Here is a 65109-nt window from a genome sequence, read left to right on the forward strand (position 1 = left end):
CAACTGGGTATCTGACTTTCAGAAAATTTTCCAAATTAAAAGAAAATTTTCTGCCCCAGTTTGATAATATCCCTTGTGGCATGCATTTCTGTCATCAATGTCATTTCCTTTACCTATTTCAAATCAAACAAAATTTGTTAGTTTAAAACGCGGTGGTTGGTCATGATACTCCTACTGGGATGGCTTTTCCCTTTCTCCTTCCCTACTCTGCATTCCAAATCTTGTTGGGGATGATATTATTTGCTGGGGATAATCCCTTTCTGCTGGGGATATCCCTCTTCTTTCGTGGCATAGCTCAGAAACTGTCATTTTTTCGACCTTTTAGTCTCGCATGAATTTCCCAAATCATGCCCATTGCTCTTCTTGATTTGTCTACAGGCCTTGGCCTTGAGGTTTATAACCTTTGATTTTGGCAAGGATATCCCTCTTGACACTCGTCAATCCTTTGGTCAATTCCCTTTTGCTGGGAATATCTTTTTGACACTGGCCTCGCGCTTGTTCCTTACTGACTTAGACCATTTGGATGTTCTAATCGGATCCGGTCTTGCATAATTGGAAAGCTGATGGCACATTTTGAAGTCATTTCTCACTTGTTCTGACCAAACAGACTCTACTAAGGAATTTTTCTATGAAAGGAGAGAGATAAAAAGGAACAAAATAAAAGACAAAGGAAAAAGATGACTCTTTAACAAAAGAAACTATAAATAAAAGCCTATAAAACGCAGATACCGACTCTGATGGTCATGACATGCATATGTGGCCTATCATGCGTCGTCAATCGTCTTTCAAGACCTTCCTTTGACGATTCCCCATCTGATTCCCAATCTTATTCGACTTGTAGTGCCCGAAGGATTTTCACTATCAAGCCTCTCTCATTTTGTTTTTTCTCTCAGCTTTCATCGCCTTATGGTGTCCGTAAAGATTTTCACCGATAAGACTCTCTCATTTGTGTCACTTTAGAGCTGGGGATTTGGAGTGTTGCCGGTATGACTCTTTCTGCTGGGGATTAAAGTCCTTTCTACTGTGGAACAGAGTGTTATGTTCACCGGTAAGACTCTCATTTGTCTGACTTGGCATCTTTTGAAGACTGATCAGAAGGTCTTTCTTTGGACCGTAATGTGGGTTTTGGATAGGCTAGAAAGAAAGGGTATTAAAGGCTCAAAAAAAAATTGGGGTTTAAAATTACAAACTTCGAAACCATATTTGCTTACAACAAGAGCAACCCTTGCCCCAGTTTCTTGCTTGGGGATTATTTACTTTTTTTTTTTTTAATTTTTATGACACCATGACCGAGCCGTGAGGCACCTACGTATCCTCTTTGAGGAATCAGGTCGAACGTAGTTCCCAATTCCTATGATTTCTTCTGATTTTTTTTTTGTTATCATTTTTCTTTTCTTCTTTTTTTTTCATTTTTCTTTTTGTCGTTTTGTTGATTTTTTTTTTCTTTTTCTTTTTGTGTTTTTTTTCTTATCTTTTTATGTTTGTGTTTCTACTCTTTGCTACTGATTCCGAAAGAGGGGTATGAAAGAAAACAAATAAGGCTCAAAGGGTTAACGAAGGAGAAAGTGTTTAGATAGCAGAATAAAATGCCTTCGTCATTCCAATCTTCAAAACACGCCAAGCACAAACAACATCATTAAATATTCGCCGCATCTTCTGATTGTGCCGGACTTGATAACCATGTGCATACATTTGCCTTTTTCTTTCGTCATTTTTAAAGCACCGTTGGGCAATACTCTCACTCTCATTATCATGAAAGGCGAATCTTGCTTTTAACGGTTTTCTTTGTGTTTTACTTGCCCTAGTTCCGTATGACTCGAGCTCCGAATAATCTCAAACCGTCTTTATTCCTTTTAAATGTTCTGATCACCTCCCAATGGTTTTATGATTATTTTTTAAGATCAGGACCAAACTGTGTGCGCATGTCATGTCACCAGAATCGGCGCTGAACAAAAATGATAAAGGACCAAACAAAATGACAGGAAATAATAAAAGATCGGATTTTGCATTAGATTACCGGTGAAATGGTTTGAATAACAAAACGAACGAAACACACCAGAATAAAATCCTAAAATAGCCTGGACAAAACTTAAACAAACCGCTATGACAAAAATGGAAAGATAAGAAGGTTTGACACAAGACAATATCCGGATTACAACCCTAAGAATAATCCGAACAACAGAAATGACAACAAAATAAGCCACCAAAAGCTTCTCTCTTGCTAACCAAGAAACGGAGCGTCCTCCCATTTTATCAAAACTGGCATCTCAGCCACTGAGCTTCACATCAGTATTGCCCAGACCATTGCCAACTTCAATATCATCAACCTTAGTCAACAAGTCCCAATAGGATTCGAGTGCTTCTGTTATCAGGCCTGATCCCCGCAAAGTGTGCTTCTGGGTCTTGTATTTCCGGCTTACCACAAACCAACCACCTTAACTTTCTTTGTGATTCAAAGCAAAACAGGTTATAATGGACTCAGTCGGTCCTAATTATTAACAGCATTTTCTTTTCCTTTTTTTTCTTTTTTTTTTCTTTTTCTTTTTTTTTCCATTCTTTTTTTTATGGTCGAATCTTATGGAGATTGCCTACGTATCATGACCTCGCATGAATCAGACCTTGCGTAGTTCGGACCAATAAAAGATAAACAATACTAAACATTTTTTTTTCAATTTTCATATTAAAACAAACTGGGTTTCAAAGGTTTGAAGATGACCTACAAACTCGAAAATCAAACAACCCACATATTCTAATTAAAAGATTTACAAACTCCAAAAATAAATGGCCAGCTTCCTTTCTCCGTTTGACAAATGCAACCGAACGGTTATTTTTGCAAACGTGGCCCCTTCCCAAATTCTCATGAATTTTGAGGTCGGGAAGGATTATTTTATGTCACTTTACAAACTTGTCTGTTCTTTTATGAAAATAGCCTTTCGACAACTGAAAGATACTCTAAGGCTATTTCAGCAAGAACGGTTTAAGACGCGGTCGAAACTGGCTCGGCTTATTTTTGACTAAAAATCCAAACGGTATTCACCTGACCGCTGACTCTTTATTTTTTTTTTCAAATTACAATAAAATCTGGTGTTGTAGACATGACCCTTCAGCGCCTCGGGGACGAAGATTTTTAAGGCTGTGTGGGTCAACTGGACCAAAATCCTAAAAAAATGACTCAAGGTGGCTGTTTATACAAAGTCAGCCTTCCGGCGTCCATTTCGGGAACATTTGGCTATTTTTGACAAAAACAGCATCACTCGACTTATTTATGACTCTTTTTATCGTTTTTCAAATTAGAAAACTCAATATTGCAAACACGGCCTTTCAACGTCTCGGGGACGAAAATTTTTAAGGCTGAGTGGGTCAACTGGACCAAATCTTAAACATGACCCAAAAGGTGGCTGTTTATGCCAAGTTAGCCCTCTGGCGTCCCTTTCGGGAACATTCAGCTATTTTTGACAAAACAGCATCACCCGACTTATTCATGACAAAAATTAAAATTTTGACATGTTTTTTTTTTGTGTATTTATTTGTTTTTGGCTATTTTAGCAAAAAGGGGAGGTTGGACCCGATGACGGTTGCCTACGTATCTCACATTCGGTGAGAATCAAACCTGCGTAGTTCGGGAAAATAAACTAATTGATTTTGAAAACAAACATATTTTCCCCTCTCTTTTTTTTAGCGAAAGAAATTATTTTTCCTTTTCGTTTTTTTTTTTTTTGAAAACAAAGCAAACTAAATTAAAGGACTTTTTCCTACACACTTTTTGCTTTTTTTTTTGGGTAAACAACAATTTTAAAGTAAAATATATTTTATTTTATTTTATTTTTTTAAAAAAAAATCGACAGAGTTCCAACAGTACTTGGACACTGGGTTTTTCTAAAATAATCAATTAACTCCCTAACTGTTATTTCTCTTTCTTTTTTTTCAATTTTCCAACATCCCCGAGATTCAAAAACCGGTCAACATGCGGGTTCGGAATAAATGCACAGCACAAATAGGATGCAGCAGGATGGTCTTTTCATTTCAGGTTGCTAGTCCTAGACGAACCCAACCCCTGTGTTGAGTCCCCTAAGTCAAATGCAACATGATGCAAATAATCGTTCCTACTAGGGATCCGTCATGAAGTCATGTTATTCTATGTTCAAAACCTGAGTCGGTGTTCTAGACTGTGTACCCGAGCGGACAACTCAAGTAGAGGAGGGGCAACTTACCGGGAACCAAAAGGCCATCCGGCTTCGTAACTTATCCGAGCCTCTTTTTTTTATTTCAGGGTATGACACTAACAGAATAGGGAGTCTCAACCAGTAAGCACATCCCCGGAGGTGAAGAGAGAAGGGTTCGGCACAGTTTATATATACAGTCAAATAATATCAAAGCGGTAAAAGCAGCATTTAGCACATTAGGCTCAAACATGTAAAAATCAGATAAAGCCAAATATAACAATTTATCTAAGCTCGAATTTCTAACCCTGAACCAGTGGTTCTGGGTTACAGAATCCCCAGCAGAGTCGCCAGAGCTGTCACACCTCCTTTTTCCGCCCCCGCGAGGGGTGAAGGAGTTTTTCCAATTAAAGGACAATCGAAACGGGATTTGTTTATTTATTTCAGAGTCGCCACTTGGGAGATTTAGGGTGTCCCAAGTCACCAATTTAATCCCGAATCGAGGAAAAGAATGACTCTGTATTACAGTCTGCGAACCAGAAATCCGGATAAGGAATTCTGTTAACCCGGGAGAAGGTGTTAGGCATTCCCGAGTTCCGTGGTTCTAGCACGGTCGCTCAACTGTTATATTCGGCTTGATTATCTGATATAATACATATTATAAACTTATGTGCAAATTTTATCCCTTAGCCGCTTTTATTATTATATTTCAAAAGAATGTGAACATCGTTTAAAAACATGTCTTTGGATTGCGTCACATGAAATGCACCCGCAATCCGGAACACATTTTTATTCAATGTTTTGGGATTTGGATTTGGGTCGCATGAAATGCACACCCGAGTTTAAGAAGGTAAGATTATTAAAATGCGCGCCTAAAGCGATTAGCGTATTTATTATTTTGGGTAAGGCCGTGGAGTTTGCTAAGCGGCCGATCCCGAATTCTAAGTAATTAACGCATGCATTTGTAAGGGCCCTGCAATCTATGTGTTTTATTTGGCGAGGCTCGTCTCATTTATTTTAAATGGACAAATCCTAAAGCGACTACATTTTTCCTATTAAAATTAGTCTCTAAAATAAAGAAAGAAAATCCTAATTAATTACGAGTTTTTATTTTATTTATTTAAGAAAGCATGACATACTAATTGCTAGATTAATACAAATATTGATGAAAAGGAATTTTACTCAAAAAAATCGAAATTATAAATAAAATAAAAATTCGACAACTAATATTCAAAAGAATCAAATACAGCTAGATTAAAACTCAACATTGTTATAAAAAAAACTATTGAGATTAATTATTCACAACCATTTGAAACTAGATTTAACCATAATTACTAAAGCTTATTAGAAAGTTTATCAGACTTAAACGTTCTTCTAATCTTGCCTGAACTCAAATCATGCCTTAATGCCTAATTTACGAAATTTAATTTAAATTCATGCCTTAGATAAATTTAGCTACTTGTTCATGATTAACCTACTGTTGATAATCTTGAAACCTTCATAACTAGTGAATTAACCCGTTTTGCCAAATCGATTCATTAAAGACTAACTTATGTTATTTTTTCTTATTCCAATTATTATTCAGTAATACATGAAATAGCTTAAATACAATCAATAAAAGGAACAAAAAAACGAAATTAAAACTTCAAAATTTCATTCTTCATATGTATTCATGCTTCCACATTATTAGCTTGCAATAACTAGTATTACAGTCGTGTACCTGGTATTGGAAACAAAAGAAGATGAAGATGAGAATCAGCAGCAGTAATAACAATACAGCACAACAACAACAGTCTAGCAACAGTAACAACCCAGGAACAGAGTTTGCAAACCGGTGGAGTAGTAATCCCAAAAAAAGCTTCAAGCTTCGATGAAACAACAACAATTAATGCTGATTTCAAACAATGAAAGAAAGTAGAAGATTTTTTTTTTAGTTTTTGTTCTCTCCTTTAGTTTTGAAATTTCTCCAATTTTTATCTCTTCTGTATTTTGTTCTGTATCCTCCTCTCTTTTTATTCTGTCCTCTTTCTTTTTTATCCTCCCTAAAATCTGATTCAAGTCCCTCTATTTATTTCCCATCCCAAACATTTTAATCAATTAACAAAACAACCACTTTCTCCTTACCAAACCCACTACTAGTTAAAAAATACAATTATTATTTATTTAAACAAACTTTTCTTGAGCCCCGCAATCCCACTATGTCTTGTTCCCCACTTTTGATTAAACAAGTACATTATTCCCCACCATTATGTATTGTCCATCATGCTTACATTAAACAAATACATTATCCCCCCCATTATGTCTTGTCCCCCATGCCTACATTATTTTAATATTATTAACAAATTATTTAATTTTAATGGACAGAGCACTCAAAATAAACATTTGTTCAGAATTTTAATTCCAAAAATACCCCTCCGACCTTACTGAAATTACCAATTTACCCCTGAACGTTCTGCAAATTACCAAACTACCTCCATCAGCTATAACCAATTCACCTAATCAGTTTCAACCAAAATACAACAAATATGACCAATTTCTAAACAATTTTCAACAACAAATTCAAACTAAATGATGAACAACAAAGAACAACTAAAATTTTGATTGAACAATATTTTTAACAACAAACAAACCTACTTTCAGATTCAACAAGAACAACAACAAATAAGTATATTCAGATTTCTAAATTCAATAATCATTTGAACTTAAAATTAAATCTAACAACATTACAACCAAGATACATGATTCAAACTAAATAAACAAAAATTAAAAACCAAAACATAACTTCACATTAAATCACTGAATTAAAAATAAACTTCAAACAAAATGAGCACGAATTAAATCCATATTAATCAACAAAGACGGATGATTTGAGCGATTAAACTAAATCTACCAATATTAAAATTAAACTAACAATTCCTTTTTTACTAAAATGAATAAAATTAACATGAAATAAACTGAAAAACAATTAATTAAATTTCCATTTGAATCTGAAAATTAAATATATGAACAAACTAGAAAATTAATTCAACGATAAACGCGAACAAAACAAGAATGTTAAACCCAAATCTTAAACCCACTAACCGGATCGAAACGACGATCGAAGAAGATGGTCGTTTGGTGTCGTTTGAAGACGACGCAGCAGTTACAGAAGCAGCTCATCATCAATGTTGCAGTTACAGTAGCAGTTACAGGAGCAGCAGCAGCAATGAGCTCCCCTCGAATGCTGACTAAGCTGGAAGAAGAAGGAACATCGAGGAAGAAGAATCAGACGCCCTGGACGTAGCAGCCATGGCGAAGTGGTCGTCCATGGCGCAACTGATCGTTTGGAACAAGGCGACGATGGTCGTTTGGAGCTGGGGGTTCATGGTGCGACGAAGAAGATGATGGTGGAGTGAACAACGTAAAGCAGATGCTCGACGAGCAGAAACGCAGCAACACTGTTGCTCGTCAATGGCGGACGGTGGAGGGGTCGTTTGAGAAGGTGAAGCAGCCGCGATGGCAAAGCTGGAAGGAGGGCAGTCATGGAGGTTTCATTTGAAGCCAAGGTTTGGAGGAGTAGAAGAAGAAGAAAACGCAGCAAAGGGGGTGGTCGTTTGGACGCGAGGGTGGTGGAGCTTGTGTGTGTGTCGACGAAGAAGACGTGGAGGGCAGCCATGGATGAGCTTGGAAAAGCTGTGTGTGGTTGAAGATGATGGAGGGGGCAGCCATGGTCGTTTGGACGAAGCTGCAAGGGGTAGCCATGGGAGGTGGGTGGTTTTGAGAGAAAGAGGAGAAGAAGAAGAGAGGGGGCGGGTAGCTTTAGCATTTTTAGGGTTTTTCTTGTTTTTTTTTTGTTTTGTTTTATGAAAAAATGAAAGAAAAGGGGGTTTGGGTCTTTTGGGTTATGGACTGGGTCGACCCAGTTCGAAATGGACTGGGTCGTTTGGGAAGATTAGGTATTTTTTGGGCTTGTGGCTTGAATTTGAAGAAGAGCCTCATTCTGATTTTCTTTGTATTTTTGCTCTCTTTTCTTCTTTTATTTTCCTAAAACTAAATTCTAAAAATTCTTAAATTATCATATATAACTAAATTAAATTGTGAAAGCGCAAATTAACTCCCAAAAACAATTAACACACAATTAAGTAATAATTAAGCATGAAATTGTACAATTGGATATTAAATGCTAAAAATGCAAAAGATGCCTATTTTTGTGATTTTAATTTTTTGTAAAACAAACTTAATTACTAACAATTGTAGGATTAAATCCTAAATGCAAATGCGACATATTTTTGTATTTTTTATTAATTTAACAAATAAACATGCGCAGACAAATGCGAATAATTATCCAAAAAAACAAAAAATTCAAAAAATTGCACACCAAGGAAAATTATTTTATTTTGAATTTTTTAGGAGTAATTCCTTCATAGGGCAAAAATCACGTGCTTACACTTATTATGGCCTAAAATTGTGCTTAACTTATGGAGTTTTCATTGTTCTTATGATTGTTGATGATTTTTGTTGTGCTTTGATGGTGTTGGAATAATTTTATGATGAAGTATGGTGGAGGTGGCTATATGGCCGAAAATTGGAGGAAAGTTTGTGTAAATTTGGAGCACTTCGTGCCAATGTTACATTGTGGTGGTTGGTGTGGTTGTTGTTGGGTGGTTGATTGGTATGTTTGTGTAGGATCTTAGACCACTTGAAGTTGAAATTATGAGTTAAATTTGGCGACCACAATGTGTTTGATAAAATGCCTCAACGACATAGAAGGTGAAGTTGTGCTTAATTAGAGGATATTTTTTATGAGATAATGTGATGCTTGATGATAAGTTTGGGGTGGGAGTCATGTTCTTATGTTGTGAAACTTTAACGTGTTAGCCCCAGGTGCTAATCGATTGAGTACCTATGCTAATGTGTTGCTAGATGATAATTGGGTTGTCCGATTCATGCTAAGTACTTGTGTAGTATTGTATTGTAACTTCTTAATTTTGTCAGTAGTAAATTAGTATAACTTTTTATGTTTCTTCTCTTAGTTACTAGTGTAGATTCTTGATTTTATATTTTACACTAGTATAGTCTATGGTTAGGTTTTTGTAATATTATGTTGGTGGTTGGGTGGGGTGTTGATTACTTGTGGCGTGCTTTCAATGGGATAGTCTGAGTCCTCGATATATATTGTACTTGTGAACATGACAATAACATAAGTGTGGGGTGGTTACCCCATTTGGCCTTGCTTTTGTCTAAGTGTTGTGGCTAATTGTGTTACAATGTCTCATCGCCCTAGCAAATAGGCTAATACAATTTCCTCTGAGGTTGCCTCTAGTAGTTGTAGAGAAGGTAGGCGGGCACCTCCCCCCACCCCAGTGGAGGAAGAAGTGGAGCGCATTGATCCAGATGAGGATATAGTACCGGGCTACAAATATAACATTTAGGTTGTGCCAGCTCATGCTAGGATGTGGTACCGCAGCTTTGTTCTGGCGGTGAGTCCTGACTCGTAAATTTGTATTGATGATGGCTAGCTAGACAGGAAGTACTCGGGGAATTACAACAACATCAAGTACCTGAGGTTTGAAAGTTTGTTCCATCCCCGTGAGTCAGTGAATGTGAACATGGTAACGATGTTCTATGCTAACTGGCAGTCTAAGGCCAGTTTAGATGCGAGGTATGAAGTGGAGGTGAAAGGCAAGATGATCCCTTTTTCTCAAGGATAATTAATCAAATCATGGGGTTCACGGAGCACTCTCATAAGTTATTCCCAAGGTTGTTGCGTTTGCCCCCATCATGATATTAGACGCCAGCTGTGTGGCGTGGATTCTCTTGCCACGTGGATGCGGGATGATAATGATTCCAAAAATACATGAAGAAGAGCAATTTCCAGCGGCCCGCCAAAGTCATTCTCCGGTTGATTAATGCAAAGATCATACCTACCTAGAACGACACTGACGTCTCCCGGTTGAAGGTTCATTTATGCTATCTTAACTCGGATGAAGTTCGATCTTGGTGAGATTATTCTTGAGCACATGGCTTGAGTGCTACCACTTAGGGTCCACCGCATGTACTTGCCGAGCAAGATCATGCGGCTTCTGCGGACGCATCATGTGGAGGAAGAGTACCATTATGATCGGACGATTCTGATGTTGCGACCTCCTAAGCCCTTTGATGTCACAACTATGACACCCCCCCCGGATGTTATTCCTGAAGATCAGAGATTTCTTTGTGTTGAGGAGACATTGCAGCTGCTATTTAATGATATGCGCCTTCGCGTTGCTCGGCGGGAGACTGACTTGACAAAGCTGCAAGAGGACCACCCTCTCTCTGCGGTCACTCAGCAGTGGTTGGTCTTGGCAGATGGAGCACAGTGCCACCCGATGAGGATGTAAATTGTGTTCCCTCCGACGATGAGAAGTATCTGCGCACCTTTGAGGGTGTTGATGAGGAGTAGGCCAAGGGCCTCATGAAGTTACCTTTTCACTCTTGTTTCTATTATTTCGCATTAGGGACAATGCAATTTCTTAAGTGCGGGGTGGGGGCGCTCCTATTTGGTTGTATTTAGGGGTGTTCATAAAAACCCGAAAAACCGAACCAAACTAAACCGACCAAAAAAATTGATACTTTTTGGTTTAGTTTGGTTTTGGTTTTGAATTTTAAAAATCGATCAAATTTGGTTTGATTTTGGTTTTAATCAGAAAAAAACGAACCAAACCGACTACAGGAGTAGCTATTTCAAATTTATTATTACACCTATATATATATATATATATATATATATATATATATATATTATTATACAAAGTTTCAAAAAAATTATGGCAAATATTAATAATTTGCACTTTTAATATAGTTCTTTACCTTTACATTCTAATTTGATTGGTAGTTTTCTTTTGTTTAGTGTAAGAATCCATTTTGTGTTAAAAATAACATATTTTTAATTGAGTCCTTAAATTATTCATCACTATTTGATTCAATTATCATCAATATATTTTGGTAAATAATAGATTTCTCAAAGGGCAATTGATTTGATAGTGTTACATTGAAAATGTGGTCGCCGAAATATGCGTTTGGTAGTGTATGTCTTATATTAAGAAAAAACCAACGAATAACCGAAAAACCGACATAAACTGAATCGAGAAAAACCGACTTAATTGGTTTGGTTTGGTTCTAATATTTGAAAAATCGACTTGCTTGGTTTGGTTTCTTTTTAGGGAAAAACCGATCCAAACCGAACCATGAACACCCCTAGTTGTATTTGTATTGGTTTTCTATTTGCCATTTTGGTTTTGTTTGATTTGTTTCGTGCTTTCTTAGACAATATGGTTTGTGAATTATAACTCCAAATTCTATCGGCCTGTAATAGTTAGTAATCAGAATTGTTCAGTTTCGACTCTTCACAACGATGGATTTCATCGACTGGCTTCTTGAGGGATTTGAAATCGAACAGAAAAAATTATTACTAATGTAAAAAATTTGAAAATAAAAAAATATGTCTTTTATTTTTATTTTTTTAGTTTACTTTCTTAGGTAGTGTAATAATTCTCCCTTAGTTTTATTTGTGCCGCAGTTCTTTTTTAAGGATTTTAGTTGAACGGCACGTAGTTAGTTTTTTTTAGGAATATAGAAACTTGAGTCATAACGCTAATTTGAAGCAATTTTTCTTGACTGCATATGCCTTGAGAGTGGTAAGTGTCTTAGTTGTGACACCTAGGCTCAGTTCTGACTCTTAGATACGTGCCTTAAATTGATTGATTGTGACTTTACTTAATTACTTTGACTAGAGAGTCGAAAAAGATCCAATCCTAAATGAGTTATGTGCCAATGTGAAAATGAGGTTTTTGTTGATATTCGGTGCATGTCAGTTTATGTCTAGAACTTTCCCTGTGTGTTTACAAAGTGAAATAGTAGTCTTGTTTCGTCCAAGAAGTGATATAGGTATTTTTTTTTGTGAGCCAATTATATGCATGTGACCCACATCATTGTTGTGTATCCTAATTAGCCCTTTTGAACCTGTAATCATATTTTCCTTGGCAACCACACTACATGCATGACCCTTTTATTTGAATGACTATTTGTTTGAACCTTTTACCTCTTATGAACACTTGATATATTTCTGAGCTGTTAAAAGCTAAGTGGAGGTATGGTTAGGTTTTTGAGTGGAACTATAGAAAAGGAAAAAGGTGCACTGCTTGAAAAAAATATGAGAGCCACTTGTGTGGAATTGAAAAAAGAGAAAGAAAAAAAAATAGTGTTCACATATATTATAAAGAAAATTATTCCTTACTAATGGTAAATCTTGCTTTGTCCGTATTTAATAAAATTGGGAGCTTGATGTTAATATGATATAAAAGTTGGGGTTTGTTTCAACACAAATGTGAGGTTTAAATTGTTAATGTATATGTATTAAAGTGCTCTAAGATGTGTATTCACTATATCCAAATGTATCCTACCGGTACTGCAGCCTACATTACAACCAAAATAAATTCCTACGTGATCTCTCACTAAATGAGCTCAATTAGTAGAGTATTACACTACGGGCAAATTTATGGTATATTAATTTGTTCTTGAAATTTATTGCGTGTGGAACTACTCTCTATTGTTCGTCTGAGGGCACATGACTTGTGAAGGTAATGTGAAGTCTTTGACCTCTGTGTTAGAGTAAGTGAGCAGGTTGTGAAAATGCGTGGTATTTTTGAGTCGAGTCTTGAGGCTAGGATGTTATATATGGTGCTTAGCTATTTTAAATATTTTTGGCATGATGTGTTAGGGAAGTTGTTTGATGAAAAGGTCGTCCCTATGTGAAGTTTAGTTTCATTGCTCGAGGACGAGCAATAGTCTAAGTGTGGGGTGTTGATGGTAGGCTAGAAACCCATATTTTAATCGTAGTATTGCACTCTAATTACTGTATTTTACGTGTGTTTGAGCTTAAATAATAGTGTATTACACTTATTACGTGTTTATGCCTTGCAGGAAATGACCTAGAGCTATTAAAGAAATTTGGAGCTAAATCGAACAAGTTGGAGCTTTGAAGTTTGAGTAGAAGCTCAAGAAATTAAACCGGGAACACGCTGGTGGGTCGAGGACCAAGTCCGGATGTCAAAAAGTGGATGAAACTATTTACTTTGAGAAAACCTCACTGTCACGCCGCATGGGGTGCCGTATGACACCACGAGGCTGTGTAAAATCGGGTTGCCTGTCATATGTCACCTATCTGAACTTCCTCACAAGCACGCCGCAAGGCGCGGCACGGGTATAAAAATTTATCAAAGTTATTTTCTATGTCGGGAAGGAAAGGGTAGTTTAGTCCGGGCCTATTCCTACATGGTATAAATACACCAAAAGTACATTTTTGAATGAACTTTTGACCTAAAATCCACTAGTCGTGATGGAACCTAACCCAACCTGCTAGGTAAGCCAACTAACAATTATCCATTTCCATTTAACATAATAAAACAATTAAACAAAGGAATTATCTAACTTTTATACATTTTCCAATGACTGGTAGTATAAATCATGAGCTTCTAAGAATAGAGTTTACAAAGCTGATATGAAAAGAATAAATCTTCTGTTTGAAAAGTACATAAACAGAGTTTTAAAATCTAATGCTACCGTGAACAAGAGACAGCTACAGTAGGAACGTAGGTAAATCTTCCAATCCAGCTTCCATCGAACACAGCAACATCGGCATCCGGGATCTGCACGCAATGTGCAGGAAGTGTAGTATGGTACAACCGACCCCATGTACTCAAAAAGTAACAAACCTAAACTTAGGTTGAAAGTAATGATGAGTTGGAACATAGGTCGGGTCCAACACCAATAACCAATAGCAGTTCATAACAGTATAAAGCAAATAAATAAAAGAATAGCTCAGAGATAAAATGCTCAACCTTTTCATAGTTTTCCAAAAATAGTTTCACTTTTCAAGTATGTCAATGGAAGCCCAAATCCTTTACCGAAATCGTCAAAAATATGAGTAAGTTTGAAAACTATAACTTTTCCCATAAATCCTTTCAATAGTAAATATGATGTTTCATTTTCTTTCCAGATAGCATGTGTGAAATACCTCTATATAACCACATATCAGTGTGTGTAAAAAGTCATGAATGGCGTAATACCGTACAGCATGACAAAAAATGCAACTCTATACTTGTATGTCATGTGCATGTCAAATGTGATGCGACTCAGTAATAAAACCATATGCATACTCTCAGAGTATCAATTCACTCAGTCTTCCCAGTCACTCAGTCCTCACAGCCACTCAATCCTCCCAATCACTAAACACTCGGCACTCGCACTCAGTAGGTACCTGCGCTCACCGGGGGTGTGCAGACTCCAGAGGGATTCCTTCAGCCCTAGCGTTATAACAAGCCAATCATGGCATAAATCAATCAGGCCCTCGGCATCACTCAGTCATAATCAATAAAACATGTTACGCATGCAGCCCGATCCTAAATATCCTCACAATCAGGCCCTCGGCCTCACTCAGTCATAAATCAATAAAATATGTTGCGGCATGCAACCCGATCCCATAGATATCCTCACAATCAGACCCTCGGCCTCACTCAATCATCAATCACTCTAGTCTCTCGGGCTCTCAATATCATGAAACTAGCCCGACAATAATGATATGATGTATATATAAATAACAACTGAGACTGAGATATGATATGAATGCATGAATATGACTGAGTACGAAATATCAATGAAATAAGTGAGGTGACAGCAAGAAATAACCACTATGGGTCCTAGCAAATGTCACGACTCAAACCGATGGGCCGGGACGGGTACCCGGTACCTTACTCAACTGAGTACCAACGTAACGTATCTTTCTTAATACATCACCATATACACATGCATACGGGCCTAATAGGCCAACATGATCCTTTATAAACTCAAAACATAGGCCGACAAGGCCGTACAATCTTTTATGTACAGGACATATGTCTACAAGCCTCTAAGAATACATAAATGTCATAAGGGTCGGGACAGAGTCCCGCCATACCAAACAATACACGTCTAAATCATACTAACCAAACGAGCAACTCCGAAGCAAAATGAAGCGCACCAACATCTTTTGCTGAGCTGATAGCCTACTTGGAGGGCTCTCGACCTGTCTATCGGGACCTGCGGGCATGAAACACAGCGTCCCCAGGCAAAAGGGACGTCAGTACGAATAATGTACTGAGTATGTAAGGCACATAAATAAATACATGAGAGATATGGAAGACATATAGAGTACATGACTCAACCTGTAAGTCTGAATAACTTTGTAAATCATAAATTACTTTTAACGTCATGCATATGCGTATGAATGTCATGTCGTGCATAGGTACATATTTCATAATATCATCAGCCTCTGAGGGCATCCCATCATATCATATCGGCCACTGTGGGCAAAATTATCATCGTATACCAGCTGATCAGGTGGTGGTGCGTATATAACGCCATAACTTTTCCCATATCCCATATACATATATACATACATATATACGCGTATATAATGTCGTTTGAATCATACTTACATATATATGCGTATATAACGCCGTTTGAATCATATTTCGGCCACTGTGGGCAACATCATCATCATATACCAGCTGATCAGGTGGTGGTGCGTATATAACGCCATAACCTTTTCCCATTCCATATACATATATTTACATATATACGCGTATATAACGCCATTTGGTCATGGGTCAATGCACATGAATGCAATGCATGAAAAGTACGTCAATAAAATCATTCGGAAGGTCATAAGACCACTTTGCCTCTGGAGCAATATCATAAAGTAACATCTTTTCAACTTTCGTATTTTTCTGAGACCCATGAACAGAAGATAATAATAATTCTCATGGGGAATCAAGAATATAGACACCCCTACTATTTCTATGAATAGAGTAATTTATAGAAAGTGTGTATTTGTTCGTTTCTTTAACATAATTTGGACCATGCCAAAAGAAAGAAGGGAGGCCTTAACATACCTGAGTCGATTTTCTTGACAATCCCTCTGACACATGTTAATTGTGACGAACACGTAACGGCGAGATCAAAATAGGGAACAATCTGTATGAAATGCTCAGAGCAATAACGTTGCTACTGCAAAATCATCTTTGTCTAGACTCTTTCTCAAGAGATTTACAACGTTTCTATGTATATGAAATGAACAGTTTGCTGAAACTTTGCTAAAGGGATTATAAAAATGTTGCATCTTTGATGAAACTCTCTTTCTCAAGAGGCTATAACGTTAATATGTATGGAATTGAGAGTATGCTGAAATCCTTTCGTAAGAGACCAAAATGACTAGCTTTTTAATTCAAGAATCTTATGTGTAAGTAAGGCATCTCTTGCCTAATGACTCATCAAACCTTTTGTTGCCACTTTGGCTTAGATTAATTCCAAGTGGCAGCCTCAAAAAGGATATTTATCCACTTAATTTTAATTAACTAGGTAGTGTCTCGTTACCCGGTAATTAATCAATTACCCGCAAAATTGAGAATTTTTCTTACTTACTTAGAATATTACTCACTTTTCATGTACCTTATACACCTTACTATTATGGCTATATAATACCTTGTATGTCATTAGTCCATAAATATCGGGTATTATAGCTCGGGCCGTATTTTACCCCAACATGCCAAACTTCGACAAAATTTATTTTCTTCGATATTACTTACCCTCTTACCTTTACGAATTTACTCATCACTTATAATCCTTATAATCTCCAAATAATATTTTTCTTGGACTGATGTCAATTACCTTACGACAAATTCAACATACAATACTACGGGGTGCAACATCGTTGTAACTTATTACTGCAAAGCGTAACATTTTCGTAATGTAATATTGTTGGGTAGAATACTGTCGTAACTTAATACTGCAGGACATAATATTGACGTAATATTGCGGGGTGTAACAGCAATATCAGCAAAAAGCCTAAACATGATATCTAGCATGATTGACAGCTCAATTAATTAATCACATAGTGCAAACATAGATATCTACAAACTAGGGCCACTAATCAGTACTAGGAAAAACAACGGAGTCACAATTCACAAGGAGCACGCCCACACGCCCGTCACCTGGCATGTGCGTCACCTCAATGCCAATCATACAACACATAATTTGAGGTTTCATACCCTCAACACTAAGTTTAGAAGAGTTACTTATCTTAAACAAGTCAATTCCGACACCGAGCAAAACAAGCGATGCTCCAAGAATGTCATCACGCGCGTAGCGACCTCCGAACGGCTCAACACTAGATAAAAGCAACTCAAATACATTAGATAAAGCCCAAGGAAGCAATTACAAATGATAAAGATCGAATCCTAAGTCAAATCCCAAATCCGGCCAAAAATCACACCCGGACCCACGCCTCTAAACTCGAAAAAACTCACAAAATCCGACAACTCATTCAATTACAAGTCCAACCATATTAGTTTCACTCAAATCCGACTCCCAATCGGTGTTCAAAACTCAAAAATTCATATTATGAAACTTTAGGTCAAAACCCTCAATTCTCCTCTTTCAATTCATCAATCAAAAGCTAAAATCAAAGATAGATTCATGAAATATAACCAAGACCGAGTGTAGAACACTTACCCCAATCCCTGTGATGAAAATTGCTCCAAAATTGCCCCAATCCGCACTTAGAAATATAAAAATGAAGCCAAAATCGTGAACCCTTGTATTTAACATTCTGACCAGCACTTCCTCATCTGCAAACACATTACCCGCTTCTGCGGCGTCGCTTCTGCGACATAATTCCCGCTTCTGTGGAATCAACTGAGGATTCGACCTTCGCACCTGCGGACAACATACCCGCATATGCGCCCAAATCTATGCTTCTACGGTCTTCCTCACCCAAACTATTTTTACTCCTGCAACCACTTCATCGCTTCTACGACCACCACACCTGCGCATACCAACCGCAGGTGCGGTCACACTAGAACCAGCAATAGCAACATTGAAGAAAATGATCCGAAACCAATCCGAAACACGCCCGAGCCCCCTCGGGACCCCGTACAAACATATCATTAAGTCCCATAACATAACACGGATCTACTCGAGGCCTCAAAGCACACATAATAACATCGAAACGACGAATCACACGTCAATTCGGAATCATTGAACCTTGAAACATCAACTTCCACAACTGATGTCGAAACCTTTCAAATCACGTCCTCAAATTTTGCACACAAATCACATTTGACATTACAGACCTGCTCCAACTTCCACAATCAAAATCCGACCCCGATATCAAAAATCCACTCCCGGTCAAACTTGGCAAAATTCCAACTTTCGCCATTTCAAGCCAAATTTCACTACGGACCTCCAAATCACAATCCGGACGCGCTCCCAAGTCCAAATCACCCAACGAAGCTAACAGAACCATCAGAAATCCAATCCGAGGTCAAATACTAAAAGCCAAACTCGGTCAACCCTTTCCAATTTGAAGCTTCTAGCTAAGAATCATTCTTCCAATCAATTCCGAATAACCTAAAAATCAAAAACCGACGATTCACATAAGTTATAACATATCATATGGAGCTACTCATACCCTCAAACAACCGAGCAAAGTACAAATACTCAAAACGATCGATCGGGTTGTTACAAAAATCGATATCAAGTTAATAGCATCTCTTAATCACTAAAATACGTGCTTTTCACTAAAGGTTATCATAATATAAGTCATGAAGTCATATTTTTAATCTACTAAGAATGATGGACCATTTATTTCGCACCTGTTTGGATAATTTTTCCGTTTGAAGCTAGTAAGTGGAATGAGGGGATCGGAATACGGGAAATTATAATCCCCTTCTATTATATTCTTAGCCACATAAAGTGGAGTGTGTTCACCTTTTATCGAAAAATTATACTAAGTATATCAAAAATTGTATTATATATATATATATAAATTATTCTTTGTAAATATATATCAAAACTTGAACCCGTTGTATAATTTCTGGCTTCGCCATTAATTATATTGTGGACCACACAGTACATTTTCAAATCGTACAATTAAGAATACAGTATCACTTAATCAAATTAAAAGTAAAATCATATTTTAAACTATTTTCCTTACAAAATTCTTTTCACTGGTACAACAAATTGGTAGCGTGTTTAGACAATTTTTGAAATTAATATCCAAGGTCTTTTTAGCATAAAAAAGATGTTTATTTATTTATAATAACTAGAGTACGGGGTAGCGTACTACCGTCATTACAAATGCCTCGATGAGCTATAGTTATGCCTATTAGGGCATTATCATTACTTAAGGCAGCCAACTTACAACACGAATTATATGAAACTTTTCTTACACAAGCAAAGCCTTCCTGATCTTTGTGGTAGGCATCTATCACTGATTCAGGAGGTGAAACAAAAGTACATAATTTATTATAACTAGGCTGCATAAGAGCTTCCTTTGCCAACAGATGTGCCACACTGTTTGCTTCACGAAAGTTATGTTTCACCATGATCTCCCCCATTTGCGTTGTCTGCTCCATTAACCATCTACAATCATAGATTAATTCATTGTAAGTTGGGTAATCATCACGAAGGAATCGTATAATCTTTGTTGTGTCTATCTCCACTTCGACTAGGATTACTTTTTCCCTAACAATGATTTGAAGTGCCTACTGCAGTGCTTGTAATTCAACTTGTATTGGCATTGCTGCATGTGTTTTCTTGTGGTATGCTATTACCCATTGGCCCTTGCTGTTGTGGATGGATCCGCTGGTTTCTCCCTGTAGGCTATTGCTTTTGAAAGCACCATCAATATTAATTTTGTACCAACCCTTAGGAGGAGCCTGCCAGCTGATGCTAATATATTTTTTTTAAGTTATTAGTAGTTGGATTAGATGCTAAGAGTTTGTACTCTATAGCTTGATCAATAATCCTTTTTATATTAATACGATTATTAGTATTGTTTTGATTTTTATTATTCCATATAGTTCACGGGGTGAATGGGAATAGTTCTTCCCATGTTACATACTTGTTTTTTATGGTGATGTTGGCATTTTTGAGCATGTCAACCCAGTGTGTCGTAAAATTTTGAGGAGTTATATTCCATTTCATTAATTCTCATAAGATATTGTAGTGTCACATTCCGATAAAATGTGGCCTATTGTCTCATTTGTGTTTTTGAGGTATGCCCTGCTTGAAAGTCTGTTACGGTAACATTTCCATATAAAGAACTTAATTTGGTTGGAGCATTTTAGGTCCCATATTCAACTGAAATTATTATTGCGAGGTTCCTGATTATCAATTAACTTGTAGCAAGAACTTGTAGTAAACACGCCACTAGAACTTATACTCCATAAGAGATTATTGTGCGTTCTAACAGACTTCTTTGGATTTAGAGTATTAATGTTATTTCTAATTTTTTCTGGAAGGTCAAAAGAAAATTTCCCCAGATCTCATATTCCTTCATCACAGATATCCCTAATTCTTAAGTTGCTCTCTTTCATTGTCAATGGGCCAATTATAATACTCCTAAGGTTAGTAACATCAGAGATCCAATTTGTGTCCCAAATGTTTAAATCAGAGTATTGATTTACTGTCCACCTAATGCCCTTGTTGCAAAAGGACCATCCGTTTAGGAGACTATTCCGAGTATGTGAACCAATCTTAGTGCTTTTTGTCTTCCTGTATTTACTAATTAAAATTTTTGCCCAAAGAGATGATGGGTTGTTAAGGATTCTCCATGCCAGGCTAGTTAATAACACCAAGTTTTTTGACTTAGCTTTTCTAATACCTCAGCCACCATGATTTTTTGTTCTGGTAATTGTGTCCCACTTAATTAAGTGAATTTTTTTTCTTCTCCGCAGTAGTACCCCATAAGAAATCCCTTTAAATTTTGTTGATTTCTTTCAAGGTTTTATTAAGTAGTAGGGATATTTGCATGAGGTGATTTGGAATGGTGTTGAGGGTAGAGGATACTAAGGTACTTCTTCCAGCCATGCTTAACCATCTAGCATTACAATTGTCTCGCCTTGACCTCATTTTATCAATCAAGAATTGATAATCCTTGTGCTTCAAATTATTATTAAGTACTGGGAATCCTATATAGATCCCAAAATTTTACTAATTTTTATATCAAAGAAATTGGTCTAACAAGTTTTTGGTTGAAGTTTCACAACTTTTGGAGACAATTAATTATGATTTTCTCTATTGATATTCAATCCAGAATAGTTACAAAAACTCTCCATGCTCCACCAAATAATTTAAATCATTTTTTCATTTGCCTGTCCCATTAGAGTTAAATCATCTGCAAAGAATAGATGAGAAAGGGGAGGGCTTCTAGGGTTTAATTTAATAGGGTCCCAATTCCGGTGTCTACTTGATTTTTAATATTTTTTGAGAGCATATCCATGCATAAGGTGAACAAGTATGGGGACATGGGGTCGCCCTGCCTTATGCCCCCTGTGGGGGTGAATTCTTCTGTTTTGTTTTCTTTTACTAGGATGAATATTGTACTAGTTGTGGTGTAACTCATAACTAGAGAAGAAATATTTGGTGAGTATTTAAATAGATTTAAAGTTCTGTAAATGTAAGACCATTCTAATTTATCGAAAGCCTTCTCCAAATCTATCTTTAGGATTAAACTAGGCATGCCCATTGATGAATTGATCTTCTTCATAACTTCTTGTATAATGATTTCATTATCGCTAGCTCGCCTATTTTTTAAGAAGCTAGATTGTTGTGGGTTGATGAGTTGATGTAGGAAAAGCTGGATTCGATTGGCAATGATTTATGTTATAACCTTATAAATGGTATTACATAGGTTTATAGGCCAAAAATTCTTAAGATTGTTTGCATTATTAAATTTCGAGAATAGGCACAAGTAAGTGTTACTGATGTCCGGAGGCATTATTTTTGTTTTAAAAATTTGCTGGCACAAATTTATGACCTTACTTCCCACAATTGCCAATATTTTTTAAAGAAGAAAGGGTGCAATCCATCCGGGCCTGGAGCTTTATATGGTTTAAAGGAGAAGATTTCATTCCTGATTTCATGATTTTTTAAAGGATCATCAAGGCTTGAGAGGTCAATATTATGAAAGATTTCCTTATCAATTTTGATAATCGACCAATCAGTTATAACATAGGTTGTAAAAATATTTAAGAAATAATTCCTTGTATGGTTCATTAGAGAAATTTGGTCATCTATCCAATTCCCATTATCATCTTTGAAGAAAACAATATTGTTCTTCCTTCTTCTGTTGGTTGCCTTGATATGAAAAAAATTTGTATTTACATCGGCATCATTTAACCAAGTTACCCTAGACCTTAATTTCCAATAGTCTTCCTCCTATTTTAGTATATTATTATATTCTTCAATAAGTGTTTGTTCAAGATCACTAAGGTAGTTACTAGTGGCATAACTTGGAGAGTTTTAGATTCCATTAAGCCTTGCCAGGATTTTTTTTTCTTAACAAAAATATTGCCAAAAGTCTTCTTTTTCCATTCTAAGACATTTTTGAAGAAGTTTGTGCCACCTAATAAATTCCTATTTTCTCAACTATATGTTACAAGATTAGCAAAGTCAGGATGAGAATACCGAAAAGTTTCTATTCTAAAGGGTCAGTCTTGATTGATGTAAATTGTTTTTGTTAAGGTTGATAAGGATAGAGTAATGATCTGAATGAGTTTTTGGGAGGTGAGTTATAGTAACATTTGAAAAAGCATCAAGCTATAATTAAACTATTTTTCTTCCTACGGTGGTTAGACCAAGTGTATTTACAGCCCTTGAACCCTAAGCCTACTAGGTTACAATAATTCAGGCAGTTAATAAGAGAATTGACTCATCTTTGATTTATATGTCTATCACCAAATTTATCCCTAGAATCAATTATTTCTTTAATATCGCCACCAATCATCAAAGGACCTTTATAATAGTTATTAATATTTGTTAGGTTATCCCATAAAATATTCCTATCTAGTATGTTATTACTAGCATATATTGCACTGAAAAGCCAAGTAAGATTTTTGAGTTTTTCCTCAATCATTGCATGAATTTCCTGCCCTCTTCTAGTGAAGTTGTTGACGGTGACCATGTCATGGTTCCATAAGATAACTAAGCCACCAGCTTGGCCAACGACGGAGACTTCAATCATCTCAATGAAGTTGAAAACCACCTGAATAGGTGTGTGGCTTGCCATTTTGGTCTCTAACATAGCAACTAGACATGGCATATGGGTGTCAATGAGCTCTCTAAAGTTCCTCCTAAAGTTGTCATTATTAGCACCTCTAACATTTCAGATTATAATATTACTTTATTAGTTCATCATTAGGTTATTGTTGGGGTTTCTCATTAGGGATAGAACCAATATCACCACATTCTTCCCCACTTAGGGTCCCGTGGATGTCTTATATCCAATGAGTACTTGAAGAGTGTCACTAGGCAGCTTAAGATATATTTTCTGTCTAGCCTCTCCTTGAATATTACTCCCTCCGTTTCAATTTATGTGAATCTATTTCCTTTTTAGTCTGTGCCAAAAAGAATGACCTCTTTCCTTATTTGGAAACAATTTACCTTTACACAATGATTTATAGCCACACAAAATATATGTGCCTCATTTTACACCACAAGATCAAAAGTCTTCTCTCTTTTCTTAAATTCCGTGCCCAGTCAAATAGGTTCACATAAATTGAAATGGAGGGAGTAGTATTTTTACCTCGCTTAGGCTTGAAACTTCCACTGATGGTTCCCCCAAGTGTGGCATGATGTCCTCCACATCTTCCTCCTGCACTCCTTCCTGATTTTGCATGTTTGGTGGTGGGGCTTGATCTTCCATTGGGTCTGCATGTGGTGCCATCGGTTGGTTTTCCCTGTGTTGTGCAGTCCATTGGGTGAATATTGGGTTCATTAGTTTTAGTTCCTCCGGTGCAAATAATGGGAGGTTTAGTGGTGGATTTTGTGGAATTTGTTGATTGGAGCTGCTTTGTATATTTCACATGCGTTGCATGGTGTGAACTAGGTTTTGGTTCATTAAAGGTGCAAGTGATTGGAGAATGTTGTTCATTCACATTTGATTTATATAGTTGTTCATTGCTAGGTTCATTCCCTCTGAGATTAGTTGTGCAAGATAGTGAGTGTTTTAGATTATCAGTATGATTCTTTGGCCATTGATCTCCAGATTGAATGAGATTGCATGGCCTAATAGACCTAGTTCCACCCACAATTGGGGTTAGTGATTCTGTGAATTTTGTGGCTGGGCATATATCACTAGGTTTGAGGAAAAGTTAGGAGGTAGGGGTGGAAAGTTGTTCATGCTTTGTTGGCGAGAGAAGTGGCAGAGTTGGATGAGCCTATACCTCCACCTTAGTCTTGGCATATTGTTTTTTTTCTTCTTTATATCGGAGTTATTGTCAATGAGATTGGTAAAGATTGTAATGATGTAGGGCTGTTCATTTGGATCGGATATCCGAACAGATCCGTTCAATTTTGGATTTCGGATTGTGTTTATTAGAATTTTGGATTTCGGATCGGATTTCAATTGGTATTATTTTAATATGATCCGATCTAAAATTATTAGTGTATGTATAGATATTAAACTTTAATTTCGGATAGTTAGTACTTTCTTTACATTTTTCTCCAAGTTATTACCTTTACAATTGATAGATTTAGTTTTATTGGCATCATAGTACTCTCATAATTGCAGAAACATGAATTTTTCTTATTGTATTGCCTCTTTTACACGGAAAATATACATATGAGTTTGCAACTTTTAGGCATAATAATTCGATCTGAAATCCAAAAATTCGATCCGATCCGAAATCCGATAATTTGATCCGATTCGATATTAATTCGGATCGGATTCGAATTGTATTTTCTAAAATCCGAAATTCAAATCCAAAATATGCTAAATCCGATCCGATCTAATCCATGCACAGCAAATGATGGGCTCTATTTGAGAAGGTTGGCGTAAGGTTTCTATCCAAATCTTGCATGGATATGATCTCTGCCACGTGGCTAGTATTATCATCCATGTGTTCAATTTTTGGTTGGTTATAAGTAGAGTGTTTTGCATGTTGATTATTATTGGTTAAGCCCATGGTAATAGGGTTATAATTATTGATAGGATAATTGAGGTAATCTTGGTGCGTCCTGTTGGTGGTTAAGAAATTATTTATGATTTCTTTTTGGCTAAGCGTGTGACTAATACTATTAGTGTAGCAAGCATTTGTTGCCACGTTATTGACACTTGTAATGTCAGTAATTTTTGGTTCATGCAAGTGTTTAGAGGTTTTACTATTTTCATTTTCTTTTTTTTTTCCAAAATTATGTGCTCCTCTTGTAGCTTGGCAATAATGCTCCTCTAATTATGAAGTGGTTTTTCAATACTAACTTTGTAAGTTTTTTGATTGTTAATGGGTGTTGTGGCATGGATTTCTTTTGAGTCATCGTTGGAGTCTTCAAGGTGTTGTTTGTTGACATATTTCACATGTTGAGTGTTAAGGTACTTACAGTAAAAGCATCATAGATGCGAACATTAATACTTGGAGCCTTTGATGAGCTTGCAATATTATTGGAGTGCTTGGACATTCTAACCTTGCTTTTTTGGGGGAATGAAATAGTCTGTCACTCCTGAGCTTCTTCTTGCATGGTTTGAGATGTCTTCAATAGAGTAGGAACACTTATCGCACGTGTGAACACGTGATTTTTGCTTCACAGAAACTACTTCGAAAGAAATCAAAAAAATAAAATAAATATCCTTTAGGTACAATTTTAAGAATTTGTGTGGCATCTTTGGATAATTGTTTGTATTTTTGTCTGTGAATATTTATCTTCCCGTTTCGATTATCATTTAATTGAAAAAACTCCCCCCGCGCCCCTGCGGACGCGGGTAAAAAGGAGGTGTGACAGCACGTATGCCCTATCCTTCCGTTGGCTTTGCAGAGCATATTTTCTCCCTCGTATAGGATAGCTTGCTTGTGATGTCAAATCAGTATATGATTTTGTAATGGCTGCTCCAATGGTAGTTCCACGCATAGCCTTGTGTATCTTCCCTTTAGTGTGGAGGGCGTACACTCGTCTATTTTAAGTAATTTTTCAATATTGTTTCTAATTCTTGTTAGGATAATTCCATCGTAAAATTTTGTGGGAAGTTATGGTAGGCGTACCCATACTGCAGTGTTAGTGTTACTTTGTTGTGCTTTCTTAGCTACAAAATTTGGCACCCATTTTTGTATCCATTTATAAACCAAGGTCCATTTTGAAACACCTTGATCATGTTTTCTTCTTTTGCAAACTTGACAGTATAGTAGTCGTCTCCAAGGTCAATTAATAAAAAAAAAATATTTAGCTTCCACAAGTCTTGTATTTTTTGTTTGAGATAGTGGTGCATTAGGCGCTTCTCCATAAGCTTTATAATGACTGTATATCTCCAGGGATTGTAAATACGTTGTCTTTCATCCTCCGTTACAATTATTTGTCTCACATTTTGTGACAGTTTCCCTAGCTTAGTTGCTTCTGGCTCCGATAATTGAATCTCCATTAGAAACTGCAAGGTATTATTTGTACTTATTTATTAAAAAATTTAACATACGTATACACTATTTGAATCATACTAGAAACCCATAACACGTCCGCTACGTCTGTCTCTAAATACTGCATGGCTTAACTCAAAGTGTATGTGTCTCTAATAATTAAAAACTATGTGCGCAAATTTTCCTGAGAATGAACTTAAAACTAAAGATCTTGTGTATCTTCTTCATTTGCAGAACATATTTCAAATTAATGGCATTCTTCTTATTTGATCTATCTTTTATCAAATATCGAGTTTCTTGTGGCAATTGGTAATTGTCTTCTTTTTAGATGATTAAATCCCCAGCAATGTACTCAAATACTGATTTTTAATCAATTTGATTATATTGTATAAAATTATTAACACCGTAAATGAATAGTAATGTAAACAATTATAATGTTATTTACAGAAGAATAAAAACAAATTAATGTCATGAAGTAAGAGCCTGCCAGTTTGGTCGTTAAGAGTTGAGACAAATATCCAAGTCCATGTTGTAACAAACAAAGAATAAACTTTATTTTAATTGGAGGGACAGTTCACTTTTTCTAAGCAATGTCCACAGGTCAAAGCTGTTTATTATTTTTCATTTGATTATGTTACACTTACCTAAACATCCACATGATTTCAATTATCGTTTTCATTGATTCTATTCACTCATCATTTAACTAGTAATATATTATTTTTTACTTTTTCTTATCTTTAGGATTCTATTGGCTTTAATAATTTTCCTCTTTAGCTTCTTGGCTTTAATAATTATTATCTTTTGGATTTTCTTGGCTTTAATAATTTTTTCTTCTCATGGCGGCATAGCCACTTACTATATTTTTGCTCTCCTAAGAAATCATCAACAATATTTGACTTTCTTTACTAGAAGTTGAACTCTCGTCAAACAAGTAAAAATGGTTTCCTCTTCTTTTTTTTCATTTATTTTACTCTCTCTATATATATAACTATCGGTTTTATAGGGATTATGTGTTGGATTTAGTGATGTTACTCTAACAATCAAAGTTAAACGAAAAAGAATTCAATTTTATCATCTTACAACTAGTTTTGATGGTTGTTACACATTGTTTCATAATGTATCGTATCATATTATATTGTATATACAATGTTTGGATAGATTGTATCCAGTGGCGAAGCCACGTGGTGTCGTTGAAAAATTATACTATGTATATTAGTAAAATATTACGTTTTAGAAGTATATAACACATATTGAACACCCTTTATCGGAAATTTTTTCCGCTTCTATTAAATTTGAACACCCTACAAAAAATTTCTAGCTTCGCCACTGATTGTATCATTTGTTGTTATTTCATGATATCACGCACCAACAATATGAAAAATAAACTTGCAATATTATTTAAAAAGTTATAATACATGACAAATTTATTATATAAAAAGGTAGGATAAATGATAAAATAAAATTATTTAATAATAAATACGGGTGGGATGAGAGAAAAAAGTAAGATAACGACGCAACCACACCAAATCGGTTGTTACATAAAGTGGCACATATCGTCGTTACGTAACGACGGATTTAACGACACGATACAATAAAATTTAAGTAACAACCAAAACAAATATTGTATTTAAAGTAATAATACCATACAATACAATAGGTAATAACCATCCAAACAAGATGTTAGGTACTTCAATATTTCCCTAATTCTTTGAGCTTTCATTTTTATTTCTTTACATCAAAAAAGTTGACAAATTTCTTTAGTTTTCTTTTTCTAGTACTCTTGTGCCTTACATAAATTTACCCCTTAGTTCAGGAAAAGTTTATTGTTGCATACTAACAATGTTATGGTATTAGCAAAAAAAAAAACCAATGTTGAAGAGTATTATATTATAAACAAAATAGATTATTACACTTTAGTCCCTCATTTATCTATAACATCTGATCTTGGTCATTATGATATTTTGCTAATTGTATTTACATTAAAATCAATAAAAATATATGCTACTAAATAGAAAATTTTTATATTCAAAGTAGATTTTGAACTATATGATCATCGAAAGATGAAATTTAGACTAATATTCAGTATTATGCATTGCATCAACCTGGGAGCATTAGCCGGTACATATTCCTATGGCTATTCCAATTTTGTCTACCTAGTTTAATATGTATATTCTTTGATAAATAACAAATGGATAGACCTAAATTGTAAATTTCTATTATTGGAATATAAAATGTACCTAATTAAATATTAGGAGGATCAAAATCTAAAATTGTCAAGATTAATAGAAGAAAGGTAGGAAATAAAGAAGCCGGCAGTGTATCATAGTCAAAAAATTTAGATTGTTCTATAAACGAAAATAAAAATAAAAAAAACACTTTCTTCTTTGTTTTGTTACACTTTGCTGCATAATGTTTATAGTATTTTGTTATGCATTTCTATAACCAGTGTCTTTTTTCCTTATTTTCCTCACCCACTTGGCCACTTCTTCCATTTTTTTCATCTTCTTCAATTTCCTCAAACCCTAGAACTTAAAATCTATCTTAATGGGTCGTTTTATTTTCTAATATTATTATATGGGTCGATGCTAAATTTCAAAATTTTCATATCATAATCTTAGAATAAGTTCATAGCAGCAGTAAAGCAACAATTTTTATTTATTTTTAGTTTCAATACTAGTAATTTAGTTCACATTGTGGTACAATTTGCAGTGTTGGTCATTATTGTAGTTTATGGTTTGAGTTAACTCGGGTTTTCTATGGCTCGGCGACATGGGTGGCAACTACCGGCTCACTCGTTTCAGGTTCTTGCTTTTTACTCTTTCTTGTACTTTGGATCACTTGTAAAGTCATAATGTTGGTGTTATTAGATCTTTTTTGGGTGTTTAAAGTGGGAGTTTTGATTTGGTGGTAGAGTAGTTTGTTGGCATTTGCTGATTGTTTCTTTAGTCAACTGCACTTTTGACTCTCTTGCCATTTCCTTTTTGAGTGATGCCTCAGTTACTTTTTCTTTGTAGATTTGGAATTTACATAATTTTTTGTTTTGATTTACTAAGATATCTTCTACTGTCTAACAATCTAAAAAAAATGCGATCTTTCACTTTGGAGAAGGAATCTGACTTGACTTACATTTAATTTTAGTTTGTTTTATCTGAGTTTTTATGTTGGTTTGAGTCTGTTGTGTATTTGGAGCAAAGGCGTCAAGTTTTAGTTTGTGGTAGAAAATTTACTGACTGGCCTCTTTATTATTGGAGCTATTTTTTTTTTCTGACAAGTTTCAAAATTTATGGGGATTACCCTGCATTGTAACAAGGTTAGAACTTTTGTGACTGAGATAGGTTAGAACTTTTGTGACTGAGATCAACCTTTTGCAATAATGCATTTCTGCTTCATCAAGTTCCTTGTTAGACAAACTTTACAACTTAGTCTAAAGAGGTTTTAGCTCTGAATCACGTTCGCTGGATTGGCTAATACAACTGTCCATATGTATCCTTTTAGGTTGGTCCCCCTGATATCCTTTCGTGCCGTCCATCTGACAAACTAAAGTAGTTTATCGGGGGGGGGGGGATTGTGTTGATCAGCACTCATTTCTTTCTTCTGTACTCATTTCCTATTCCCCAACTCTCTGAATCGCAAGTTTCACTTTCAAGTTCTTATGGAAGGTGCAGTCTTGCTGATGATTAGTGACATCATATTTTATCAGCCTTTATGTTTAACTAATATTATCTATTGTTGTTGTGCAAATTGAAGCTTGTTTACTGATTATTCCATGTTGCTGTGCAGGTTGTGGCTATAACAGTTTTCTTCCTGCTATCTGTTGCCTTCTATGCATTTTTTGCTCCATTTCTAGGAAAAGACATCTTTGAGTACATAGCAATTGGTGTTTATTCCTTCTTGGTGAGTACAACAGGGTTGAAATTTCTTGCTACTTTTGTTGCAAACGCTCTATTCCTCTTTCAATTTCTTGTTACTTTTTGTCATCTTGACTTTTGCTTTCAGGCTCTGTGTGTGTTCACACTCTATGTCAGATGCACAGCAATTGATCCTGCTGATCCTGGGATTCTCATTGAAGCTGAGAAGTCAACAGCCTATCAGTCACACAATGAAATAGAGTTTCCTGGTTAGTTTTTGGTTGCAATATGATCCTCTTATTCAGCGTCGTTTGATAAAGTTAAGTCTTCAACAGAACTAGAACACCCTGAAGATACTCTGAATTATTCTTTTGGTTGGTAATTGAAGAATGTCTATTAGATATGAGTTGAAGATAACTAGTAAACCCTGACATTTGACCCTGTAGATATTTGAGAATACAATAAGAAATATCAAGTTTTACTATTACTCATAAACTTAAAAAAGATTAGAGTTTTACAATAGATAAAAAAGGAAAAAAAACTATCAAGTGTTATGTATGAGACTTTGTTGCTGCATCCTGTTGGGATGGAGCGGCTGAAAGATGGATCATTGGTATCTGTTTTGTAATTTAGCCATGATTTATCTTCTGTTGACATCTTGAACTGCTTGCGTTAGGTGATATATCTGCTGCTGGGGGTCCCAACAAGGAAGGTTTTCGAGATGGAGGAACGTCTGCAAGGGATGCTTCAGGTTGCTGTGGAAAACTTGGAGGGGTCCTCTGTTGTTGTTTTGTCATTGAAGACTGTCGGAAGGATGATCAATTGCTGCAGCAGAGTGGAGATGAAGAAGCTTTGTTTTGCACATTGTGTAATGCTGAGGTATACCACTTCTCATCGGCTTCTTTCTCTCTCTCTCTCTCTAACCTACCCTGCATCTATAGTATATTTTCTCCTGCAATTACATCCAAATGTTTAGATTTTCATTGGATATAGTGAAGAGACATGAATAAGGTATTTTTTCTTATGTAGGTTCGAAAGTTTAGCAAACACTGTAGAAGTTGTGACAAATGTGTTGATGGATTTGATCATCACTGCCGTGTGAGTTGAATATGATTTGTCTTCTCCTTTAATTTTCCGTTGCTCGAAACACATTGTGTTTCACTTTGACGTGACATAATGATTTGAATTGGAGGAATATGCTGAATCTGATTTCCATCTGAGGAGATCAAGACAAGGGTATATTTGATTTTTTTAATTACACACACACACACACACACACACACATATATATATATATATATATATATATATATATATATATATATATATATATCATCCCATGCTGTTAATTGTGTTCGCTTAATTCATATACCCCTCTTGCAGTAATGTAGATTTTCTGTTATTATCATCACATTGTCATTTTGGATGTCTACTTTTTACAGTGGTTGAATAACTGTGTGGGAAGGAAAAACTATATCACGTTTGTGTGCCTGATGGCTTCCAGCCTTGTCTGGGTAAGTCACACTGAGATTCTATCATTTTTAAATGGTCTTTTAAGTTTGACAAGGCATAATCATTTCTTCATCCTTCCCCTTTTCTTTATTAAGTATGTTCTGTTGCATGTCAGCTTGTCTTTGAATGCGGAGTGGGCATTGCAGTCCTAGTTAGATGCTTTGTCGACAAGAAAGCTACAGAAAATCAGATAACAGAAAGGCTCGGAGAAGGATTCTCTAGACCTCCTTTTGCTATCGTAGTGGTATGTAAGCTAGCTTGTTGCTAGCAAAAAAACTTTTCTGATTGTTGTGTCAGTATCTGGACGCTCTGTGTGTACTGCATTTTCTAATTTGTCTTTATTAGACCTTAATTTATTGGTGGGAGCTGTATGTATCCCAATCCTTTTGAAGGAAAGATATCATACATTTATGTAAGATAGCTTAACATTTATGTAGCAAGGCCCTTGAAGCAGGTCGTAAATTTTAAAGTGTGCAAATCATTGTGCCAGAATCACCATATATATGGCATATAGTGCTGTTCGGAACTTGTTCCAATAGTAGCAGCTTTATAACATATTTTGTGCCCTTTCTTGTTCGCTTTGGGTTTAATCTTTTTTCTGTTTCAGGCCCTATGTACTGCTGTATCTTTCCTTGCAACCGTGCCTTTAGGTGAATTGCTCTTTTTCCACCTTATTCTCATTCGTAAGGTATGTCTGTTCATATCCTCATTCCTTCTCGGTCTTTCATTTCTATATGTGCATGTTTTATATATTAAAGATATTCTGGTTCTGTTGTACTGCAGGGCATTACAACATACGAGTATGTTGTTGCGATGAGATCTCAAAGCGAGCCGCCTGGACCCTCTGTAGACGGAGGTGATCAGCAGAGTTTGCCATCATCACCGACCAGCTCTGCGGTGACTGCCATCAGTGGGAGAAGTTCTGTTGGGATGAGCTTGCAACATAAAGGTGCTTGGTGTACTCCTCCAAGAATCTTCATGGACCATCAGGTTATACTTCTTTCGTGCTTCTAGTTTTGTACAAGTGACCAACAGCCGTCCAGCTTAAAAAAGACACCCATGGTTTACGTTAACTTTAAACTCCAAACATGTCATCCGTTTCTGCTTCTTCAACAGTTTTAGTTCAGTTAGTTGTCCCTTTTCTGGTGCTTGGTTTTGCTTTTCAGCTAAAAATAAGTTTGTCATATGGAGATTACTAAGTTCATGCTTTGTACTTGAGGAAAGCAGTCGGATTATAGAACTATGATGCTAATATCATTCCTTTAAACACCCCGTGCAGGATGAAATTATTCCTCATCTTGAGCCTGGGAGATTGCCATCTACTATTGATCCTGACGCAGTAGATAAGGACAAAAAGCTATCCCATCGTCCAGTCCGAATTAGTGCATGGAAGCTTGCAAAACTAGATTCTAATGAAGCAATCAAGGCTGGTGCCAAGGCTAGAGCTTCGTCATCTGTTCTACGTCCAGTTGGCGCCAAGCATCATCCTTACGATGCTGATCATTTTTCCAGTGGCATGAGTGGTAGAAGCAGTCCGGCAAGTACTAATCACGGATTTTATGACAGTAATAATGCTAGAGCTGGGACATCTAGGTTGTCTCCTTCCAAGAGCTCGTATCCGCCCAGCCGTGCCAGCAGGGAAGATATTGAAACATGTGGTCACAGCATGAGTAACTTAAGCAGTCCTCTTGCCACTAACCTAACCCCTTCTCCATTAGCGCTGCAGCATCACGTTTCCAATAGAGACCACTTCAATCCAATATATCAGTCATCTGCAGATCAGTCTCCTTGGTCAGCAAAGGCATGCCACGAGAACGAAACTCCTACCCCCGACAATTTATCAGGAGTAGCCACAAGGAAGAACAACACGGGCACTACAGAGAATACAAAGTCATCAGTATTTTGGGATCAAGAAGCCGGGCGATTTGTTACTGCTAATACCAGGGGTGCCGGTTCTACTTCCCAAGTATCTGGAACAGAGCTTACATACACAGGTCAATCTATATTTTTCGGAGGACCTTTACTGAACGAGAACGTGAACAGAGGGGGAAGAAGTGGTGGTACACTATCTTCTGCTGGTCCTCAGCGAAGTTACTATCAGGGTAGAACACAAAGGGGTGGTCAGCTTCCTGTATTTGTTCCCAGTGATCCCCAGCAAAATCAATTTTCTTCACGATTACCTCGAGACTAGAATTGGATTACTTGTTTATTTTGTGATAATAAAGTTAGGTGTCCATTTTCAGCTTCTCAATTTTTCCCTCGTAGCATCTTCAGTTAGATTCTCCATATATCTCTCTCTGTCTGTTTCGTTCACGACACTCCCAACTCGGAGAGAAAATAGAAATGGTGTTAATTCGATAGGGTAATTTACGATAAGATTAAAAAAAAAAATGAAATTAGAGAAAGAAAATTTGACTTGGAAGTAATAATTGCAAGAATTAACATGGAAAAGAGTCTGTTCCAAAATGTGCATTTAGTTTAGTACACTAAGGTTCGTTTGGTCGAGAAATAAGTTATCCCATGATTAATTATTCCAAGATTAGTTATTCCACCTTCCCATAGGAATAAAAAATATACTATAATCTCGGGATAACTAACCATACCACGATTTTATCCCAAATAAATATGGGATAAGTTCATCTCAAATTTAATCTCGGGATTAATTATCGATTATCCCTCATACCAAACACGCACTAAGGAGAATATAAAAACACTTGTGCGCGCTCTCAACGTTTACACTAAACCATATCTATCAAACCTAAATATTAATATGAAAAATAAGTTAGTAGTACATTTTTTTTCTAGGCGAAATGACTTCCTGGCCACTTAAACTTGTAGGGCTTTTGAAAGACGATACACAAATTTTGGATTTTCCCATTTGAACACTCGAACTTGAAAAAATGTCTACTAATAAACACCTTTGACCATTGACTATGCTTAGGTGGCAATATTATAGCTGATGTGGCCAATTGCGTGTTAATCACCGGTATTAAGCGCGTGAATGTGATAAATAATTTATTAAAAAAAAAAGATAAATAATTAATTTTGAAAAATAGAAAAATTCATCGGATCAGATTTAGAAAAAAACCACTTCAATTCATCAGGTTTGACTATTCTTCAATTCTTAACCATTCAATCTTGCAATTCTAAGCCGTAGAGATTGTTCTCCACACCAAGAACTACCCCTCCACCAAAAATCAAGAGACTTCACTGTAGGAATCGCCACTTCTGATTGACCTGCAACTCTCGGCCGGGCTCTAGTTGGTCGGAAATGGCGTTCCAGTGGTCCAAATCGCCCAAGAGCAATGCCATTCGATTTTTGCTGCTGAGGAGGTCACACCAATTGGCCACTACAACGAATTAATTGTCACAACTTTAAATAAAGCCAATTCTGCGACAATACTGATAGGAAAATTTCTCCAGCAATCTACCTAGCTAGAAAAAAATAAGAAAAATTTGGAGAGAGAGAGAGAGAGGAGAGGGCGAAGAAGAACCTAGGAAGGGATTGCTGACATGGAAGTAGACGAATGAGTTGCAGGTGCGGGGAAGGGGGATGATGGGAAGGAACGGGGAAGAGGAAGCTGGAAGGGTTTAAGTTTTTTCTTTCTTATTGTATTTATTTTTATTATTAAAATATAAATATAGATGACAATTTTTATTTAAAAATTACACATGTCACTAGTTAGGTGGGGTCTTACTTTTGGATTGGTCATTTGCTGACCGGATGGACACGTCTGTGTATGTGTAATACACTCGTATAGGCTTAAGGTTCAGATATGTTTATTAGTTAAGGGAATCATGAGTTCAAATGTTCAAATGAAAAAATTCAAAGTTTGTGTATCGACTTTCAAAAACCCTACAAATTTAACTGGTCGGGAAGCCATTTCTATTGGTTTATCAAAACAAAAAGACGAAAGAGGTGGCTTAGGATATTGTTACAATGGAAATGACTCTCTCGCCCTTAACTCCTTCAACGGCCTGTGTTTGGATAGAGCCAATCAGAATAGTTTACTTGTTGAAATCCTTTAGCCATGGCTGCAACACTGAGCATTCAAGGATCATGCCTTATCAAAAATTCTCATCACCATTCAAATTCCTCCAATGCCCAGACTGACCAGCAGCTAAAGCAGGTGTTTTTACATTTACCAATTTCTAGAAGATCTGTAATTCTTATCTCTGTGTTGCCCCTGAGCCTCAATTTGGTTCCTCAACCATCTTTGGCCAGAGAACGGCGCAATAAGAAGAACATCCCTATTGAAGATTATCAAACTAGCTGTTAGTCCCTCTTCTCAATTTTGCATTTCTTAAACATGACTTTGAGCTTATTTGAGTCTTAATCTCAGAGTTTATCTTTGCATTGTATGCAATTTACTAAGTTCTGTAACTGGTAATCTTAAAATTGCAACTATTACGAAAATCTTATATGTACACAGTACACTGTAGGTTCTGATAAAGGTGGAATTATACTGGGAAAAAGAGATTTAAGATGAAACTTGAAGTGGCTAATCATTTTGTGCTCTCTTCCTTTTTTGTACTGATGAGCTTCTAATTAGTGCTGGCTATATGATTTATTTACTTAACAATAAACACTTAATTTAACTCCACAACAGTTCAAGGTAGAATTTTTGAATTTTGACCACAAGTAGGAGTGGCAAACAGGCGGGGCGGGGCGGGTCGGATGGTTCCTATTCATATTTGACCCATTTTTTAAAAGTTCATTATCCAACCCATTTTTTAGTGGATAATATGGGTGGTTAATTGTTTTCTTTTAACCATTTTGCCACCCCTAACCACAAGTACTGCTTGATACTTTGGCAAACATGTAATTTGAGCCGAGGGTCTATGGAAACAGCCTCTCTACCTTCACAAGGTAGGCCTAAAGTTTGCATACACATTATCCTCCCCACAGCCACACTGTGAGATACTGGGTATATTGTTGTAATATTATTTCTGTACCTCATCCAATGCTTTGTTGCCATGTTAGTTTCCGAAACTCTCACCCCTTTTGACATTGCTGTTGAGTTTTGGACCAATCTTTTCAGGGACTAGCAAAATATATAAATCAAATCAAAATAATGTTGTAGTCAATATACGTAATAATCCAATTCTTAATAAAAGAGCCTGACAATATCATGGATATGAGTCCACGATTATTATCTTTATTAATGATTGCTTTTAAAGCAGCTGATGGATTGAAATACTATGATATTCTTGAAGGAAAAGGTCCTGTAGCTGAAAAGGGCTCCACTGTACAGGTTTGGTTGTCGTTCTTGTAATTTGCACACGCGTTGACTTTCAATTGAAATTGACCTATTTCTGGCTTCCCTCCCCACGTCCGCAGGTACATTTTGAATGTCTATATCGTAATATTACTGCAGTTTCAAGTCGAGAATCCAAATTGTTGGCTGGAAATCGTATAATTTCACAGGTATGTTGTGATGACTTATGACCAGGAATATCTTACTAATGGACTTGTATTGATGCCCTTGGTTTACACTCGTCACTGATACATGTGTTTTTCTACTCTTTGAAGTAGCCTTATGAGTTCCAGGTTGGAGCTCCTCCAGGGAAAGAGCGGAAACGTGATTTTGTGGACAATCCAAATGGTTTATTTTCTGCTCAAGCAGCTCCAAAACCTCCAAAAGCAATGTATACAATAACTGAAGGGATGAAAGTTGGAGGAAAGGTGTGATGATGTTTCATTTTTGCCTTAACACGTATTTTAATTCTAATTGTTTCTGTCTAGAAATTGTGCAAACTCTGATTTCTGAAAAAGAAAGTTAAACAAAGTTGTAACATAACTAACAGCTACCTCATTACTTGCGCTTGTCTTATGGTCTCTTTTGCACAGAGGACTGTGATCGTTCCTCCAGAAGCTGGGTATGGCTCAAGGGGGATGAATGAGATTCCGGTATGAACCACACCTCTTTTTTACTTCTTTGTTATGTTAGTTAGCAAAGCTATTATTGTGGTTCGATTCTATTCAGAGAAATCTCAGGCGACCAAGCTTGATAAGTTCACTGTATTTGTTAAATGCCATTCCGTTAGAAGTGAGTTTATCTTGACAGAGTAGCTTCTGCTCAAATGCCATCAGAATCCTGGTATTCATTCCAAGGCCTAACAACAAATTTTGCTTGCCTGTTCAGTGTAGAATCTACAACCAAAGTTCTTGACACGACCAGTTATACTCCCTCCGGTTCACAATAAGTGACCAATTTGCTTTTTCATTTTGGTTCAAAATAAGTGCCCAGTTATGTAATCAAGAAAGAATTCAATTTGTTTTTACAAAATAACCCCTATGTACATATCCCTAAAAAGTTTTCTTACTCCTCACATTAAATGTTTAATTAGGGGTAGTTTAGTCATAGTAGGTATTTTTGTATAGAATTGAATATTTCTTAATGGGCGTGCTAAAAGCAAATTGGTCACTTATTGTGAACCGGAGGGAGTAGTATATAGTTGTTAGAGATTACTTGTCTCTCTTGTGCCCTTATAGCCAAAGTCAGCGTAAACTTTTGTTCATTAATAGCTCCGCTCACCAAATAGGGGAAGAAAAATCTATTTACAGATTAGAAACACTTCCACTAGGAGTTCTTGGCTGAATATACACAATATTTTATTTGATTTTATTGGTGTTTATCGATTATCTTTAACTCTCTTGTTTCCGAAACTTAATGAACATTCAACTTACATGGTGCAGCCAGGTGCTACATTCGACCTGAATATTGAACTATTGGAAGTTAAATCACCAGAAGGGAAGCGATAGGTGCCTCGACTGTATAATATGTTTTGCCTTTCCTCTTCTTCATTATTGTAAAAGTTTTGCTTTTCTCATAAGAAATCTATAGCAGTTCCCGCTTACTCTTCATGTGACTTTGAACCCCGACCTATTGGTTGGAGGTGGAGACGCAGACGCCTCGCCAACTGTGCCAGTTCCTCTCGTCAACATTTTGTTAAGTTATACTTAGCAAGTGATTCTTTTAGCTTTTGAATGTAGAAGCTCAAATATTGTCCCATGATTCTTGCTTTTCTTCATGTTCAGTGTTCAATGTTTCATGTTTGTATGTAAAAGTAACTTGTTTCCCCTTTTATCGTGCTTCTTCATTTGTATATATATTTTACAACTTCCCCTGTTATTGTTAGTACAATATAGAGAGTAGGGATGGCAGTGGGGCGGGATGGGGCAGGGCGGGTGCGGGGCGAGTTTGGACTAAACCCGCAAAACTTTCAACCCGCCCCGCCCTACCCCGCATAAGTTTTATTTTTCTTTTTTCTTTCATTTTCTTATTTAACTAAGACAAATAAGTAAAATAATTTGTTATTCTGTAAAGTGGAGAGGTTATTAGTGCCCTTACTAATATGCTAATATAAATGAAGCGTGATTGCAAAATATATTTTGAGCCTCATATTCGTTGTTCTGCATTTACTAATATTCTGTAGTTGCTAAATATATACCAATACTAGTATAAAAGAAAAACAAATCAACGACTTAGTTAGGCTAAGAATTTATCAATTAAATTGTCACCATCTCGAGAAAAAATTGTCATACACTGAATTAGTGTAATTGGGTCTTATAGAAAATGAGTTGATAATCCCACAAAATAACACAAAAAATACAAACAAAGAAAACAGTTTATTAGAAATAGACAAACAAAATTGGGTGAAGCATTTTAATTTTTAATATATTAATAAGAGCAAAAAAGAGAGCAGATTGCTTTAATGGTTTCAACCCAAAAACCGCACCACTCCGTTTGAAATTTTTACAAAAAGGCAGTCAACCCGCCCCGCCCCGCACTCGCATAAAAACAAACCCACCCCGCCTCGCATCAAAGAAAACTCGCCCCGTCCCGCACCCGCCCCGTCCCATTGCCATCCCTATAGAGAGACCTTAGTCTAACTTGATCAAGAGAAATCATGGGCTGTCGGGAGAGTGGAAATAAGAATAAGGGATTTATTTATTTATTTATCTATTCTCTCAAAAGTAAGAAGTGGCAAATAATATTTCTTCTCTTTTCTATTATTTGTTGCTATACCAAGAAACTTAAGAGAAATACAAATGTTTTTCTTCCTCCGTTTTTTCTCCTTAAAAAGGTCAATTTTCATACGGAATATAAAATAAAAAAAGACAAAACCGCTACAGGCATAAGATTTTATTAAAATTAAAACAAACTGTACAATGTAGGAGGGACTTAAAGCCTTATTCCTTGAAAGATGAGAATTACAAGCATACGATTGTGATAAATAAATAAAATATCATAGGAGTTTAAAGTTAAAAAATAGAAGATATCTCTATATATTTACAAATTATCATTTATAAATCAATAAATTATTATGAAAATACTAGGTTGGATCACAATTTTTTCAAAAAAAATCATTTTTTATTTTCAAGGGAAATCTTTTAGGGGATTCTCTTTTTCCTTATTCTCATTTTTTGATAGAAAATTTTTCTTTCTTCAACTGGAGGAATTTTGGAGAAAAGTATAATTGTCTCTATGTGACCATGAAATTAGCCAATGATACTTGCATCATGATAATAATATTTTGTCAAGGAATTACCTTTTAATTGATTATACCCTAATTTAAAATTAATTGGAATTGATTATATGGATCATTTGCATCAAATAAAATTTATTCATAGACTAGGCTATATTTAACTTCTTATTTAGACGAGAAGAGAAATTTACAGCTGATTTTAAAAGTTACATGGATGATAGACATCTTTTATGTTTTCATTTTTTGTATTTGAAAGTGCAGATTTTTTTGGTACTTTTGCATTTATACCTGATTTTAGGGTCACAATCGAACTTATATCCACTTTGCAAATAAATTACAAGCCTACCCGCTTTACAAATAAAAATTATAAGCTTACCCACTGTACAATCAACTTCAAACTTATCAGGTTTGAAGTTAAAAAAATTTAATCTGAAGAGAAAAAGTTGCACTTTAGATGCATTTAAGATCAAATAAGTCTGAAGTACAACCAATGGTTTCATGCACTTAATGTCAATACATTTGAAGTGAAAAATTACACTTCAGATGCACTTAAGGCCAAAAAGACTATAGAGCAACAAACGTTTTCCTACACTTAAGGTCAATAAGTCTGAAATGAAAAATTACACTCAGATGCACTTAAGACCAAATAGGCCTGGACTGTAACCAATTGTTTCATGCACTTAAGGTCAATAAGTCTGAAGTGAAAAATTGCACTTCAGATTCATTTAAGGCCAAAAGATCTAAAGTGAAACAAACGTTTCCCTACACTTAAAGCCAATATGCCTGAAGTGAAAAACCACCATTCAGATGCACTTAAGGCCAAAAGGTCTGAAGTGCAAACGTTTTCATGCGCGTAAGGTCGAATATGCCTGAAGTACAAATTGCTCAGAAACAGAAATTTGTTCTTCGAATTATAACAATCCAATATACGATTTAATACCTAAATCTACTCCAAATGAGCTCAAATTTGAAACATAACTTCCAAATATCATCAATAACAAACTTCAATCATCAATTCGTCGAAACAACAATAAATCTAACGAGCCCATTTTGCAATTAAAAAAAAAAGAAGAATAAGAAATTTTAAGCAATAGTAAAAAAATAAAGAGCCATAACATCACGCCACTAAAAGAAGAAAGAGGAGAAAAAGGCCCTAAGTTGTTTACAAATCGGGTACAAGTTAAAAAAATAAAAAACGATTACATGTGGCCGACCAAGTAGAGCGCCGTGCAATTTTTACCGTATCTCGCATATATTTAATCCGAGGTGCTGCAAAATATTTTCTTTTTTCTTTTTGAAATTGCAGAATTTTAAAATTAAGCAAGGTGCTATATATTTTCCCTGCATTAAAAAAAAAAAGAAGAAAAATTAACCCTTAGGTCGGGGACTCTGTATAATTTCACATTGAAAGATCAGTCTCAGACTCTCAGTCAGTAGAGAGCTCAACTCCGGCGATGGTCTCCTTCTCCGACTGACACTTCTCCGATCTGATAGTGTTTGGGGCATCAGCCAAATTAGCATAAAAGGATCCGAAAATGACGACGACGACGACGTTTCGTCTCTATTTATTGTTTTCATTTTTCGTGTTATTCGCCCAATGGTCGCCTGTACTTTCCGATCTACTCATCTCCAAACTTGATCGAAAGGTACGTCTCTGATTGTTGTTCAATCTACTTTTCTTCCTTCATGTTAATGTTGAATTGTTGATCTATTACTGTGCTTTTGTTAAGGTTAATTAGGGTTTAGGAGTAAGATCCAGTTATCGGATTTAATTTTCTAGGAAAATTTTATAATTTGCTAACTAATTTTGTTTGCAAAGTAGTATTGGAATGAACTAGGCAATAAAAAGGCGAAATGGTTGCAGAGGATTCATATAGCTAACCTCAATGTTGTTTAGAATCAAGGCTTAGTAGTTGTTGTCCTTGCTATATACTTTTGCTTAAGTTACATTGGTATCAAGGGAGCTGAAAGATTCAAAAAAGAGTTTTTTTGGGGATTGGCAAACTTACTATCATTTGACCCCTGTTTCTTTTTGTTTGATTTTTATTTGTTCTCAAGCTCAGTGCAAAAATGTGGCATAGAATGTCCGGTTATATATGAGTAATGATAATCTTATACCCAGCTTTTTTGTGTAATTATCTTCTTAAAATGTAATGGTCAAATGCAGCTTGGAATGATATTATCTTTGATTGTCGAGGTCATCACTTGGTTTTACCTATCATTTCATATCTTGATGCCATTTTAAAGAGAAAACCTGAGCTTTAATTAAGCTCTTGGATCTGAACTAAAATTATTTATTCAATAATGCTCACTTCTGGCTTCATGTATCTTGAATTGCAGGTTGACCTGACTTCTCAAGTAGTACGCATAACTGCAACTTTGAAGGTTAGTGGTTATTGCTTGGGCCTTTTCAGGTTCTGGGATAAGTTTGTTAAAAATGTTAAATACTTCAAACCCTAATTAATAGATTTAAGGGTGTTATATATTTGGGAATTTTCAATATCTGATGGTCTATAGTGATGCTTGTCTTATTTCTTATTTGTTTGTTCAGCTAGAGAATCCTGGTAACGATCAAATTTCGGAGGTTTTGTTACCATTCCCTGATCACCAGGCAAAAGATTTAGCATTTTTAGTGGCAACAACCAGTGAAGGGAAAGGGAAAACTAAAACTTCTTCCAGTAGTCTACCTATTAAAGTTGTTAACCCTGAAGGCTTGCCTCCGTCATTGACTTGGTATTCTGTCACCCTACTGAAGGAGCTAGGCAAGGGGCAGAGCTTGACTTTGGAAGTCAGGACTGCATTTACGCATGCACTACGGCCATTTCCTGAGAAAATTACTCAAGCTGATATCCAGCTTCTTGTGTTCCAGGAGAGTGCCTACTACCTTTCTCCTTATGCAGTGAATGTCCAATCTCTCAGTGTTAAATTACCGGAGCCCAAAGTTGAATCATATACAAAGTTAGAGAACACCAAATTTTCAGGTTCAGAAATTAAATATGGACCTTATGAGAATCTTCCTCCTTTCTCATACTCACCAATAGCAGTACACTTTGTGAGCAATAAGCCCTTCGCAGTTGCCCAGGAGTTGGTGCGAGAGATAGAAATTTCTCATTGGGGAAATGTTCAGATCACAGAGCATTACAACCTTGTCAATGCTGGTGCAACAAGCATTGGGGAGTTCTCAAGGTACTATCATATTTCCTGATTAAGCTTAAGAATTATTGAGACCTGGAAGCCTTAATCTTCCACTTTTAACATCACAGGCTAGAGTACCAGGCCCGGCCACATCTCAGAGGTGCATCATCATTTAGACATCTTGTTGCCAAATTGCCTCCAAGAGCCCATTCCATTTACTACAGAGATGAAATTGGCAACATATCAACATCTAATATATGGGGTGACTCGTCAAAGGTTAGAACATGACATGCTTTCTGAAGATCTCATGTAGCTAGTTTCTAGCTTTAATACTATGCTCTCTGTTTGCAGACATTACTAGAAATTGAACCTAGGTATCCAATGTTTGGTGGCTGGAGAACTTCTTTTACCATCGGCTATGGGCTTCCCCTTAAGGACTATTTGTTCCGTGCAGAGGGAAAACGTTTCCTAAATATATCTTTCGGTTGCCCAATGGATGAGGTGGTAGTTGACAACCTCGTTGTGAAGGTAATTTTTATAAGATCTGAATAAAGGCTTTAGTTTCGTATCTTTCATGGTGTGATTCAGTGTTATCACAAGAATCTAAAACATGAATTCTTTAGAAGATTATGATATTTCTTGCAACGGGCTTATGCTATAGTGTGATTGTATGGGATTCTTTGAGTGGTGGAAAAGTATGTGTTAAGTTGTGTGAATCACCTCATCTCAGCTTAAGCCATGTAGAGGTGAAATTTTTAGTTTTTTTTTTTTAGGTTTGTGACATTCCCTTTACGAGCAAGTTTTTTCCCCTATGGCCAAGCAAATGGAAATATTTTTTGTTAATGGGTGGCATTGAGGCACGAACCCAGAATCTTTGCCTGGCTATGATGCTGTGCTGATTATAAGAACCACGTCATATAAGTTTAAGCTGCTGGAGAAACACCTTTACCTATTATTTTAGGTCGGCAACTGAATGCTTTTGGGACCAAAAATTTGAGAAAAAGGAGAAAGAAAATTTTGGGCAGGTGTGCACTTGTGCTTGATCATTTACTGGTTGGAAGGTTAATTTTCTAAATCTTTTGCTAGAGAGAACTGGTTTTCTGCTCTTGGTATGCTATAGTTTGTTTTATATGCCACCGAGAACATCTAAGGCTAAGAAGCATACATGCGGTGTTCTTATCTATTAGAAATAAAAAAAGAAGCATGCATGCAGTGTTTTGAGACACATGAAGTATGGGCTTATCGATTTGGCAAGGCTACCAATTCTAGTCTTTGTTATAATGAGCAACTAGCCTTTTTCAGAAGAAAAGATAGGAACCACAAAAGAAAAAAGAAGATCATGGCCAGTGAGTAAGCAGGGAGCACATCAGCCTAGTAGAACTGACAGGTCTCTTAATTGATTGCTTGACCAATAGTGTTCTACTACATTTATTTATTTATTTTGTAATTCCTTTGGTAGGGGGGAGGGGGTGAAAAATTTTCTATCTTTATTCTAGGATAACCACACTAAATAATTCATTTAGATTTCATTTTAAGCTGGAAGTAATCTGTAGAACTAGATACTTATAAAAAAGATCCACGAAGTTAGATATCTTAACTAACTGCTGACTGTTGGGTCATTGTGTATGTCGGGTGTCTGCTAATTGCATGTAAATGCCTTGATTTTCTTTTCTTGAAATTCAAGATAACTATGGTATTGGTTTGTGGAGAACAGGTTATTCTTCCAGAAGGTTCAAAAGATATTTCTGTCTCGGTTCCTTTTTCTGTCAAAGAGTCAAGAGAGGTATGACTAAATATTAGTTATCCCCTCTGAAGTTCCTTTTGTATCATAACCTTTATTCCTCTAACTTATACATTTTATGCTTTATTTGCAGACGAAATTTTCCCATTTGGATATGATTGGCAGACCAGTAGTTGCTTTGGAAAAAACCAATGCTGTGCCTGAGCATAACCAATATTTCCAGGTATACAAGTGCATCTACAATACTATTGAAAGAACTGTATGTGAGAAGCATCTCATACAGGCCAAGCAAAGCAAAGCCCATTTTGGGCATGAGTTAACTGGCGTAGAATAGTTCAGTTTGATCAACAACAACAACAAACCCAGTGAAATACCACAAGTGGAGTCTGGGGAGGGTAATATGTACGCAGACCTTACCTCTACCTTATGAATGTAGAGAGGTCTATCTGACCCTCGGCTCAAGAACACTGAAAAGGATGCAATAAATAAACAATAGCAAGAATAGTTCAGTTTGATCGAGCCTAATAAATAAGGATTGGGCTTGGTTCAATCTGAAAGGTAGGTTAAGTGATGGCAGTTGAGCTGAGCCTGAGCTCGATCATCCAAACAAGCCTTTTGTATTTAAGATTCAACTCTTTGGTTGAATGAGAGAGCAAAGAGCTTAGTACTAAAGAAGAATGACCCACCTTCCCCCCCCCCCCACACACAAAAAAAAAAAACAATAAAGGGAAAGAAGAAGTAGAAAAGACTAGAAAGAAAATTACAGTGTGATTTTACTGACAGTAAGATCCCCAGGGAAATCTCGACTGCTGGTCTATTGCAGAACAAAAAACTAATTACAATGGCTACAGAAATGGGTGTGATATCTCTATGAATGGAGTTATAGCATATCAGATGGCAGGCTTGTAATTATGTGTCATATCCAGTCAAAACAAGCCTTCCAAGATATGTTTGCTTTGTATATGGCTTTTTCACATGCTAACCAAGGCATATTTGTGTTGGATCAAGTTAATTAGTACAAATAATTTTCATTCTTCAGAAGAAAAAACAATGGAATATTGTAATAAGAACCACTTAAAGCTATGGTTTGGTGACAAACCCAAATTGTAAGACTCATATTGCAACTTATCTCATTAAATTCAGAGCATAAGCTAAGACCCTACTGCATCTTTTCCCTAATATCAACTATGATATGTAACCTATCAGTTTGATAGGCATATTGCTACTCACAATGATGTAACATGTTGGAGTATACCGGTATAAGTTAAACAAAATTTGTAAATTAGACTTACATCTTTCACTCTTATTTAAAAGGTTGGGCTAATTGTTTATTATGGGTTGTTTAAGATTCCTCTGCCATTTGGATCAATAAGAATAACCCAGTACTGCTTAGTTAAACCAATCATCATGACATCAAGATCTCTTCTTGGTTATTTTACCTTAATGATGGAAAGTTCAGGTCTCTGCTCAGGTTTTTTCATGGCTGAAAGAAGTCTTCAGAAATCAGATAAGAACAAGGATTGGCCAGCTCAATGTGCTTGGGATCTTGTTGTTGTCACCATAACTTCTTTCTTTTCCTTTTTTTTGTGTGGTGATTTTCATAAGGGATTGGAAACAATTATAAGTAATGCTTTTCTCACCATTCTGAGGTTTTAATGACATCCCTTGTATAGGTTTGTAGTTTACTTGCCATGCGGGAAAGTTTGTGTCCTGATCTGGCAAACATTTTTCCCCTCCTTCCTAGTATTTTCTTGGTACATTTTATGTAGGTACTGACAGATGAAGCTATGATAACAGGTCTATTACAGGTTCAGCAATCTGTCACTGCTCAGGGAACCAATGATGTTAATTTCTGGATTTTTCTTCTTATTCGTTGCATGTATCGTATATATGCATGCAGACTTGACAATCTCGAAGTCCTCTCCTTCTTATCTTGCAAAACTGCAGTGGGATGAGGTAAGCTAGTTAGTATAACTACTTTTCTTGTCAATAGTACAGGAAGTAACTTATAATTTTTCTTCGGTATTTTCAGGTACAGAGTGCTCTTCAGCAGATCCAGAGCATAATGAACCATTGTTTGGGTATTCACGATAAACTTGAAGCATCATTGCGAGATCTATCAAGGACCGGTGATGTGCAAGCATGCAAAGCTGCTCGTAAATCAGCTGATAATATGTTAAAGGAGCTTTCAAAGGATATGAAGCCTTTACTCTCATTTTTGCAGTCTTCTCCACTGGCTGTTTCGTCATATTCCAAGGTTCGTGTCTATCTATTCTGTTCTTGCCGATGGTTATTTCGTAATGGCTAAAGTGAGAATTATTATCACTGAGAACTTCAAGTTTATGTTATTTCATTGTGCAATGACAACTTTGTGGTGTTTAATTCGCTGGTACTAAAACTCTCCGGCTGTTTTATGAAGGTCGAGGAGCTGGTTGCAAAGGAGAAAGAGCTGCAAGAGAAGCTTATAGTGAAACACACCACAGTTACAGATAGTTATGAAAAGAAGTCTGGTGGGAGGGACATTGAGAACCGTATTGCACCAATCCAGCAAAAGATCACAGCCTTGAGACAGGAAGTTGATGATCTTCTGGAAGTAATTGATGAGATATAATTACAGTGCAAACAACTTTGATCCATTAAACCAATGTAATGGTTCTTGTAGTCAATATTGGGTCAAATTTTTGTTGCGAGGTGAACAGTGAGAACGAGAGTTCAATTTCAGAATTTAGTTGATTCAGCTACATGTTGAGCAATTGAATTACTTCGTAGTTGTAGCCTTGTAGGTTGTCACCCGTGGGCTGCCGAAGCTTCTTGGTTAGACAGTAAAATGAATTAGCTTAGATAACTGTTTTTCATATCTATGGAGCACTTCACTTCACTTTATGTTTTTCTAGTGTAATTCGGCTCACATTAGTATAACTTTAGTAGTAAGTTATTGAATTATTATGAAGTCCTAAACTTCTAGCGATGATAGCAGTTTACAAAATTTTAACAACCTTTTTGTTGTTTCTATAACAACAACAACGTAGCCGGTGTGATCGCATAAGTATGGTCTGGAGAGGATGGGGGTGTATGCAAGAAATTATGAAGGGTGGATTTATTTGCCTCTTTCAAAAAAATTGTAAAATAAATGTATTCTTTTGTCATGCTATTAACTTATGCCTAATCAAAATTTTGGGAGGCATGGGTACTATAGCTCAAGTTTCATTCATTCAATAAGATAAGAGAGGAGTCCGACTATACCTCTCTAAAAATGTCCCAGTTACAATGCTATGTCAATGTTAGGTGTATGCTTATTTTTGAAATTTTGAGTTTTACAAAAATTAAAAGACTTCTTTCTAATGATGTTTGATTAAAAAAATATTGAAATTTTTGTTCCACTTTATGTGAAACAAACGTCACTTAAGAAATTCCCAAAAAAAGTCAACAAAAATAACACTAAATTACATTTTGGTCTGTATAAATTGTATAAAAAGCAACATTGGTAAGGTAATGGTACTAGTAAGTGAAAAAGAAAAACAATTGAGGCAAAAAAGTAAAAAAATCCAAAGTAAGTCTATCACTGTTTAATAGAGGCTACACTACTGGACACTGGTTATCCATTTCTGCAGGTTGAAGCAAACTGTTATAAGCAAACATATATATCTAGGGTTTAACTTTAACCAGTTGGGGAGCGGGAATTCTCCTACAGAATCACACTACATTTGACAGGGAAAATGGAGACGTCACTTCGTTATGGCGTGGATTCCAAGAGTTTGGTGATTCATGCCAAGGAGAAATTTCCCCTCAACTCCCTCACCCACTTACAGGTATTAACCATTTACTATTGAGGTGTACTTTATTTATGGTATAATTCGCTAAAGGTAAACTGATTTTGCTGTATTTGTTTTACATATTTAGATATGAGTATTTCACGCTGAGGTAAAATTTAAGTGGAGTGAGCTTTGATGGGTCATTTTGAGCTGTTGGTTCTTTTTATAACCCTACTCTGTTTTATAAGTTTTTTGAGAAGATTCCTATTGTCCCTTTATCGCGTGGGTTTTCCGTTTATTTGCAGGGTCATGCAGAACTAGACACCAGAATTGGAGCTCCAACTTATCTGAGTGGAATGATAAGGCGATACTTTCCTGATGTATGTTCCAGTCCTTTCTACAACAATTTTGTTACTTTTATATGTAGGTACATTTTAAGCTATGAGCAATCCGAGAAGTCTAACTAAACATGTATTGAGTCTATAGAATGATCAAATTTTTATGACTAACTTATCACCAAAAAGCCAACTTGGCTGCCTCCAGGGCTCAAGCGGAAAAGGTTGAGGGATTTGTGCCTTAGGTCACACGTTCGAGCCCTGCACCATGTGAACTAAGCTTGATATTTAAGTGGAGGAGGTAGATGGAGGGACCCACGAGTTTCAAATGCTGCGGTTGGTCCTAAGGATTGGCCCGGCGCGGATTTCTCGTCAGTCGTCATTTAAAAAAGAAAACTAACTTCGCTCATGATCTTGCATAGAGGGTTCTCTAATCTCTAAGGCGATACTGTCCCTTACCTTCAACTTCGACCACAAACAAATAATTAGGGCCAACTGTTCAACATTCTATTCATTCTTGGCGTTCAGTTCACATAGGGTGACAACTGACAAGTCACCAGCTTTGATTTGATATCCGCTGTCTTACCAGATGGAGACCAGAGTAAGCATTTTGAATAGACCAGGGTTCATTTCATACACTAAAATGAAGCAGTTGCTTAATGACATCATCACACGTTTTTTTACCTCAAAAAATGGTGTAGAAACAGAACAATCATGTGTCGTTGTAGTGAATAGAGAAGCTTGGGCTCCAGCACAAGCCGAAATGGAGATGTCATTGAGGATCAATTCGATTAAACTAACCCCCATTCCCATCACCCCAAGAACAGGGGAAAAAGGAAAGAATAGAAGAATTCTCTCCATTTAGAATCGAGTGTTCTTGTTTGCTCTCTAAGAGATTCAACCTTCATAATATTTTCACCAACGTTTTTAATATTTTTAAAGCTATAACTAAATATATAAAGAAATGTTGTCAATAGAATAAATGAATCATCTTGTGATTTCACTTCAGAATGGTCAACTCTTGATAAGCGAAGTTTGACATTCAACTTGAAATAGCCTGTCTACATGAAAATTTTGTTACTGTAGCTAGGGGAATTGACATGCTTTGAACTTGTAGCAATATGCCAGCCTCGCTGTTGGAGTGCAGTATTATAGGCGTCAAAAGCTCTGGTATAATGTTCGTGGTAAGAAGGCATTTCCTGTGACTGCAGATGAACAGTCACTACACTTTCATATCAAGGGCAAGTATGATGTGGACGAGAAACTTGTGGAGGTTGGTAACCATTCAAAATCTTTGAGGTCTGCACATGAATGAAACCATTGGTGATTAAAATCTGATCATTTTGATTCTTTTTTTTGATAAAGTCATTTTACGCAATCATTGGCAGACTACAAATTTTATGCATGTATGTGAAATGAAGCTGGTTAGATGAGTAAACCCTTACTAAGTGTTGTCTGTTATAAAATTTTGCAAGAATTCGGTTATATCTACTCTAAGCTAACCCAAACAACGCATTAAAGGAGTTTTTTTTTTTTTTGCTAAATAATCAAAGATTTTATAAATGCTTGCACTAAGCCAGTGCGAGAAAAAAGGAGTTTGGTTTGTGTTAAATGTCAGAACTAGTAATCCCATTGGCATTTTGAGTATGTTCATATTAATTCACTCTTATGTACTTCAATCTGAGTGGATGTACTTAAGTTGGCTTGAAGAGGAAAATTCTGAAATTGTGACGGTTATCTACATCGAGGAGCAGAGGCGGATTCAGGATTTAAACTTTGTGGGTTCAATATCTAAGATTTTTGGCATTGAACCCATTATATTTTTAAAGTTATGGGTTCATATCTACTATTTTTTGCAAATTCAATGAATTTTTACTTATAAATTATACTCCGCGTCGAAAGTTATGGGTTCAATTGAACCCATCACTTTAACACTACATCCGCCACTGTCGAGGAGTTTTATGATTGTTCCTGAACTAAGCCATGTATCATCATATTAAGTTTATGGATGTTCTCTTTGTAATGATCTATCTTTGCCAGCATTGGAATATGGGCCCGAATATAAGAGCAGAAATAGATATAGAAGATCCATAAATCTAAACCCAACTAGCTTAGGATTGAGGCATAATTGATTGATATTCTGATTTTTTCGTGGAATTCGGCATGTTGGTTGATATTTTTATTTTATCTTGGCATTTGGCATGTTGCTTAAATCTTTGAAGTAACAGTCTCACTAAGACCTTCATACTTTGCCTATTTCTGAACTTCCAGAAAAAATCAAGAGTTGCTGCTGAATTTACTTGGAACATCATGAATGTGAAAAAAGACCAAGATGTTAGGCTCAAAGTTGGATATGAAGTCGTTGAAAAGGTAAATTATTTTCCTAATCCGCAAGTAGCATATTGTCCATCCATCCTGAGCTTCTCTAGCTCTCATTCATCAATGCATGGCATTTTCTTGTACCTTCACATCTCATAAATGAGTATAATAAGATAGTGCTTTATACTACTTATTAAAAGAAAAAAAGTTATAGTTCTGATACTAGAGAGTGCACTGTCTATGTTGCTTGCATAAATGTTCCTGCTGATGTTGTAGAGCTAATATAAAAAATACAAAACCCCATTGAAGTGAGTGGAACTTAATATTCATGTTTATTACCCAATAAACAACAAATTTAAGTTTCCTAAAATTTCCAAACATTCTCCCGCTGATAATTGCAGAAGCTTAACAAAGTAACGGCCTTCCTACTATGCTACCTGCTTTTTAAAGTTCTGTTTGATTCTCCTTTTTTTCTTTTCAGGTTCCTTACTTTCAGATCAGAGAAAACAACTGGACACTCCATGTCAACAATAGTGGGAAATGGAAAGTGAGATATGACTTATGATACTACTGATGGACAGGTAACTTGTTTCACTGAGAGGGTTATAATGCAAGAGAGTAGAAAATCATCACAATCCATCCTTTTGACATGCTATCATTGCAAAAATGCATTACCTTTTAGGATTTGCTTTTGAGTATTGTCTCAGATAGTTACCGAATTCAATTCAAAGTTGTCACTCATTAAAACTAGCTATATTTTGTGTAATAAATTTTGATTTCCCATGTACACTTACGAGACATTGGCTCGAATAGTGTGATGTTCAAGCTGATATGCATGAGTCAGGAGCTATGTTTCTGCACTTCAATTGTAGCTAAATTTTGTTGTTATTATTATTATTTTACATCAAATCTGTGTTTAGAGGTGCTTATTTTTAGAAGTACTTATTTGTTTAATCATTAAACATCATATTGTCTTCTGTAAAGTCAATTAATTTATTTGACAGTTGGGGTTAGTTACTTTATGCAGCACTTAAAGTCATGGCTTATGCGCCAAAACTAAATGATGCATGTTATTAGAGCTAAGTAAAGGGGATTAAACTTTCTTTGAGTGCAGTCACTTATCATGGTTTCTTACAATGATAGTGAGTGCAGGCGTGCTAGCTATTCTTTTCCTGAAGATTGAATGAAAATAATATGGACATGACTTGTCGACTTCTGACTCGAGCTAGAGGCGGATCCAGAATTTGAAGTTTATGGGTTCCTATTGTAATGTCAAATTAATATACAATAATAACTTGGTTCACAATTATATATTTATAGATATCTAATAGATTTTTTAATAAAAGTACAGGGTCTCCGCAAAAGTTCCCGGGAACCCAGTAACTATACTCTACATCCGCCGCTGACTCGAGCTTTGGTTTAGTGATAAGGACATGATATGTGGATTAGACATACATCACGAGTTTAAACCTTGTCGCGGACAAAGCTTAGTGTTTAAGTTGGGGAAAGGTAGACGGGTGGGGCCATACTTTCTTGTGTACTCTCTAGAGTCGGACTAGAAGCTTAGAGGAAATTTCATTGATACTAAAAAAATGTGGAAGAGACAGATTAATAAGATGAAGATTAGACCAAAGCAAAAGAGAAACGTGCTCCAATTGGGACTTATCCTTTTATTACAACAACAACAACCCAGTATAATCCCACTTAGTGGGGTTTGGGGAGAGTAGTGTGTACGCAGATCTTACCCCTATTTTGGGATAGAGAGGTTTTCAAATAGACCACCGGCATCCTTCCCTCCAAGAACTTTCCACCTTGCTCTTGGGAAGACTCGAACTCACAACCTCTTGGTTGGAAGTGGAGGTAGCTTACCACCGGCATCCTTTTATTAACAACAAAAAATAAAGTAAGAAGATCCAACAAAAAATAAAGTAAGAAGATCCAACTTGTCATGTGGTATAATAACAAGTGCTTAATGACCAACTCACTCCCTTCTACTGGTCTACTACATCCACTTCCTATTCTATGCAACAACCAAGAAAGACCCCTTTTCGCCTTTATATGAGATTTGTGATGTACTTTTCTACTTTCCTTTTAAAAAATAAATAAATATTTTGTAGCAAAATGGTGGGAGATAATCGACAAATAAGAATTTAGAGCTGACCATTACCTACAAGTATTAATTAATCACTTGAGCAGGTGTCACCTGCTTTTCTTAATTCTTTGTATTTCCCCCCTTTTTCCTTGTTGGTTATGATGTTAAAAGGATAAGATATGTCGTTCTTTTTTAAAAGCTTTTTTTATATTATAAAGGATGATTAGGGAAGGGGATAGTGAAAATGAACCGATATGTATAATGCGAGAATTTTAAATTAAAAATCTCAACTTCAAGACAATTCAGCATATTTTGTCCTGAAAAATTGAATTGAAAAACTAAAATTCAAGACGCACTAGCTAATTCTTTAATAGCAGTCTTTTAAAGTGGCTACCTGACGTCATTTCTACTGTGGGAATGACTTGAGCCAAGGTCCGTGGGTCTATCTGAAACAACCCCTCTACCTCTACAAGATAGGAATAAGGCGTGCGTACACGCTACCTTCTTCAGACCCCACATTATAAGAATACAACAATAACAACAACAATAACCCAGTATAATCCCACTTAGTGGGGTCTGGGGAGGGTAGTGTGTACGCAGATCTTACCCTTACCCTGGGGTAGAGAGGCTGTTTCCAAATAGACCCTCGGCATCCTTCCCTCCAAGAACTTCCCACCTTGCTCTTGGGTAGACTCGAACTCACAATCTCTTGGTTGGAAGTGGAGGTTGCCTACCATCAGAACAACCCCTCTTATCTAAGAATACACTATGTATATTATTATTGTTGTTTGATGTATAATGTGGGAGAGTCTTATTGGTACCACTAAACTATAAACGTTGGAGGTAAGATATATTAGTGGTGGACTTGTTTGGCAAGATTCACCTAAACTAAACAAAAATTTGCAAAGCACATGCCATAGGAATGGGGCATTCTCAAAACTAATCCATAAATAGGAAATCTTAAAGATGTTTGGTAATATTGGACCACAGATTGCTCTATCTTTTTCTTTTTTAAGATACCTATCTCCAAACTCGGACGACTAGGCGCATAAGACCATACTTCATTATAGAGATTTCTCTATCTTAATCTTTTTTGATATTCTTAAGTAATTATTAAGGGTGTATTTTCAGTATGATCCATCAATATCATAACTGAAATCGATTGATCTATATTCTGTTATGATCAATCTTATCTTTTTTTTTCTCTTTAATTAACTATAATTATTTATTTCGGTTATCTATTAAGTGAATCAAATCCCCACTAAGCATAGTGTTGTACCTTTTATGTCAGAGAGATTTGTGTCTTAGGTCGTAGGTTCGAGGGGAGAAATTAAAAAATAGCCAGATTTACAAGTAGACATTCAAAAATAGACATAATTTCAAAAGTAATCGAAATTTAGCTACTTTTCATGTGAAGATTAATATGAACGAAAATACTGTTCAAAATTCAGAAAAATACTCCAGCATAATATACTGGAGTCAGTATATTATACTAGAATTCCAGTCTAATATACTGGAGTTCTAGTATAATATACCGATCTGGCATAATATACTGGAGTTTGGAGCACCGGTGCTCCAGTCTCCAGTATATTATACTGGAGCCAACAAAGTATACCGGTTCAGCCAAATGCGAATCCAGGAATTAACTCTATGGGTTCAATTTTTAAGATTTTTAACACTGAACCCATTACATTTTTAAAATTATGGGTTCAAATATATTATTTTTACAATTTTAATGAATTTTTACATATAAATTTTTCCTTCGTGCCGAAAGTTATGGGTTCAATTGAACCCATAACTACTACGGTGCATTCGCCCCTGGGTCTAGCATAATATGCTGGAAGTTCATACACCGGTGCACCGAACTCCAGTATATTATGCTGGATCGGTCTCTGTTGCAGCAAAATAATGACTATTTTTTAATGACTTGGCAAATGCTGACTATTTTTGAATGACCAATCCGACAACTGGCTAGACCGTGCTATTTTAACAGGTTCGAGCACTATACTAAATGAACTAATTCTAGTACTTAGGTGGAGAAAGGTAGAGGAACGGGCTCATCCCGCAACTTCGAAGGCTGCGATTAGCTTTCGGGTCGACTTCAGATAAATTTCTCAATCATAAAAGAAATGTCAACATCGCAAAAATAGATAAATGATGGATGTATCACACCCCAATTCCCATGTGTTTGCACTGTAGTATATAAAATCATTCCTTAATGTAACAACTCAGATGCTTTTTAGTCTTTATTGATGCTCTTTATTTCATCTTTATCTAGTCTAGCCAAAAGATATGTTGATTGCTACAAATCAACGAACTCATAATTAAGTAATACACTTAATATGATAGTGAAGGAAAATCCTAAAAGAGGAAAAGAGAGGTTCGCAATTAGGGTTGTGCATGGATCGGATCGGATCCGATTTAGCATATTTCGGATTTGAAATTTAGATTTCGGATTCTAGAAAATGCAATCCAAATCCGATCCGAATTATATCGGATCGGATCGGATTTTAAAGTTTGGATCGGATCGAATATCGGATCGTATTATTATGCCTCAAAGTTAAACTAATATGTATATTTTCTTTGTAAAAGAGGCAATACATTAAGAAAAATTCATGTTTATGCAATTATGAGAGTACTATGGTGTCAATATAGCTAAATCTAGCAATTGTAAAGGTAATAACTTGGAGGTTGCTGTAAATTAAAGTGTAGTATTTATACATGTCCTAATAATTTCGGATTTCGGATTGGATTGGATTAAAATATACCAATCCGAAATCCGATCCGAAATCCGAAATTTTAATAAACATTATCCGAAATCCGATCCAATCCGAAATCCGAAATTCAAAATTGACTGAATCGGTTCGGATTTCGGATATTCGATCCAAATGAACAGACTTATTCGTTCGAATTTCGGATATCCGATCCAAATGAACAGACCTATTCGCAATATTGCATTTTTGAATTAACTGGAACTATAGGCTTTTGTACTAGTTCTAGCTAGCTCACTTTAATTTTGTTCTTGGGTCCCCAATCATATTCCTGTTATTGTAGTATTTGAAAACACTTTGTATGGACTTCATATGCGAATAAGTTCAAAAGTTATGATTTTAGATAAATTTGATACTTATAAATTTATTATGGGTCATAAAGATTGATACGAGCGCCTATGCTAATATCTTACTATTTCATGAAAACATTTGTAAGTGTATATGGAGTTTTTGTCGAAGTCTTTAGGTGCTAGTAATTTAGTAGGGCTGGGCTAGAATTTTTGGAGCCCATTTAAAAACGAGATTTTTAAGCCCGGCCCGAGTAAGCCTGTGGCCCGTGAAGCTTGATTGAGGCTGGGTCGGGCCAACCCGTGGGCCTAATAAAATATTTATTTAAAATATATAAAAATAAAAAGTATACTGCCTTTAGAGATAGAAAGTCAGAATTGGATCTTTACTAAGAGGAACCAAAACTTGATCTTGAGAAGTTTCAAGAGATGATGTTGTCATGTATTGGAAGGACCATTCTAGAAAATATCCCGATCTTTCAATGATGGTGCGTGATGTACTTAGCATTCTTATTACCGTTGTACTGTCGGAATCAATATTTAGCATTGGTGGCGCGTTCTTACAAAGTACAGAAGTTGCATTTATTATGAAAATGTTCAAACACTTGTTACTACTTGAAATTGGCTGCATAGGTTTTCCCAAACTCAAACTGGTAATATTTTTGTATGTGAATTTAAATATTATTAATTTTTAAAAATTTTTTTTTTTTTAATATTTAACTAATTAATATTGCATATGAATTGTAGATGAAAGTGAAGATGTTAAGACAACCTTGTCACAAACGGATTCAAATGTGTTTGATGAAGATGATATGTTGGATATCTCATAAGCATCATGAACGTTCTCTTGAATAGTTTGTTTTAAGTTTTGACTTTTAGTGAATGAAATATAGTCGTGTCTTTTACTTTTTTTCGTATTTATTGTAATATATTGGAACAATATAAAAAGTTATTAAATTTTGCGAATTTTTTCCATTAAGATATTTTTTAACTTTTAAATAATTATCTTTTTTTAGATCAAAACTTAAAGAAAAAATATAAAATTATATTTTTAAAAATGATGGGCCGACCCGTGGGAGCCCGCGGCCCACATAGAGTTGGGGTAAGCTGACCATTATAAGGCCCGTCAAAATGGTGGGCTAGCCTAGCCTAGCCCGTCAACTGCTAAAGCCCACGTGGGCCTAGCCCGACCCGACCCATATTGACAGCTCTAGACGCTATTCCTATAGTGTGCATCCTCAGGGGCGGAGGGAGAGTGTTACTTATGGATCGGACAGAGCCATTAGCTTTTTGGTTAGACATTGTATTTGTATTAGAAAATCTATTACAAAAAAAAAAGAAAAAGAAAAAAAAGCTTAATCTCATACATGAGGTCTGGGGAGGATAGTGTGTAAGCAAACTTACCCCTATCCTACGAAGACAGAGAGGCTGTTTCCGATAGATCATCGGCATAGAAAATCTATTAGATATGTATAAATATTTAATTGTGAACCAATAACTAACGAGCTATGGATCCGATTGCAAATTCAAAACCCAAAAACTTTAAATCTTAACTCTGCCTCTGCATCCGCCTCTAACTAAATAAATATCTAAGGTCTATATTATACCATAAATCTTAAAATTATTTCCCTTCTTCTTAAATTTCGTGCTAAATCAAATAATGAATCATAATTTAAGACGAAGGAAGTACTCTTTTATACATAGGAAAGATGGAACTTTTGGAAATTAAAAATCATAGGGTCACCTTATAAAATGATCACTTTATTCCACTAGGTAGTCTTTTTATAGACTTGTATCGGTATAAAAAATATTTACTTTATATAATATGCTATTATATGTTAATTGTAATTTGTTTCATAGCAACGACGTGAGTATACCACACAAGATGTGTGAGTTTGACTCCATCCGTTCGCTTTCTTGATCCGAAGAAAAATTAACATTTAAAAATAAAAATAAAAATAAAAATAAAAATATAAAAAGTTGTTGGCTAAACAGTTGCCTATATTTTACTCCTTTATAAAGCTAGAAAGAGGTGAAATGGAAATAGGTTTAAGCACAACGCTTTTATCGTCTCTCTCAATTAGCTCCGCACTTTCCTCATGACTAATACTGATCCTTCACCTATTCCCGGCGGCGTTAAACCGTCCACTTCACCTTCTCCGGCGACTTCCTCCTCACGTATTGGGAACGTCGATTCCGACTTCGTCGTCATCCTCGCCGCTCTCCTTTGCGCCCTTATTTGCGTCCTCGGTCTCGTTGCAGTTGCTCGTTGCGCCTGGATCCGACGGATCTCCGCTAGAGCCACCGGAAATTCAGCCTTTTCATCACCTCCGGCTAATAAAGGTTTGAAAAAGAAGGTCCTCAAATCGCTTCCGAAGCTCAGTTACACGACCGAACACGCCGCGAAATTTTCTGAATGTGCCATTTGCCTGGCGGAATTCGCCGTCGGAGATGAGATTCGAGTGCTGCCGCAGTGCGGCCATGGGTTCCACGTAGGATGCATCGATACCTGGTTAGGCTCGCATTCATCGTGTCCGTCTTGCCGGCAGATCCTGGTAGTAACGAGATGCCATAAGTGCGGCGAGTTGCCGGTGGCGAGCTCGTCGTCGGCCCCCGGAGTTGTGCCGGAAAGCCGATTACCGAGAAATTATCACGTAAATGCATTTCTACCTTAAAAAATTGGGTAATTTAGTAGATTAGGCTGTATGTATATATTCTGGATGTAAACGTGTATATTCATCCAGCCCTACTATATTAATTAGGGTTACAGAAATTTAGTGTTTGAATTTGTGACATATTACTGTTTCAATTAGTGTGAATTGGTCATTTCATTAACAAATGATTTATCCATGGAGCTTTCATTAGTTTCTGATTATTTTAGTTTAAGGAGAAAAAACAAGGCTAGTGTAAAAGAGATGCTTCTTCAGTCGATATGACCCGAAAAAAAGGCGGTTAGGAACTCACCAAAGTGTGCGGCCGTCAATCACCTTTCTACTTTTCCCCGGAGAGCATATTGTTCCCACTCAACAAATCAACTACTAATAATTTGGTTAAAAGTTATAATTTTGTGTAAATTGCTTTAAGTGTCACTTCTGTTTTAACTAGTCTTTGGGTACGCGCGTTACGTATGTATCATGTCTTAGTTAGTCTTTGGGTACGCGCGTTGCGTATGTATCATGTCTTAGTGAGAAAGTATTTTTTAGATATCGCATAAATATTAAATATTTTATAATTTAGTGTTTACATTATAAAATAAAAAATTTTGTTCCTAAAAATGATAAAAAATAGTCTTATATAGCTAAGTCAATAAAAGAAGAAATTGCCTTATATAAGTTCTTAATGATCAGTCAATACTATTAATCAAAAATTGAACGCCTAATTAGTTACACATAGTTTTTAATCAAAAATCAAACAATGTATTAATTTAAATGTTGAATCAGATTACCAATCTGTAGCTCAATCTTTCACGGCTTCCATGCTTCTTCCTTCTCCTTTTTTGAAAATAAGTTTATAGTAGCAAATAAAATGTTCAAAGCGTAGTCGCTCTTTTTTTAAAAATATATAATCATGGTGTCGGGGCTAGTTTGCGTGCATCTCGACTAATTTCATGTGATATCTTTCACCTTTCACTAGCAACATATACCAGTTAACTCGCCCATCGAGCCTTGAACAGATGAGAAGAAATCACCTAGTAGTTTTATTCGCACTATAATTTGAACCTAAAACTTTATGATTTTGAACTCACTTCATTGACTACTAGGTCACCTTAGGTAGGGGTGTTCAAACCGAACCGGAAGACCGCACCAAACCAAACCGATTAAAAAACTCGATTAGGTTTGATTTGACTTGATTTGGTATTGAGTAAAAAAATCCGAACTAAACCGACATATAAATATATAAATTTTATTTATATTTCTAAGACTTTATAGTGAATTTTCTTTAGAAAACATAGGAATATTTGGGATCCTCTCGTGTATTAACCTTGAAAGCGTAAATTAACGAAAAATTATTATTAGAGGACTAAGAAAATAACTATCAGGTATTACTAAAAAAATTCTCCCATTAGAATATTTTAATAGACCATATGTTTGTCAATTATTTCCATATTTACTAAATATATATTCACTTATCAAAGCTTTATCTACAATTTTAACAAAGTAAGATTGAAATAATATTCATGTAACAAAAAAAACCCCGAAAACCCGAAAAATCCGACAAAACCGAACCAATCCAAACCGATATAATTGGTTAGATTTAGTTTTGGTAAAAATCAAACCAACTCGGTCCATGTAAACCCTTAACCTTAGGTGATGTTCAAAGCATAGTCACCTAAACATGTGGAATTTCACCAAATAAGATAAGATACTACAAGATCTCATCTTATAATTAATGTTTGTCCAAGTTGAAATGATGAGGTCGATATAGTCGGTAAACCACCAAATGAACTACCAAGAATGTTAGTTAAACGGATAACAACAAGAAGTGCAGGACCCACTATCATTAATTAGTAAACTAAAGATCAAATGAAAATGTTACAATTCACAAAAGGATAGCTCCAAATAAGCTACTAGTATATATGGAAACAGTCCAACCGAGAGGGGTTGCTACGATGGTAAGCAATCTCCATTTCCAACCGAGAGGTTATGAGTTCGAGTCTCCCCAAGAGCAAGGTGAGAAGTTCTTGGGGGAAGGATGCCGGGTTTCTATTTGAAAACAGTCTCTTTGGGATTATACTGAGTTGTTATTGTTGTTGAAACTACTAGTATATATATAATTAACACAATAAAATACCATCTCTTTTTTCTTGTCCTAACCTCTACTATTATAATAATAGGATAAATCTTACTCCAACTTTGATGAAATATTTGTTTAACTTATTTAATCAGGCCATTTATTCCCTTTTAATGGGAGCCGTCCAACGTAGTAACTAGGGAGGACCCATGAAATCCCACTATAACGTCTACGAGACAATTCTTAAACCACTTTCTCATATACTAATATATAATTTCCATCCAAAAGACAAAAGAGTATTAATGAGGAATAAAATAATTAAGCAAACAATGTTCATCAATTCTTTCACGCTTCCACTATATACTATATTTAGCCTATATATAAATATTGTCGGTGGCGTTCACCTAAGAAAACATTGATTTTGTTCAATTATATTTAAGTACACTATGTTTGGATTTATCTTAATTAGGTAAATTGTTAATTGGAGTTTGTCTTACCTCCAGGATATTCTATTTTCCTTCAAATACAGTCTACATAGGGCAAAAAGGTTAGAATTCATCCATTTATACATATAAAGCACAAGAATTCATCCATTTATCATGTATTTGAAATATATATATATATATATTATATTTCGGAAGAAAGTTTCAGATTTAAACCTCTATTTTTGAGAAATAGTTTAGAATTACCTTTCATTATACTTCGTTTAAGATTCATGCTAAGGGTCCGTAGGGGTCAAGGCAAATCCGAAACAATTTGCTCACAATAAAAGTATGAATAACCTTAAAATATAAGGGAAGATAAAATTTAAAATAGTATTTCGTATAGTTGTGAATATGTTTGCCTGAGCCAAAGGTTTATTGGAAACAATCTCTCTACCTGCATAAGATGGGAGTAAGGTCTGCATACACACTATTTTCCATGGGTCCCACTTATGAAACGGTTAGAATTTTGTCCTAAATTTTAATCTATTAGGACTCTCTTTCAAAGGAAGAGAAAAATACTCCTAAAAGGAATAGATATCCTTCATATGCCTTATTCTTTTCTGAGAGTAAAAGTTTTCTAATTCTATAAATTGACGTTTTCTTTTCACAACAACAACAATATATACAATATAGTCTTTCAGAAAGTTTTATTTAGTGTGAGAATTTATTCTCTCTATTAATTAGTAGATTTACGTAGGTCACTTGACCAAACCATATTAATATAGTATGCTTCTTTAGTATATTTTCTTTCTTGTTTGATTTATTGTCCACCAAACTTCTTGTTGTTAGCTCCCGCATGCACCTAGGGGCGGAGCTAGAATGTCGGGTGCGAGTTAGACATAACCCATTAGTTTTGGTTCGAACCCTATATTTCTCTTAGAAAATCCATTGAATATGTATGAATTATTAATGTAAAACTCAGTAACTTAAAATGATTAGAATTACGAATTCATAAACTTGAAGTCTTGGCTCCGCCTATATTGATCCACCATATTATTTCGATCCCAACAGAAACTAGTTGTTGCTGTAGTTATAGTATTACGTATAGTTGAGGAGTATAATTAACCCTTTCCCCAATAGAGAAAGAGTTGGACAGATACAAACGCAAGGGAACGCCAAAAAAGGGGGGAAACACGACAGACATGTGAATTGAGGGGAAAGCATGAGATAAGAATGAGAAACAGAAAGAAACTATATATATATATATATATATATATATATATATATATATATATATCTTAAAAAATGGGTAAAAAGGGAGTGATTGAAGACAAGAGAGAGAGTGGTTACGCCTTTTCTTTTCTTTCTTCCCGGAGACACGCAGTACGCATGTTTCCTCTTCTCCTACTGCACTCTCTCTTCATTGCTTGCTCCACTTTTACAGACAACTTACTGTGCTTTTTCTATGTGTGGTTAATACAAAATAAATATCTTCTTGATTATTTTTGTTACAGGCACTACAATATTTTAGGCCTCTAGCCACCCTCGATAAGTGTGGCCTAAGATGCCATAAGTGTAGCAATTGATCAAAGACAACACTTTATGGCTTTAGCCAACACTTTTGGGGTAGCCTAAAGTACCGTAACCTTTGACCTATGGCCATGCTTCTTACGTGTCGTCATAGAAATCACGCTTCAAAAGTGTGGCCGATGCTTAAAAAAGTTATGCTTTATATTTCCTCTTGTAGCCACGCTTTTATGTCGTAAAGTTACAGATTTGAAGCGTGGTCTTTGGTTCCTTATGGATAACGTTTTTAAAGCGTGGCTTCTAAAGCAGCAGTTATAGAGCATAGCGCCAAATTGACAATCCCTATGGCCAAATTTTCTAGGCGTGGCATTTTTTGTCTGCGCTATGAAGTAATTTTTAATCCACAATTTTGTGGTTTAAAAATTATATTTGTTTACATTATATTCTATATTCACATTTATTTCAAGCATATACTTTATGATCTCAAGCACTAAATTAGATAATAAGTAAGTGAATAAAAGTAATTCAAACATATATATATATATATATATATATATAGAGAGAGAGAGAGAGAGAGAGAGAGAGAGAGAGAAATAAACTTCAACAAAGAAACATAATTTGTATACTGCCCATACTAATAAAGTACTGCTGCAAGAAGTTCACTGTAACGATCCGGTCGTTCGTTCTGAGAGTTATAGCCCCATTTCCCCAATCTATACTTATTTATGTGTTGTTCAGCTATGTTGAGTTGTATCGAGTTGGTAGGTTTGGGTTCAGAGTAGTTTTGGAATGAAATGAACACTTAGTCTCTTGGCTAGAAAGCTAGCTAAGTTAGAAAAGTCAATCGGAAGTTGACTTATGAGTAAACGAATTCGGATTTGGATTTTATGATTCGATTAGCTTCGTTGGGTGATTTTAGACTTAGGAGTGTGTCCGGAATATAATTTGGAGGTCCGTGGTAGAATTAGGATTGAATTAGCGAAAGTTGGAAGTTTAGAAATTCTTAGGCTTGAATTCGAGGTTGATTCGGTGTTTTGGTGTTGTTTTGGGTGTTCTGGAGGTTCGACCATGTTCGGGTAGTAATAATGACTTGTTAAAATTATTGGTTGAGGTCTCGAGGGCCTCGGGTGAGTTTTGAATAGGTTGTGTTGTGTTGCGCTCGTTTTTCTTATGTTTCATTGACGTTTCTTCAAGCATAAATGATATCATATTAAACAAATGAGCTCCAATTTCTTTTTTGATTGAAGCATTAGATCCGTATCGTAATTACGGACCCGTAGCAAAAAGAATTGTCGAATTTGGGCATCGTATGAGGATTTTAAGGTCATTTTACTAAGAATTAGGTTGCCAAATTTTTCAGATTAATTACGAAATTGCCACTGGCAGCTAGGGGAGGCAAAATGGTTAAAAGAAAACAGTTAACCACCCATATTATCTGTAAGCACGTGATTTTTGCTTCACGGAAGTTACTCCAAAAGAAAAAAAAATCAAAAAATATATGTTTTTGTCATTGAGTGATTTTTA

At 35.9% G+C, this 65109-nt stretch overlaps 5 protein-coding genes across 6 annotated transcripts; all 5 read left to right on the top strand.

Moving 5' to 3' along the window:
* Positions 1-29061: 29061 nt before the first annotated feature.
* Positions 29062-34228, top strand: LOC104217974 (protein S-acyltransferase 21). Its single transcript, XM_009768336.2, has 10 exons — positions 29062-29418; positions 30398-30511; positions 30614-30734; positions 31142-31344; positions 31495-31563; positions 31908-31979; positions 32093-32221; positions 32585-32665; positions 32761-32967; positions 33257-34228. Exons 1-10 carry the CDS (start codon positions 29374-29376, stop codon positions 34166-34168), a joined length of 1953 nt encoding a protein of 650 aa, XP_009766638.1. The 5' UTR covers positions 29062-29373; the 3' UTR covers positions 34169-34228.
* Positions 34229-35938: 1710 nt separating this feature from the next.
* Positions 35939-39066, top strand: LOC104217972 (peptidyl-prolyl cis-trans isomerase FKBP18, chloroplastic). The gene is made up of 6 exons (XM_009768335.2): positions 35939-36252; positions 37162-37232; positions 37319-37405; positions 37514-37663; positions 37829-37888; positions 38678-39066. Exons 1-6 carry the CDS (start codon positions 36009-36011, stop codon positions 38741-38743), a joined length of 678 nt encoding a protein of 225 aa, XP_009766637.1. The 5' UTR covers positions 35939-36008; the 3' UTR covers positions 38744-39066.
* A 2763-nt stretch (positions 39067-41829) lies between these two features.
* LOC104217971 (dolichyl-diphosphooligosaccharide--protein glycosyltransferase subunit 1A) lies at positions 41830-48229 on the top strand. Its single transcript, XM_009768334.2, has 10 exons — positions 41830-42116; positions 42811-42855; positions 43022-43656; positions 43734-43881; positions 43957-44133; positions 45320-45388; positions 45480-45569; positions 47144-47302; positions 47379-47603; positions 47766-48229. Exons 1-10 carry the CDS (start codon positions 42006-42008, stop codon positions 47955-47957), a joined length of 1851 nt encoding a protein of 616 aa, XP_009766636.1. The 5' UTR covers positions 41830-42005; the 3' UTR covers positions 47958-48229.
* A 657-nt stretch (positions 48230-48886) lies between these two features.
* LOC104217970 (outer envelope pore protein 21B, chloroplastic) lies at positions 48887-53033 on the top strand. Of its 2 annotated transcripts, XM_070172434.1 has the most exons (6): positions 48892-49155; positions 49404-49478; positions 50551-50706; positions 51705-51803; positions 52234-52333; positions 52896-53033. In XM_070172434.1, the coding sequence occupies exons 1-5, from the start codon at positions 49063-49065 to the stop codon at positions 52315-52317; spliced, it is 507 nt and encodes a 168-aa protein (XP_070028535.1). In that variant the 5' UTR covers positions 48892-49062; the 3' UTR covers positions 52318-52333; positions 52896-53033. The 2 variants fall into 2 exon arrangements, with proteins under 2 accessions (XP_009766635.1, XP_070028535.1); XM_009768333.2 differs by lacking the exon at positions 52896-53033 and having other exon boundaries at positions 48887-49155; positions 52234-52612.
* A 5896-nt stretch (positions 53034-58929) lies between these two features.
* On the top strand, positions 58930-59697 carry LOC104217969 (RING-H2 finger protein ATL8-like). Its single transcript, XM_009768332.2, has one exon. It carries the CDS (start codon positions 59002-59004, stop codon positions 59575-59577), a length of 576 nt encoding a protein of 191 aa, XP_009766634.1. The 5' UTR covers positions 58930-59001; the 3' UTR covers positions 59578-59697.
* The last annotated feature ends 5412 nt before the right edge of the window (positions 59698-65109 follow it).

The sequence above is a fragment of the Nicotiana sylvestris genome, chromosome 4 (genome assembly GCF_000393655.2).
Source record: "Nicotiana sylvestris chromosome 4, ASM39365v2, whole genome shotgun sequence".
Lineage (NCBI taxonomy): Eukaryota > Viridiplantae > Streptophyta > Magnoliopsida > Solanales > Solanaceae > Nicotiana > Nicotiana sylvestris.

Coding starts and splice junctions, on each gene's coding strand:
- LOC104217974 (XM_009768336.2), top strand. CDS start 29,374: ATGGCTCGGCGACATGGGTGGCAACTACCGGCTCACTCGTTTCAG. Junction 30,512..30,613: donor TTGGTGTTTATTCCTTCTTG/GTGAGTACAACA, acceptor TTTTGCTTTCAG/GCTCTGTGTGTGTTCACACT. Junction 30,735..31,141: donor CAATGAAATAGAGTTTCCTG/GTTAGTTTTTGG, acceptor TGCTTGCGTTAG/GTGATATATCTGCTGCTGGG.
- LOC104217972 (XM_009768335.2), top strand. CDS start 36,009: ATGGCTGCAACACTGAGCATTCAAGGATCATGCCTTATCAAAAATTCT. Junction 36,253..37,161: donor TGAAGATTATCAAACTAGCT/GTTAGTCCCTCT, acceptor CTTTTAAAGCAG/CTGATGGATTGAAATACTAT. Junction 37,406..37,513: donor GAAATCGTATAATTTCACAG/GTATGTTGTGAT, acceptor TCTTTGAAGTAG/CCTTATGAGTTCCAGGTTGG.
- LOC104217971 (XM_009768334.2), top strand. CDS start 42,006: ATGACGACGACGACGACGTTTCGTCTCTATTTATTGTTTTCATTTTTC. Junction 43,657..43,733: donor AGCATTGGGGAGTTCTCAAG/GTACTATCATAT, acceptor TTAACATCACAG/GCTAGAGTACCAGGCCCGGC. Junction 44,134..45,319: donor TTGACAACCTCGTTGTGAAG/GTAATTTTTATA, acceptor TGTGGAGAACAG/GTTATTCTTCCAGAAGGTTC.
- LOC104217970 (XM_009768333.2), top strand. CDS start 49,063: ATGGAGACGTCACTTCGTTATGGCGTGGATTCCAAGAGTTTGGTGATT. Junction 49,479..50,550: donor TAAGGCGATACTTTCCTGAT/GTATGTTCCAGT, acceptor TTGAACTTGTAG/CAATATGCCAGCCTCGCTGT. Junction 51,804..52,233: donor GATATGAAGTCGTTGAAAAG/GTAAATTATTTT, acceptor TTTTCTTTTCAG/GTTCCTTACTTTCAGATCAG.
- LOC104217969 (XM_009768332.2), top strand. CDS start 59,002: ATGACTAATACTGATCCTTCACCTATTCCCGGCGGCGTTAAACCGTCC.